At 37.7% G+C, this 71,541-nt stretch overlaps 5 protein-coding genes and 1 non-coding gene across 6 annotated transcripts in view; 2 read left to right on the forward strand and 4 right to left on the reverse strand.

Moving 5' to 3' along the window:
• Positions 1-7,037: 7,037 nt before the first annotated feature.
• Positions 7,038-9,269, reverse strand: LOC109033433 (uncharacterized). Its single transcript, XM_019046034.2, has 2 exons — positions 9,110-9,269; positions 7,038-7,423 (listed from the first exon to the last, which is right to left on the reverse strand). The coding sequence occupies exons 1-2, from the start codon at positions 9,194-9,196 to the stop codon at positions 7,172-7,174; spliced, it is 339 nt and encodes a 112-aa protein (XP_018901579.1). The 5' UTR covers positions 9,197-9,269; the 3' UTR covers positions 7,038-7,171.
• Positions 9,270-13,367: 4,098 nt separating this feature from the next.
• On the reverse strand, positions 13,368-20,949 carry LOC109033517 (aurora kinase A activator-like protein bora). The gene is made up of 4 exons (XM_072299340.1): positions 20,809-20,949; positions 19,969-20,204; positions 18,748-18,982; positions 13,368-18,300 (listed from the first exon to the last, which is right to left on the reverse strand). Exons 2-4 carry the CDS (start codon positions 20,083-20,085, stop codon positions 17,714-17,716), a joined length of 939 nt encoding a protein of 312 aa, XP_072155441.1. The 5' UTR covers positions 20,086-20,204; positions 20,809-20,949; the 3' UTR covers positions 13,368-17,713.
• Positions 20,950-24,353: 3,404 nt separating this feature from the next.
• LOC109033509 (enoyl-CoA delta isomerase 1, mitochondrial) lies at positions 24,354-31,523 on the forward strand. Its single transcript, XM_019046167.2, has 5 exons — positions 24,354-24,867; positions 26,096-26,220; positions 27,677-27,823; positions 28,428-28,728; positions 29,617-31,523. The coding sequence occupies exons 1-5, from the start codon at positions 24,759-24,761 to the stop codon at positions 29,775-29,777; spliced, it is 843 nt and encodes a 280-aa protein (XP_018901712.2). The 5' UTR covers positions 24,354-24,758; the 3' UTR covers positions 29,778-31,523.
• Positions 31,524-32,067: 544 nt separating this feature from the next.
• On the reverse strand, positions 32,068-39,273 carry LOC109033510 (peroxiredoxin-2). The gene is made up of 7 exons (XM_019046168.2): positions 39,099-39,273; positions 38,408-38,510; positions 35,766-35,892; positions 35,043-35,178; positions 34,139-34,267; positions 33,406-33,511; positions 32,068-32,649 (listed from the first exon to the last, which is right to left on the reverse strand). Exons 1-7 carry the CDS (start codon positions 39,135-39,137, stop codon positions 32,561-32,563), a joined length of 729 nt encoding a protein of 242 aa, XP_018901713.2. The 5' UTR covers positions 39,138-39,273; the 3' UTR covers positions 32,068-32,560.
• Positions 39,274-44,712: 5,439 nt separating this feature from the next.
• TRNAP-AGG (transfer RNA proline (anticodon AGG)) lies at positions 44,713-44,784 on the reverse strand. Its single transcript has one exon. It is a non-coding gene; the product is annotated as a tRNA-Pro (tRNA).
• Positions 44,785-62,846: 18,062 nt separating this feature from the next.
• The window catches only part of LOC109033430 (uncharacterized), a 13,949-nt gene continuing 5,254 nt past the window's right edge, over positions 62,847-71,541 (forward strand). Inside the window, exons 1-5 of the mRNA XM_019046032.2 lie at positions 62,847-63,215; positions 64,776-64,860; positions 66,253-66,394; positions 68,684-68,861; positions 70,779-70,886. Of these exons, the coding sequence (XP_018901577.2) occupies positions 63,090-63,215; positions 64,776-64,860; positions 66,253-66,394; positions 68,684-68,861; positions 70,779-70,886 (639 nt within the window). The 5' untranslated portion in view covers positions 62,847-63,089. The remainder of the gene's footprint in view (positions 63,216-64,775; positions 64,861-66,252; positions 66,395-68,683; positions 68,862-70,778; positions 70,887-71,541) is intronic.

Here is a 71,541-nt window from a genome sequence, read left to right on the forward strand (position 1 = left end):
ATTTTTGCGTATGCAACACGCGCATCCATCGAGCGCGAATAGTTGCATCAAGATTGCGGGGACTGGATCTGAAGGCGCGGCGCGGCGCAGTGCAGCTGTCCCGCGGTTTTCGTAATACCGGTGCGATGTTTAAAAAACGTCTTTCCTGAAATTGAATATCCGCAAGTAACAAGTCGTGACAATTTTAAGCCAACATTATTTTAACAATATGAAAAGACACCTTATTTGATTTTTCCATGGTAAACCATTTTGACAGAAACAAATTTAAAAGATCTATAATTTATAAATCACGATGTTTTTTTGCTTGGGACGGCGGTCTATGCAAAACTGGCCCATTCTCACGCTTTTATTCCCAGAAATTTCATCAAGCGGATTTCAGCTTCCGACGGTTCCTCAAAATCGTGACTGTCGCCAAACTGGCGTTTCCGGCCAGATAGGGCTATCGGCGGGGATATCCGCGGACCAATTTAAACTTACGTAAGGGACCTATCATCCAGACAAGATCGAGGTTTGGACGTCTGGCACGCCAATGAACAGCTTTCTCACGAATCCTCCGCCGTCTTTTCGAGTGTGGAGTCAGGGTTAATGATACATGTGGAAGTATTTATGCTAAAAGGAACTATGTTACATGTAAGTCCTATGCACACAGTTCCTTTTAGCATGAATACGTCCATATGATAGTTGCGGGACCAGGACTATTAAAAACGGCGACTTCGCGTCCACATACGCCACGCCCCGCGCTACGCACAGAGAGCCGGGCAGACAGCTCAATCTGGTATTAAATGCTCTACAAATCAGCGGATGTTACATGTGATATCATTATTTTGGCGAGCGAGAGCTCGGCTGGCCGCGGAACCGAATTTTTTTCGCCCCGACAGAAAGTGAGGTTTTGTTCACTAATTAAGTAACACGTTAATCGGCAAAAGGGCGGTCATGCTATGTAATTTTGCTTTTAAACTTCGCACGTTTATATCGAGCCGAATGATGGAGCACTTTTTTGTTACCAGTGTCCTTTGCTTTCGTCGTTTGGAGAAATATACCAGGACAGTTGGACTAAATTTTGCAATTAGGAACTATGAATTCTGGCCCGGTTTAAAAACAACGTATGCACCATTAGTTTCCCTGTGCACATAGGTGATTTTTCAGATGAGCCAGAATTTATAGTTCCAAATTGCAAAATGCAGTCCAGTTATTACTCACGGTAAAAAAAGAAGGAAATCAAATGGCCGGTTTTATCATACTGTTCTGACTTGGTAATACGAGTTAGTCAATAGAAATAGACTCTGTGGTAATTTTAATGTTGGATTACCCAAATAGTAAATGTCAGGAGTGTAGTTAGCTTTACCCAACTGTATCATCATTGTGTCAAAAATATGTGCAGGATTACATGCAAATATTGATTTTGTAACCACGGAACCAAGTGTCTCATTTTGTGAAGTTGGATATTTCCTGTCGTTTATGACTTTTTTTTATGGGATGGATGATGATCGTCACTGGAGGAAGTTGCGTGTGCTTTACTCTGCTTTTTTGAGAATATTCTTTGATTTCGTCTAGAAATATTTGATAACATTTTTCTAAAGAAATGAAAAAGCAAAATTTTGAAACTACTTCTTTTTCTTCGTCTGTAGGCACACCAGAAATAAACATTAAGATATCAAACAAAATATATTAAAATACTATCTTGACTTTTAGCATTTTTTGCATTGCAAGAAACAGAATAGTTGCACCTGGACCGGAAACATATTTCAGCTGGCTGTTTTAGAGTTATGTTTTTCAAAACCTTTAAAAGAAATCGAAAGCATCCGAATTCAAAAATTCACTGTGCGTTGTTCGGCTAGTTTGATGCGCAATTTTGTTACATTTTGTACTTGCACAGGTAGGTACTGTCTGCTAAATGTAGGGTTAGAAAATTTTCGGAAATTACAGTAGTTAAAATGCTGCTCTTTAGCGGCTTTTACAATCGCACCGTTCGTTGCTAAGAACTAAAAAATACCAGCATTTTAAGGGAACAAGTTTGATATCCCAGTGCATGTTCGCTTACAGTGTAGATCAATGTACACGATTGCATCAGATCGGAAGGATTGCATGTCATGAATTCCGTTTGCGCAGGTAATACTTCAGCGTGATACAAACCGTCGTCAATTCGAATTCCTCACCAAATCACCAGCCACCTCCTTTTCCTCACACATCCATCTTAATGATTTGTACTTCCCGGAAAATTATATCATGTTCCACTAACCTTTTTGGAGCCTCAGTTCGGAGTGGGCCGGACTTGACTTAACACATCACCTTCCAACCGGACCATCATCTGCAAGGCACTTGCGCATCCTTTGCGTTTCGCCACGCCAGACGACCGAACTCTATTTTCAACTCGCCAGGCTTTTAAATTGGACGTATTTCTATCAGACGGAACTGTGTGCATTAAGACATGAGCCCTGAGACCCATAAGAATATGGGCGTAACAGGGCTCACGTCATAATGCACATAGTTCCGTTTGACAGAAATACGTCCAATTATTATCCGTGGTCCAGATGGGCACTTTTTTTAGCGAAAGAGGCTCAACGCTTTTTTGGAAGAGATGAGGCCTGCTCCATTAAAATGGTTGGCCCAAATTCACGATTGTGATGGAGTGAGGCAAAATGTGCCTTACAGTGAGGGAAAATGAGATGTCTATACCACGGCTTAAAGGAAATTTCTTATAAAGAGATTAATGGATAATGCAGAACAACGAACAGTTTGACCGGGAATTTTGTTTTTTCAACTTGACGCACGGCTGACTTATCAAGAGAAGGAAGGAGTACTTTTGTTCAGCAAGAAATTCTCTTCATCCCCAGATTTTTTAAAGTAATCTATACTTTTGGTCGATTTAACCAAAAATTTTGTCAAGCAATCAAGTATTCTTGCTTGATTTGATTGAAAAAAGTAACTCAAGGTAACCAGAAATACGAAAATGTTTTACTACGTACATAATTTGACGCAAAAAACTAACATTTCGAAAATTGACCCGGTGGCAATGATGCGAAGTTCGAGGACGAAAGATGAAATTCGAGAAAAACTGTATTAAAAGAGGCGATGTTTCCACCTTTTGGAATTCCACCAAAGGTGCCTTTATTACAGTATTTTAACTCTTGTTTGGCTCGTTCTGAATTTGAACGGTGTACTTAATTTCTCGGTCTCAGATTCCGGAACGTACTGCGTGTCGGTGTAAGTATAGGAAACTGTAGCCGCATAGGGAATAATGGACTCTGTGCCGGCTGGTATAACCACCACGTGCAGTTATGCAGTGATTTAATCACGATTGGAATCGGTTCAGTAGGTTCACTCGATCTGTATGCAGCGCATTGCTGTTTTAATTGTTGAAAATGTATAAGGTTTAGTGTCATGTGCAGTAATCATGTTAATAAATGAATGATATGGACGTATTTCTATCAACGGAACTAAGCGCCAACTTGAGTTCCTTTTAAGGAATTTAGAATGCCGGATAGCGCGTTCTGTCAAACGGTCCTAAGCGCCATGGAAAAGCATTGCGAGTATAGGACGGAATAAGCCGGACGCCCGATTCCGCCGCCAATCCAAGCCCCCTTTCTACCTCCTCGCCCTATGGCGCTTAGGTCCGTTTGATAGAAATACGTCCATATTAGTAATCGTAGCAGTGCACTGAAAAAAATCTCGGTGTATTTACTAAGAAAAGGGTAAAATTACCAAGAATTCAGGGTTCTATTGGATCCCAATTTTTTCTTGGTAAAATTACTACTTATGGAATTGGTAATTTTACCGAGAAATCTCGGTAAAATTATCGAACTTTCTCGATAATTTTACTGGACCTTGGTAAAAACGCCAATATTTTTTTTGGACTGTGGTAGAATTTACCGAGATAAAATGGCAAAGTTACCGGGAATTGATTACCAATAAAAGTGGTATTCTTACCTGAAAAAAACAGTAAAAATACCGGTTTTTAGGTAAGCTTACCAGTCTGTCTTGGTAAAATTACCAATAATTGGTAAAAAAGTGAGATGGTAAAGGTACCAACGAACCTTGGTAAAAACGCCGAGAATTTTTTTTCAGTGAGGCCCAAAGTAAAACGGGACTTCACTCCGCCATGGCCAATTCGAGGTACGGAGGGTAAACTACGTGTCCACGTTGGTCCCATTGATTTAACTTAAAACGCAATTTTTGAGACATTATATCTAAAACCGACTATAGATACCTAGAGCCACCAAAACGATTATTTTTCGTGATTTTCAAAACAACAGTGCGACTTGTATATCTCCAAAGAAGTGAGTTAGGTAGAGGCACGCCACAAGGGGGGGGGGGGGTACTGGGTCCCTGGTACTGGGGCCCGTGTTACCCATGGAAAACCACTACGAATTCACAAGCAACCCTTGTTTCGTTTTTAATCCTCGTAGAAAAACCACCCATTTGCTAAATACAATTCTAGCTGGAGCGCACTTCAGCTATGCATTCATCACTGCAAAAATGTCAAAGGAAATCGACACGCCCAGCGTGCATGGAGGCTATTTCCATTTAAATCTTCCGTCACTTTCATAAGGCGCAATGATACAACTATTTGAACTCTCCGGAATGCGTGAGGTATCACGCCGCATTTGAAGGCGTTTTCAAAACAGCCAAGTTCCGAAACCGGATTATCGTTTTGCATAGTTCATATTATTTTGTTTGTATTTTCTAACCAATTGTTTATTCATAATGCTCCTATAAAAATTACCCATTTGCTATATACAATTCTAGCTGTAGCGCACTTCAACTATGCATCCACTACTGCAAAAATGTTAACGGAAATCGAAAAGGCCAGCGTGCATGAAGGAGGTATATCCCTTGCTGTGGGGTGTTGATACATTGAAACTCGGAAAGGGTAATTTTTTTATTGCAGAGGAAATTTTTGTTTTCAACAAGTATACTTGTTGTCAAGTATATGACCAAAAACGCCTCGAACCTGCAACCTAAAATTTCTGCTGAAAAGGGCTTTTCTCTGGGAATTTTTTTTGCAAATCACCCTTTACTCTAATGGAGCAGCCGGGTTTTTTCTCTCATTTTATGTAGGCACTGGTCTTCAAATTGTCAATAAAGAGAAAATCAAATCGCTTAATGATGCCACCAAAACAGCAGAGTATGGCGACTACAAAACTTGAAGTTGAACGACACCGAAAAAAAAGGATGCTTATTTAACATTCTGGATGTAAAAAAGTGTGCGACAACTCACAAAACGCTGAACCAACCGCCACAGCAGTTAGTTTTACACCATGACATTGCCAAAAGAACTGCTGTGGCGATTAATCCAGCGTTTTATAAGTTGTTGCACACTTTTTTACATCCAGAATGTTAAATCAGCATCCTTTTTTTCGGTGTATGTTGGAAATTTGAGAGGATAGTAAAAATTACATGAGTTAGCATGGAGAAATGTCACCTTCCCGGCAAAGTATCACAAGCGCCACTTTGCCAACTTTTCAAGAGACACAAAAAACTGAATTGCGACCGTAAAAGACGGATGTTTGGCTTGAAACTTGAAATATAGATCCAGCACACCTCCCTGCTTCGAATTTTAATAAAATTTCTTTAAAAAAACGGGTTTTTCTTTGAAAATTGGCGCTTGTGATATCGGCTTCTCGGGGCACTCTGAGAATCTATTGGCGCTTGTGATACGAAAGCCCATCAAATTTAACGGAGTTTTTTCCATATTTCTTCATTTTTAATCTAAAAAAAAATATTATTTTCGTATGTAAATGCATCTTATTAATTCAAAACTACCCATAACTCAACTTTAATAAAAATAGCGCTTGTGATACTTCGGCCGAAAAGTGACGAATCGCTCCAAGTCATTCCAAAAGTTGTTGATACTAATATCGAAAATCAATCTCAAAGATGAGCGATTATTCCCAACTTGGCGCTTGTGATACTTTTCTCTTACATGGCGCTTGTGATACGAAAGTTCGTCAACTTCAATGGAGTATTTTAAATATTTATTTATATTTAGTCTAAAAAAAATATTATATTCGAAATAACGAGATGTAATTACATGCGAAAATAATTTAGTTTCAAGTCATTCCGAAGACTGCCGTGACAAAAATTGTAAAACAATCAGAAAGGTAGGCGGTTGCCGAACTTGGCGCTTGTGATACTTTTCTCCCAAATGGCGCTTGTGATACGAAAGTACATGAGCCTGAGACCATAAGCATATGTGCATAACAGGGCTACGTCATAATGCACACAGTTCCGTTTGATAGAAATACGTCCAATTGACTATGAACCAAATCTTGAAGAGGAACAAACCATGGCCAGTACATTGACGTGGCATGGAGGCGCATCGGACACATCGCAACGAGATCGCGCCTACGATAAGATCAGACCGCAACCCGCACTGCTTCTGATCGTTTATTGCCTTAGAGCGTTGGTAGTCGGCTTTTTACGAAGAAACATAACATGTAGCGTTTTTCTTGGAGGCTTCTGCTATTGCACCAAAAACAAGAAAGTTAAAAATCTAGAGTTTTTAAATTGAAAGAACTAAATTCTTGCCGTCAGATTTGCTTTGAATTGAAACGGCTACATAACACACACACTGCCTAGCATTTTTCAAGTAACTAGACAATTTTAAGGGGTAGCAACATTTTTAATTTTTCTCCTTCATCATTTTAACAATACTTTAAGTTTGCGGCTAATAAAAAAGTGATTTACGTGCGAACTTTGGGAAGCAAGTTTGATTTCATCATTCTCCTACTATACGTACTTCAGAAACTCAACGTGGGTGCACTTAACATTTTCATCGAAAGCAGTTGCGAGTGTTCCTGAAAATTTATTTTCCGCAATAAACGAATTATCGCTGCCTTCCTTTTTCTTCATTCTTTTTCATACATGGTCATGATTCAAGTTTGCTTCATGAAGTCTTCGATTTTCATAGATACCTCATTTTATACTCAGCAGATTGTACGGGCGTGAAAAAATCTAAAATCCCTTTCAGACCTCATTGATATCATGTCATAATGCGATCAACCACATCAACTTCAATGACTACGACGCTACAAAAGTTCTAGTTTCAGGATTAGGTAATTTATTCACCGATTTAAAATACAAATACATCGTAAATAAACACAATCTGTAGGTATAAGTATTATAACTTCCATTCTCTAGATGTTAACATGTACACCTCCATGCAATTTTATTAGTTGGCCTTAAAGGAAGAGAAAGACCTAATGGCCTCGGAGGCGGCATTCTTGATTGACTTGGCTTGCTTTTTCTCGGTTCTCAAAATGTTCCTGGTCGTGTCCATTACGGTTACGCTGTTTTGCAGGAATCCTCGGATCGTTTGACGCAGGTTCTCAACATGTGCCCTCAGTAGATCAGCATAGTTAATAACGCGCTTGAAAGCTTCAGCAGGCTCGTGAATTACTATCTCTTTATCAGCGTCAGGATTCTGAAAGCCAAACAATTGACGACCAATTAAACACTTAAGTACTGTAAAGTACTCAAAAATCCAATTTCCGTGCTAAAAATTGTACGTACCGTGTTCCATAACTTTTTTGCACGGTGGACTCATAGGACTCCAACAACGGCGCGGTGCGCAGTGGATCGACTCAATTAAAGAGGTCGGACATAAAATTTTTGACTAAAATTGCAAATTTTGATGTTTATTTCGTCACGTTTTAAATCGCTGGGTGCTTTGAGGAGAAAATGTTTCGAGGAAACCAGGGAAATCACTGTTAGAACGTCTAATTTTTGTACAAACGGAGTTATGAGCGTTTAAAGTTTCCAAATTTTGTCCGACCTCTCCTCCAGACTCGATCCACTGTGCGGCGGGCTGGCCCGGGACAATGGGGTAGATAATCGCCACATGTTAAAATTGAGGGGCTTGGAGGGTAAAGCGCATGAGTGCAGTTTTTGAAGAAATTGAGATATTTAACGATTTCAAGTAAAATTAGCCTTAATGCATATTCCGTAAAAAATTCTCTCTTAAATTCCAATTTTTAAGCATCAAAAAGTCAGTTCGAACCATCTTTCCGCCATGAGGATCCGTTTAATTTTGAAACTTCAAACCTGAATTTCTCGAAATAGTAAAAACTGAACTTATGCGCCTTGTCCTCCAACCCCCTCAGTTGCCCCTTTTTAAGAAATTTTGCAGAGCCCCACAGGACCTCTTTTGTACTTTTTCAGACGTTCTACGAGGAAGATCCAGTTTTAACTTTTGACAAATACGTCCTGAAGCTCTTCTGCGTCTGCTTGACAGAGCTCCCGATGAGTGTCAAAATACCGTTTTTGACAGGCCCTGTATAGCTACACAACTAGACTGAAAATCGATGTCGAGAGTATTTTTCTTCTGCGAAAAAATCCATAAAGAGTTAGTCAGTTAGAACCGGTTTCACCCATAAAGCAGAAATGTACTTTCTACCGTCGTCATAACGCCAAGATGAAATCAAAAAACTGTCTGTGACTACGAGAGGAATGCCGATCGTAAACAACTTAATTGGTCTTAATTTCGAAAACTCAATGAAGTATGGCACTTCAAAAGGAAGTGGTTTTAAATTGTAAAATAATCAACAAATTAGGATTAGAGATATTATCAGAAAAAAATATCGTAGATTTTAAAACTTAACAATAGGTAGTTGGAAATACGAACTTTTCGACCTCAGCCATCGATGTCTTCTTCCCAAGTATCACAGATTGCAATAAGTAGCAATTACATAGTAAAAATACTGCAAATCCACTGAGTGTTGTGTATGTTGCCTAGCTCCCATTTGAAGGGGCTCCATCTATTGAAACTTATTGCAATAAAATTTAAATAAGTTGCAATTTCTCATTGCATTGCATTTTGCCTGTATTTCTGACACATAAAGCTGATTTGATTAATTGTTTAAAATCGGCATGAATCAATTAAATTATGTAAAATTATTGCAATTAAATGGTATACAAATTACAATTTTATTGAAATCAAATTGCAATTTAATTTCAATATTTTCGTTGCGCTGTGCTACTTGGGCTGGTTCTACTTCATACAAGAAAAACAAATTAAAAATATATCATAGTCACCGAAAGAACATTCAACAAGGTAAACATATTGTAAAAGAAGATAAGAAGGTAGTTGGAATGATTTTTATCCTCATACCTCTGTAGCACCTCCGACAACGCTTGTTACAAGCACCACGACGCCAAAAGCGATCAACCCGCTAGAATGCATTTTTCGAGGGAACATCGGACCGTAACTGCAAAGTGAGGCGTATCAATTCAATGTTCTGCTAAAATTCAATTTTGCTCCTTGCGTGCTGACATCATCCAAGGACGTGCATTTCTTCCCCCCCCCCCCTTCCTGATTGGGGCAAACATGGGTACACGTCTGCAAGGCATATTGTATGACGCTCGTTCAAAAGTCTGGCGTGGCCAATATCGTCAGAAATATAGTATTTTCCATGCGAACTAAAAAATCTGCGGGGAGTGATTAAGTTCGGACTGTCGATTGCATGACATCAGTGCGCACTAAATCGAATCACGCAAAGATACAGGTGATGCGACGGCAGAAAGAAAAGTGTTCAGGTGCGCTCGAAAAAAACATGGAAATTGGTGTGTTTTTAAAGTCTAATACATAATAATTGTTTTGTGCATTTTTTTTTGGGTAAAATATAACGGCTAGTACCCAAGCAGAATTTTCCAACAGTAAAATTGCTATTTTTTGAAATTGAGTTCCGATAATTCTACGATTATTTGGCGATCTAATCGCTAGGTTCATCAACATTTGAGAGATTACACTTAATCTTGTCACAATTATATTTCTACTAGAGGCCTGAGGCCGCTACGCAGCCGCCAACCATTCAGAAAAGCTACGCGTAAAAAATAGTAGAACAACCACGTTCAATCCCTGGTAAAAATTGACAGTAGAATCTGTGTTCCAAAATACCATAGACCTAGAGCCGGCTGTAAGATTTCCAATAGCTTCTATAGCCGGCAACACAATTTTTTATAGCCTTTTATAGCCGATGGCGATTAAGCAACAGCCTGGCGATAAATAGTGTATGCTAAACGTTACTAATTACGGATGCTAGGACTTAGTGAGTTTTTGGACTACCGCTCTCTTTTTGGGCCGCAGTATCTTGATTTAATTTGCGAGGAAAGCTCCGTACTTTTGAAGGATGCCTGCTATTCCTAATATGTTGGAGCACCTTCAATTTCGTATGATACTGTGCAATACCTCTGGTGTGAAATAGTTGCTTCAAGCGCCGCGGTGCGCGGGCAGCCAGTGCTGAACGCGCATAGGCGCCTACAAACCTAACAGGGATACTTCACGCATTGCGCAATGCGTGAAGTATTCCGGTTAGGTTTGTAGGCGCCAGTGCGTCGCCGCTCCGCTTTGTGTTAGGCTCTAATATTTAATCTGGCGGAGTCAGCGTTTTTCAACTCATGACTTTGAAATGTTTGCACACTCTGTATGGATTATTCTCATTTTAATCGATGAAAAAAAAAATATGTAGTAAAGGAAAATAAAATGTGCGTTTTGTAAATATTAAGGTGATTCCGTACAAACTTAAGGATTTACAAAGCACAAGAATTTCTACACAATTTCTTATAGCCTTTTATAGCCGATGGCGAAAAAGCAACAGCCAGGCGATAAAGTGTAAAGCCCCCGGCGATAGGAACTATAGCCCGGCTGTATAATTTTTTATCGCTTCGTATAGCCCGGCCGTATGATTTTTTCCACTTTCTACAATATGATATTCTATCGCCCTCTTCAGTCGGCTGTAAAAACTCCTATGGTATTTTGAAACGCAGCTCCTATCGCCAATTTTTACCAGGGAGTTATTTAAGAGATAATGGATAAAACAAAAGCATATTCGCCTCAGATTGCAACGTTGTGTACCAATTTTTTTGTTTTATTTTTGTACGCCGTTTTTAAAAAGCTACACACAGTTTTTCCACGAATTTTGCTAAATGACCTCAAATGTAAGCATCGAAAATTTCAACGCGATAATTTCGCTCTTCCATTTTCTTTTTATGTAACAAAAAAATAAATATCTTCCGAGTTTCTGAATCGTTACAATGAAGACATATATTTTCCCTTCCCTTTACTTATGATAAAAACTGTAGCAGAGAGGCAAGACTGATGACACGTAATCCTAGTTTAACGGAGACTTTAGCGTCGCGCGAGCCAGGGAAGGGAACGCGGTGGAGTCATCTTTGCAGTGTGACGCACCTCCCATTCGGTTAGCGGCAATATGCCTACACCCATGGCCGAATTGTTATCTCGTTACGCCTACCGAAAATGAAATAAAAAATCGACGCCTGCACGCGGAAAAAAAGTTTTCTTAGCTACCTCTGATTGCAACGTTTCAAATCCCTACGAATTTTTTTTCAATCATTTTTTTTTTTAAAAAAAGCTACGCACAGTTTTTGTAGAAGTTTCCGAGAAGTTCCTGGAAAGATTAGAAATAAAATCACAAAAAAATGTCGACACGATATTTCAGTTCGTTCTGTTTTCTTTGTATTAAACCAACATTCATTTTACGCGAATCAAGTTTCAGAATCGCTGCATCATTGAACATCGTCCGAGTTGCTGAATCGTTGCAATTAGGATACTTATTTACCCTTCAATCGTGGCAAAAACTGGGCATAGGGACCGTCAAAAGGAATGACGGGTGGTCCTAGTTTTGCGGAGATTTTGGCGTTTCGCAAGGCAGAGGAGGGAGCTCAGTCGAGTGTCGAGTCATCTTCACAATGTGATGCGCCTTCAGTCCAGTTAGTGGCTACATGTGCCTTTACTTTACCCGTTGTCGAGGAGTTATCGCAAATAACTCTCGCATTACGTTTGGTGCAATGCGAGAAGTATTCATGCAGTCTTGTAGGCGCTAATGCGCGCCTAATGCCGACCGCACTGTCTGGCGCAATGCATGAAGTATTCCCACAGTCTTGCAGGCGCTCATATGAGTTTGACACCGACCGCACCGTGTTTGGCGCGATTATTCGAACTCGCGTTAGGATAATCGCGGTATCGAAAAATGGGGCTTAAAAGGCCCGCGTTGTGTTTCGACGCCGTATGAGCAGTCCAACGTTGCCTCGTTTCTCCCTGTAAAACATTTTTTCTGAGAAAATTAGAGAAATTCCTATGTTCGCTTTTTTAGATTGAAGTGGACCATTGAACAAGTTAAGAATTTAAGCACTCTGATACATGATTCTTCAACAGAATTTCATGCAGAACACGATTTGCGCAACAAAAACTACTGAAATCAACTTCCAGCGAGGCTATTAACGTTTTTATTGTCCATTGGTTACGGGAATTGAATTCAAAGTGTGCACAACTTGAGCTTAGCGTCAAGATTGATGTTGCCATATTTTCATATTACTAAGACTGTCATAGTAATCCTCTTTATTGTTAGTAGAAGGGTAATGATTCTTGAGGATAGCGAGAATAAGATGTTTTTTCAGACTCCATCAGCATTTTGAATAATTTCTCGAACTGTTAGAAAATACGGCAGAAAAGCCGAGATTCGCGTTTCCGGCACCAAGAATTGACACTTCATCGCGAGATACGCATTTTTATAATTACTGTTTTTAACCTGTTGTTAGCGGATTTGGATCATTTAAAGACTGAAAAAAGAGTTTCACACTTACGATTCTTCATCAGATAAGATTTAGTTAGACGTCATAAGGCCAGATCATTAAGCATTGCATAATTGGAAAATGACATTTGATCACGAGTTAGGTACGCATTTCTGCAATTATTTGCGTTTTTAACCTGCTCTTGATCATTAAAATTAAAAATAGAGTTTATTCATTCATACTTAACTCATTATTCATACTTAAAACTTGTTTAGAGGCTTTAGTTGATCCAATACCGTGATTCATCAATAAAAGAATCAGAGAATTGACTTCCTTAAGTAACGATTACACTACAGGTAGGTAAGAAGATAGTGCAGTCTCTAGAAAATATCTTCTCTGCTTGGACTCTTAAAAAATTATGTAGGTAATACTTTTCTTTCTATTTTTCCTCCAACATTTTGGCATATGTACTGTTAGAAACCCACAGCCACATTAATAGCCTGAGATGCTGAATGTCTATAAATAAATTAAATAACTAACTAACTATATGTATGCGATATATGAAGTACCCGTAGAAACCAGGAGAACATCCACGCACCACCCATCCTTGCTTTGCGCCTTAGTTTCAAATGGTCCAGTGGACAAAGTACTTTTTCTTCAATTTTGATTATTCACAGTTCATTGACGAAAGCTCATTTTATCCAAGAAAAACTTATTGAATTCACATACACAGATATTATGCGGCTCAGCTCTTCAAAAAAAGTATTCTTTTATTCTAGTCTTTTTTATCGAGAAGGGAGGGGAGGTTGGTAAATAATTTAACATAAAAAGAGGTCAAATTAAAAATTGAAAGAAATATTAATTAAAATTTTCATCGGAGCTTAACATACCATCAATTTACAAAATATTGAACACAAAGATTTAGAGGCATGAAATTAGGGGCTACTTACAAAAATGGCACAACATTAAAAAATGCCTTCTTTCTGAGGATAAGAAGGGGAAATCTTACAAACAAAAATACTTAACAACAGAATAGAAAGATCAGCAAGAGCTAGTATTGCACCAGAGGCAACCTAATTATGCCTACTGCCTGAAAGAAGAAAAATATACAGCCCCACCTTGTTACAACGTTTTCAAGAGAGAATTGAAAGGCAGAAAATTGGAGAAAAGTTATTTTGAGAAACGACTGGCCAGGACAGAGAGCAATAAACTTCATCTCGAAAAACGTTATGATAAGATACAATTAGCAAAATCTCCTCTTAACCAGAGTCATCACCACAAAAACGAGATATTCTAGATACAAAAATCTCAGAAACAGCCACGCTAGGCAATGGAACTCATCAAGTCTTTTGAATTATTCCATTTCCTATCATCCAATTCCTTTGATCTTCGCTAAAGCACTTACGATTTTTGGTGGTTTTGTACATTTACAGAAAACATAATTTTGATGGTGTTAGCGTGAGATATAAACACAAACAGAGAGTTCCTATCCCACTTTACATAATACATTCAAGAACCCCCTTCACAAATTCATTTCATAGGTTAGATTTTCCCCTTGCATCTCAATACCTCTGATCCTTTTTCTATTTTTATCGTTTCTTAACTCTTCCGGACAAAATTATTTGCGTATTAAAATACATACAGCTACTACATGATGAAGATGCCTACTATTTACACATCAAGATATTTTTCAATGCAATTGACAATATAGCAGTGACTGACTTTGCAAATGATCTCCCTCAATGGGGAGTGTTTCTGAGGGCCTAACACACAGAGCCACCATTGACATTTCGTTTAGAGTTAAATCAATGGTGTAAATAGAGAGATAAAAAAGTATTCCGATTGCAGAGTTTTGAAGTTGCCTCTTATTTTTTATTTTTTTGTGAGAGCATATTACTTGCTTTCGAAAGAGCGAAGAATATTTCTTTTAATTTTGTACGATAATAATGATACGTATTCAAACTTGAAAAATATAAAATAAGGCTAGAAGTCTGCAATCTAATAGATACCAGCTTTTCAGGTTTCACCACTGATATAGGTATACACGAATTCAGATAAACAAATGATTGCTACCTCAATGTGTTGAAATTCACAGTTAAAGAGATTAATACTTAAATATACAGAAACACAAATCATGAGCAATAAAAACAGATCATCATTTTGGCACTAGAAATTTGGTAATTCGGCCATTCGACTAAATTTAGCAGAAAATATTTTAATACATGCATCAATGATGAGAAACTAAAGTAGAACACACTTAAGTAGAAACTATTTATGAGCTGACCTCTTGGCAGTATATGTAGGTTGTCTTTCTTCCGTTTTCTGTTATGCAAACCTCTCTTCTGTACTAAAATAGCATGAACAAATGTAGTATGAATCGTTTCATAGTTTACAGCAATGTCTCATTTCATCTATAATATGTACTTTTTTTTTTTTTTGAAGCATAGTTCAGAGATTTGTATTAAGAAAAACAGAAATTACGACTAATGCGAGATCATATGTCAATAGAGCTACAATTCCCCCTCCTCCCCCTAATCAATCATTTAAATATCAGTTAAATATTATGACTCGCAGAATCTACATGCAATAAATGGAGAGAAACATACAATCGCATGCATGATTAGCAGCATTAGGAGCATTTTCAATATGAGGAACTTCTTATACTTCATGTGAGATATGTAGATATTCCTTTTTTCAGCACAAAAATAAGATGAAAATGCCCATAACTCAAGACTTCTAGAAATGATGAATATGATGATAAAATACAAATTATACAATGATTCACTAAAAAAACACAATGAACAAAAATTGAAAAAGTTGAGTAAAAGGGGGCACACGTTTGCTTGAAATGGCAAGACAATAGTCCAATAGTCGACATTAAGATATGGAGTGAAACGAAAAAGTTTTGACAAGATATGTGAAAAGAGACCTTATCCTCTAGGAAAAAATGTTCCTTCGCTTTTTTCAGAAGCACAAAAGAGCATAATCTGAAAATTTTGACGCAAATTGGTTCTAAAGGCTCAAAAGTTGAGAGAAATATGAGTCCTGAAGTTACACGACAAACATTCTTACATTATACGAAAATGTGGTTTAACTTATAGTAAAAAGCTAGAGAAAATGTATTCTTTGAAGATAAGGTCCCACCTCACAGATCTGTTCGAGATTATTTCTTATGAAATCAAAATTACATTTCTACTATATAAAGGGGCTTGGAGGGTTGCAACGCGCATTGGTATACATTCTTTTTCCATTGTTGCAGCAACATAGCTCGAAAATTCATTTTTATGAAAGTTAACGACACTACCTTTGAATGGCAAATTATACGTATATACAAGAAAGTTTCACCAGATTAGAATACCCTTCAAATTCTCTAGTTTAACAATTTGGGTTTTCTTTCAATTCACGATCATTTGTTTTCCCAATGAAATAAACTAAATATTTGTGGGAATAATTGTTTCCCCACTGCCATAGAATTTGAATCTAATTCTGCACAAAAAGACCGTACACGGATGATAAAAACAAACAAAATGTACACTATAATCAACTAACTTATGACAAAACACAATTCTGAGTACATAGCACCAAACAATAAATTAGTGTTGTCTCAAGGTACATGATTGATGAATGGGCAGCTCACAGCACTGAAGAAAAGATTCTTTGATGATGCTCGCTTATCTTAATCTAGAAACATGTGAGTATTAAAATGACAATTTATCTTTAAAAAAGAAAAAAAATAGTGGAAAGGGACCATGTGCTAAAGACACGTCAACTAGATTCCATGTCTTGCATGGATCGGTTCAACCATACACATTAGACGCATTTCATTCAGATCACAACATCTGGAGTACCTGAATTGTGCCAATCAGGATTATAGAACATTTCTGATATTTAAAGAAATTTACACTGATCACCTACAATACTTGATTCCACAAGATGGAAGAATATATTTTACAGCAAGCATAGTGATAAAATTATTCAAAACTAAAAATGTAATTATTATGAAGCCTTCAAGATGCTATATTTAAGAAAGATTTTAAAATCATTGTTAAAATTGGCTGAGAATTTTGATTTTCTGACGATACAATACTTCAAATTGTTCTGGATTTAGATGAAAGACGTTTTTAAATAAATGCTCCATCAAAGCTGGGGCGCAAAGTTGCTTTTTTCCCCTTTAGAAAAATGTCTTACTTGTTGCAAGCATTGATAACTTATCAAGGTACAATCAGTACATCTTTTGATACTTCAAGTTATTACTATCAATTTTACCCTGAATTTTCAGCATTTTAAATTTCATAATTAATGAGTAGATATTTAATAAGTCGAATAAAAAAAGATTGTACAATTTAAGAATGATAAGTACAAAACACTTCAGAACTGTGAAATTAATAATGCCCCAGATTGACATTTTTAAAACTGAACTTAGACCAAAAATTTCCAAGTTTTACTCTCAGAAATTGAGGGGGAAAAGGTCACCTATTTTTCCAGCGCATACTTGGATGTTCTGGTTTCTTATTATAAATAAATTATTTTTCTTCCCTAACTTTTTTGTGTGACAGAATGTGCATTTCATGTTCCTTAACTTCTAAAATATGATACATGAGTGACGTCTTTTCTTCTTCGAATGTTTGGGTAGCAAAATGCCCTAACACAGGAAGAGGGCATATTGAGATGACCTCTGCTCACCGGGCAAACTGAATGCACGGGGGAAAATAAAATTATCTAATATACGGAAAATGGCAAGTAAAATGATTGAGGAAAAACAATAACAAAACATGAGCTAAACAATGTAACACAGAAAGAAAAGAAAAGAAAGAAATAAGAACACAATTTTCAACTACTGAGGAAACTCAGAGTTAAGTCATGGATAGTAGCAAATTAATGATAAACAATCCGCAAGTAGGGGACTGATGTTAAAATCGGTAAAAAATCATAAAATTCTCTGGAAGATCTATCCAAAGTGCATAAATTCTTGTGGTTAGTATGATCTCAAAAAGAGGGTATGGATCTCGATCAAATGATAAAATTGACATAGACTTCTTTGAACAGAGAGAAGATAAAATCATGTACATATTTGGTAAAATAGTAGCTGGCGAGAAATTTGTTTTTCAATTCTCCTCCTGTTACCAACAAATGAGATCTAATGAGAATCGTATTATCTAAAGATTGTTCGATCTAGTACTAAATACTAGGAATCAGTTATTGAATCACACGACATTGAAACAGACACTGTTTCTTTGCCTTTTTCAGACTGAACTTTAAAATGATACTGATCTGAGAAATATCTCTTCGCTGGCAGTTCCATCGAGATCGAGTCATTGCAGTTCTGACTATCGCCTGACAGTAAGGGGCTATCCAATGATTCGCTATTACTGTTGAAGCATGACCTACTCTGATAACCGGTATCTTCCGAAGAGCTTGTTTTGGATACTGCTGATATCTGCCACATGTAATTTCCATTTGTTTTCTGCGAAAGGATTTCTGTATTGTCAGCAGAATCAACAGGCATCAGCACAGACGTTGAATTCATATATTCCTTGTTTGTTACTTTGGCAAAAGGTTTCATGCTCAGTTTAGGTTCATCTCCTTCATTGTTGATCAGCACAGACGTTGAATTCATGTATTCCATGTTGTTAACTTTAGCAAAAGGTTTCATGCTCGGTTTAGGTTCTTCTGCTTCGTTGTTGATTTTGATGAGGCTGAAGTTGGCATTACCACTATCCTCAATGTAACTCATTCTGTAGCTACTAGATTCTGGAATAACCGAGTGAGATGCTAAAGGGAAAAAAAGAGGAAATAAAAAATTACAGACTAGTATTCAAAATATATATATCTACATTCTCTGATTATCTTTGCAACACAGTGGAGAGGCTCCACAAAAAATCACTATACTTTTTTTCTCGGATTGATCATTTAAACAATGAAATAAAAAAGAGTAACTACGTTCATAAATTTACTAAAGAAAAAAAAAGTTACGTAGCCAGTGACTAAATATTTTTGAACTACCATTAGAATCCCCCAACAGCAAAGAATGTATATTTTAGCCATTCCGTAGTATTATTTTGATTCAGTCTGCGTTAAATAAACTGCTGTTCATTGAAAGAAATTCAAAAGGACAAAGTAGAGTAGTGTTGGGAAATATATACTACAACATCGTCAAATTTTTCTATCATTAGGGTCAATCGAACTCAAAATGATCAGAAATTAATACAATTTGCTTACCTTTAATTTTAATTAGACTATCTTGGGCATTATCTGATGATACATCCATCGGCACATTTTCTTTATTTGCAATACTGAAGTCTAGTCGTACTGATGCTTTTGATCCAGCTGTAGTGTTCGGAGATGTCAATCCACTGCAATTGTATGAGATGGGTGAGCACCCAGGAGAAGAAAGGTGAGAGTTGGGTGTGCCAGCGGTTCTTGAAGTGATGATTGGTGTGGAGGGAAAATATTGCTGAGGGGAAAAAAACACAATGAGAATAAGTATCCACAACTGCCCTACTAAATTTTTTGTATTTTTCTGCTAAGAATTTGTGCAGCAGCTTGAGATTACCTAAAAATGCTGTTACAGTTGATAAAACCTCCAGGAGCCTTTTTTGTATATTTATGGAGCATTTGCATAATATGTGATAAATTCAATCCAACGGTTTTTAAAATTTCTTTATTTATCAATTTCCTGACTTGCTATGCATTTTTCTGACTCCGAAATGTGCAAATTCCCTGACCTTTGAACAAAAGTTCCATTTAGACTTTTTCTTTCAAATTATGCTGACTTCTGCTAAACGCTGCTCACTCAAATTTCCTGTCTTTTCCAAAATTGCCAAAAGTTTCCTGATTTTTGGGGTTTTCCAGACTCCTGAAAACCCTAAACCTGCATTAAACAGCGTTACAACAGGGTGAGGGGAACTAAGATTTGAAAAATGATCGTCAATTTTAAACAATAGTATAATTGTTGGAGGAAGGTATATTTGAAGCAGGGAAGCAGAGAGTTCTTCGCCTTCACAATTTTGGAGGCAGCCTTTGCATTTTTTGAGGTTGCCTGCCCATTATTGTCTACATGAGATTAGCCAGTTAACTATTTCCTTCACATAAAAGAGCGCACCTAACTATTTTCTTTGCATAAGTTTCTTTGGCAAAACGTTATAGGCTTAGCAGGTTTAAGCCTCCTGCCTTCAAATTTTTCTTCCTTTCCAGATACCTTCAAATTTTTTTACTCCCTTTTTCAGGTGCCTTCACATTTGCTCCACAATCGGCTGATCAAGCTATCCTGCAGTCGCAATTTGAAGACACAATTCACTAAAACTAGATCAAAATAGGCGTGAGTAGGAGTTTTCCTCAAAGCCACACAGAACACAGGTGGAAAAAAAGGGGCAAAAAAAAAGGGGAAAATGCATGAAGTAATACTTGAGTGTAACTCAATTTATATAAGTTGAGGCTGACCTGGAATGACGGACTGGACGCTAATCCACTTGTGACAGGACTGAGGTCTACGGTTGGAGCAGGTTTTACTGGTGACGGAGGCTCATCCTCACATTGAAAGAAGAGTTTTCGTCTCATGGATGACGTGCTAAGACTATCATCATTACTAGATTCTGGTTGGATGAAATAGCGAGATAGTACAGCTTCAACTTCCTCTGGAAGCTCAGGAGGTAAACTTAGACCTGTCTGCACGGAGGCTGAAAATAGTGAAAACAATGATTACTGAATGATCGATTTTTTTTCTTTTATTTTTGTAAGAAAAAAAGCCTCCAAATTTGAAACATGAAAAGATATGGAACTCACATTCATTACAATATTACAATTTTTTGCTTGCATTTTTCTTTATTTTAAAAATTATACCTATACTGACTATTACACTATATTTTCAGAATTAACTTTTTCCTTCTCAAATTCCAGAATATTTTAAGCAAAATTTGCACGCATTTTCTATATAAGTATTTTGGAGAACTGCAGGAGGCATCCTATATATCTCACAAAAGTTTAAAATGGATTCCTCCTTGAAGCCTTATCAAAAAGTTCAAAAGAGGCTCTGAAAAGCTCTGCAAAATGTCTTAACAATGGGGCTTCTAGGTTTTGCCAAACATTTTTGACAGAATTAGGGAATGATCACCCCCTTGTTCCCTGGGCCAGTCTCCCTCTGCATATCTCTTGGGATGCATTATAGCTCTCTCTATTAGTAAGGTTCAAGTTTTTCCAGGGAAAAATTAAAAAATAAAATTGAGCAAAACACTTCTTACTATGAATGAGTTTAAAACTAAAATTAAAATTGCAATACAATACCATCAACGGTTTTTTTTTGTGCTCCTTGTAGAGTCTCGGCGAGGCGTTGAGGAGACAGCAGATGGGGCTGATGAACATGGCGTTTTCAAAGATGTGGTTGAATTTTGCGTTAGAGGTAAATCATTGACAATTGGGCTTGGACTAGGAGCAAACTGGGTATCGGAAAAGAATCTAGAACAAACCAAAAAAGTAAAGTTATTACTTCAATCTTTTCTCAAACAAACATCGTTTAACTTATTAATTAGGTAAATATTAAGTTCAGTTTGGCAACCCTCCTATATTAGTGGATAATTAAGCCTTAGAAAATTCTTTGGAGGAGAAAAAAACAATTCAAGTATTTTTGAGGAGCTGTTAAAGCATCGCAAAACCCTAATGTAGGCTGAGACCTGCATTTTTTTGTTTCTGGGTAATGGATCATCTACCTGTGTTTTCTTTTTACAATCTTAGAACCAATTCCACAGTAAGTGGCTTAAATGTATCATCGATTATTGTCAGGATAGCAATGGTTGAATGTTAAAATACATACCTCCATTCAAACGTTCAAAAATCTCTGATTACCTATAATTATTTACTTTGAGGAAAATTAGGTAATAAAAATTATTCCTTGTAACTTTGTGTGATTTTTTTTTTTTTTTTTTTAGAGAAGAAAATTAACCAAACATGTCAATAGACTGTTGTTTAAGTACTATTCCTCCAAAAAAAAAAAAAAAAAAAAAAAAAAAAAAAAAAAAAAACCTAAGAGCAAAGACTGGCACTGCCATGAGCTGAGATATGCATTTTTTTACTTTAGCCATCGATAGTTACCTTTCGATTGCTTCTTGGGCTTGAGACTCAGCTTCTGGATCCATTTGATCTTCATAATCAAAATTCTCTTCGATATTAGCAGGTTTAATCCGGGCAACATCCTCTATGCTCCATCGAAATTCAGTCTCCTTCTGAAATAGATAAAAAAAGATAATAAGAAAAAAGGGCGATGGAAAGAAAAATAAAGCTGTTATTACAGGGGAAAAAATACTTTACACTGAAGTTCCAGAGAAAAAAATTGCAGAAAAAATGTGTTCAGAATTTTTGTCTGTTATACAAAGTTTTGTCAGCAAATCAGAAAGTTGCACTAAAAGCTACGATTAGACTGAGGCCTGATTTGTAATGCTTGGTAACACCTGTGTAACTATGTATTTTGAATTCCATCTGTGATATGTGTGTTTGATCATTTGATCTTTGTTCCTTGGAGAATATATAAATTCATTCTCACTAAATACCTCATTCTTTTGTCTTTTTGTCCTGTAATTATGAGGTCACATAATAATTCAAATTGCTGAAACCACGCCCAAACCCACGCTCTGCTACCATCGAAGTTTCTCGAAGTTTCCAAGTTTAAACATATATTTTTCTCCTTGCCAGTTCTCAAAGGTTGGGAAGGATCAAATTCCTATCAATTTCTCACTCTGTCACCATGAATACTTATATCACGGAAAAGTGCACAATGCACTAAACGTAAAAATATGAGAGAATGCAGGCATGTAAAAATTTTTATACTTACAGTTTTTGGAGGATTCCGAATGGTTGAGAATACAGATGGACTTAGAATAGACCTTGTTAATCTCTCATGAAGGCCTTGGTTGAAAGGGTTAAAGGGAATCAGTTCCTTTTCATCAGAAGAAGGCGTTTTGTAGAGGGGCAAGGGACTGAAGACATTATTTTGTTGCTGTGGTGAAAATGTGACGTCAACATTGAAATCACTCTGCTTCAGATTAGGGGACTGGATCTGAACATGGAAGTGGACTGTCTTGTTTGGTGTCCCGGTATCATCAGGGGATGATTGATACTTGTCTTTCTCAGATTTCCGAAGGGACAGATACCTAGATTTGGATGCTGGGTTGCGGGCTCGAGGTGTGCTTTGCAAATCCATGTTGAATTTTTGTTGGTAAACTAGGCTTACTAAAATTTGAACTAAGAATGGTTGCTTGTTTCAGTAGGTATTACTTGTGCTTGTGAGTGGATGGTCTGCTGAGACAAACAGGGTCAGCTTCCAATTTTGCAAGAAACTTTACCTGTAAAAAAAGAGAACACTAAGTAGGTATCATAAAATAGTAATATCAAGGTTGCCTAATTATTACCATGCTCCTGCACTCTCTGCAAAAGCCTGTATTCATTTATTTACATACTATCAAAAAGTTTTTTTATCAAGGAGATATTCACCAGGTACAAACATACACTAAGCATTCTCCCAGAAAGAGATATGCACGTAGAATTGTAATTGTAGTTCATCATGATGTTAGTGAAAGATAGGTACCTAAGTGTAGGTTCTCGCTTCTTGTGACATAGGGAAAATCGCACAGGGTATACATATTGATATTGTAACTGAGTGAGGATGAGTAGCTGAAATGAGACTGAAGAAATCCGTCAAAATTCCAGCGTATTGGGATCATACGCAAGGATAGGTTCATCACATATTATTTGTTATACAATCTCATGAACCTGAGAGAATTCTTGGTGATAAGTACCTACTTAGAAACGAACATTATGGAGATGGTAGGTGTTCAGTTACTTCCTTGACTTTCTCCTCATACGTTGAGAGTTTAAAACAGATGCAATGGAGAAAGATATGCCGATTGGATAATTCCATTATGCCATTATTGGCCATAATATGCCTTGTTCAGCATGGCGCTGGTTATCCTGAGAAAAAATTTAGGGAAAATTTGAGAAAAATGTTTTAAAGACTTTTGTGGAGCAATCAGGAGAGAGATTATCAAATTATCGCCTTACCATCAATAGAAGAAATCCTGTCGCTCAGGAACATTTTTTTCTTTTTCCTGTCTAGTTGAGCATGAAGTTACAGAGCCACCAGGAATCTCTTGTAGAAGCACATATAACTTGAGCTAAAAAAACATGAATTGAGGGAAAAGAGAAAGACTGGACGGACTAGGATGAAAAAAAAAGCAGATAAGACAAGGCCTGAAGTGCCTGAACCGCATGACCGCAGGAATTCGAAACCATTCGAAACCGAAATTGAAATTGCACATGTAAACAAAACGTAACTGACAATCAGTAATCGGTGACTTGGTGAGTAACCGATGCTGAAGCGGTGAGTGAAAGATGCCAAATGAGCAGAAAGCAGAATTAATAAATGAGGTGAACTTTGCGCAGAAAATATTTATCAATTAAATAGCACTGATCGCAACTATCGCAACTGTCGCAATTTAAATGATGAAGAAAACCAGTAGCTAAATTGAATGCAATTGCATGTAATGTAATCAACTGCTTTCATGAGCTCGTGAGTTTCCGAAATCACGTTGTTGTCGTACTTACTCATTAATCAAAATGCCATTTAATTCAAGGGGAAAAAAAAACAGAATTAACTCTTCTTGAAAATGCAATTAAATTTCAAGAAACGGGCTGTATTAGGTCCATTCGGAGGTTGAGAGTGGAAAATAATGCGGAAAATTTCACTATAAGGTCAAACGATTTCATGACCATGAAAAAAAGAAATTAGCAGAGGACTCGGCAACATTCCTTTTGCGTTATCACAAAACCCATCACGTAAATCGTAAACACAACGTAGGGTGGCAGAGTGGCGAAGTGCTGTTGAAATCTTTCCAGTGGCAGAATTAAGATTTCTTTAATATTCCTTGCTTTTTCACCGCTGTAAGACAGTGCACGTTTATTGAGATAGACAACTGTAGTTTTAAAAAATCGTCTAATTACATTTTCCATCATATTTTGTAAAGACTTCCATGAATTGTGTAAGCTGAGAGTGACATCTGACCTCTGAACTCCACTTTGTTCCACTGAAGGTTGAAATTTTGAATCTCCTTCACTTCTCCAAATTTATCTCTTTCAAACTTATTAAATACCTATGATTTTGTTCCTCTTAAACACTATCTAAAAATTTTACAAGGCTCCTGAAATTGTGTTTCTTCGCACATCTGTTTATCTTGCGCTGAAGAATCATGACGACTGTCCTGCAACATGTTGTCAGAAGGAGTATCCTCAGGCCTTTTGCCAAATCTTTCTCCAGTGGAAGTCCCCTTGTTGATGTCCAAGTCAATGACAAGACAGGTGTGTATTCTTAATCGTATTCTTAATCGTATTCTTAATCGTCCTCAATCCTCTCTCTTGAGAATCTCTGATTAAGTACGTAAATTACAAAAGTATCGCAGTTTTTCCGATTGCTTTACTTTGGAATGAAATTTCCGCCGGCAGACGAATGCTTACTCCTCCATTGAGCTTAAAGTTAAGAGTAGAGTGTAAAGCTGGAGCCAGATGGTTGAATTTTGGCATAACTTGTTTGACAAACCGCACTTAAATAATGGCTTACGAAAAGAAGTTCCATGAACTACTGACACTGATAGCATTTGCATAAGTCAGGCAGAACTGTTTCCCGCATGAAAAGAGACCATAAGTCTCTTTAAACGACAGTCATTTGACCAGATGAAATTTGGCTATGATTTTATATTGAGTTTTAATGGGTGAATACATGAAGCATGTTCTTTTCATGCCGATATTTTTTGGGAGTTTCTCTGATGTATAAATTCATCAGAACCTTTTCGATGAAAGGTGGAATTTCACTCTGGGAAAACAACTAGTCTATAAATAACATGATTGTCAATCATCTGATAATTGAGGCGTTGGGTGCAGAAAAGGCATTTCTTGGTTGTTGTGTTTTAGAATCTCCACTGCTAATTTATAACTTGGTGAGGAAATTATTATGTGAATTTTCTGAAGTTGTTAGTTTTCGGTGTTTCCATATCATGAAAAAAATTCAGTAAAAGTTTTTGAGATTTCTATGCAATACTTAGGGGGTGAAACGATAGCGGAGATCCTTAAACACCGCAACCAAGAAACGCCCTTTCTGCACCCAGCACTTCAATTGGAAAAGTACAGGCTACGAAGTTTTTCTCCCCTACGATTCAAAGAAACCATTCATGCAGCTTTGGCCGATCGAAAGCAGCTGTGTTTGGTTGATGCAGCATCTGCCTCTGCTTTCATCGATGCTCCAGTAACTAAAAGATAATAGTTAGTGGAAAAATCCACAAGTATGACCTCACGAAACAAAGTAGTAAGGGCCTCTCCCTTCTTACAGGCAACAGCTGAACCAATCGATAACAAATGGAATGGATTTTTTAGAGGACAGAGCCAGATGAAATATTTCAAGGAATAAAATGAAGACGCAATGACTTTAATGTGTCTAAAGCCGTGACTTTCAAAATTCCAGGACTGTACAATTATTCATGAGCTTCTCGTAATAGGAATTAATGTTGGGAATCAAATAAATTATTCTTTTCAGGAGTTGCTATCGTCAAAATGGGTAGAGCCCCCGTCAATGGATTGAACACTGAGCTCCTTGGTGCCCTCAATGACACTTTTGATAGTTTGGAAAAAAACAAAGCCACAGGAATGATATTAAGTTCTGTAAGTACTATAAATCATGATTTACTTCCTGAGGTGGAAGTATCCATTTTTGTTGGCTCGATTTGCTAATCTATTCATTGCCTCTCAATCAATACAAAAAGTAGGTAGAATTAGAATTTATTTTTGCCTTTTCCTGAAAATTGGATTGTCATTGTGGAGTGGACTTTGCTGCAAATTGGTGTCAAGAATCAAGACCTACAAACCTTGATTTGGCAGACATATCCATGGTGAAACTATCAGACCACGTATCTCCGTTTACGACGTTGTAGACTTCCTGTCTTACTTTATTTTTTAAGTGGAAAACCAATCAACATCAATTCTTGACAACTTTCGTGATTTTTCTTCTCAATGTGAAGAAGACTCTGTAAAAATTTCAAGAAATGTAATTGATTTGTACTACTTCCAAAAAATAAAATGGGAGCAGAGATTTTCAAACACCACAAACGATATTGGAGGTCAGGTAGTTTCACCGTCAATATTTAAGGAGACTGATGGATAGTCGATATGATTGGTGAGTGATTGAGATTGATACATCTTTTGTGCATACTGTTGACTCCATTTTAAGGTTCAATGGCTTTTTATCTCATGGAAAGTCATAGCTAAGTGTCTAATGTAATCTAATGTTCTAATTTTCAAGAAGTGGCAATTGTTAATTCTATCTATAGCCGTGCCTCAGTTGATAAACGGCTGATTGATATTGCCTTGGTTCTGAAAAAGTGACAGCTCTGTTTGTTTCTTTTACTTAGAACAAAAACATGATTTGTAGACTTGGTTTTTTTTAATAGGATATTTTTTTTTATATTATTGAGCTAAGTATAGTAAAAAGAGCTTAGCCAATTTTTTGAAAACAAAACTTGAAGGGTTGATGTTGTCAGCTACTTTTTCACCAATTAAGGAACGGAAGAGATTGTATTGCCCATAAAAGTCACCTAATTTAATAAACGAGACAGTCATCAGATACCTCTCATGAAAAGTCTTACCAAAACACCCTACAGGGATGAAATCTAGCACAGAAATTATGTGTAGCTTCTAGTCACACCACCTGATGACAGAGCTTGGAGCTTTAAGCCACCACTTAGTTACAACAAAGATCTGGTCAATTTTAGGGTCCTCCATTGTGAAATGTGCAACCATTGCTTGGTAGATTTTGCCGTGGAGAATAATAGTCAAAAAATGATCAGCATATCCATGTCACAGCACCTCATTTAAAACCGCAAGAAAGATTTTTAAATACTTGTCTCTCTATCTATTAATACAATGTAAGCATAAAATATTTGTAGCATTATCATTATTTGAGTGATATTATCGAAAAATTCATGCAACTCAGGGAATTTTTCGAAGTTACCTGGTTCAACTCTTACTACAGTTCAACAGTAGGTTTCATTTACAGTTCTCATAAGGTTCTTTTATCCATGGAGAAGATACACTGTGGTAACTAATATGCTTTAACTTTCAGAGTATCCCAAACATTTATAGCGCTGGGTTGGACATATCAGAAATGTACAATGGCACACCTGAAAATTTAACTAAGTTTTGGAACACCCTCCAATCAATGTGGATCAATCTTTACAGCACGCCTTTACCAACTGTTGCATTAATCAATGTAAGTTTTTTTTTTTGTCGTCAATTTTTAGGGGGAATTTTTTAGGATTGGGCCGGGGTGGCTACCGCCACCTAGAATCCGTTCTGTCTTTAGCAGATTTAAGAAACAGAGTAAAAACAAAGTGAGTTCACAGTTTAATGTTCTGTTAGCTTTTCATGCAAAGAGTGTTGCCTGCAATCTACATTGTTTATGATATTTCATTATGTAGCATGTTAAATTTCATGTGTATGATTGCGTTACTTGATACAGATATTAGGCAGTGGCAAAAAAGATTTTACCAACATTTTCTCAGCTTGTCTCAGACGAGAATTAATTACTCTATGAAATTCTTACCATCACGTTTGAATCTTTCTTTGAACCGCATCTGTTTGACCCCTTTCAAGATGCTTCTCAATGATATTGTTAGCATTGCTGGAAGAAAAAGATTCAAAGAAAAGAGGAAGTGAATGTTGAAGAGGAGATCTTCCGCTGAAGAATCTGCAAGTTCAGCAATGGTTTCCATCAAATATGAGGGCAAGACTTTAACAGCTGGCGGCAACGTCAAAAATAAAGGAAAGGGTGACTATAATAAGTTGCTCATAATATGCACACGTTTGTTTTCCAGGGAAATGCGCCAGCTGGTGGTTGCTTGCTTGCAATGAGTTGTGAATATCGTGTCATGGTCGGCAGCAAGTTTGTCATTGGACTGAATGAAACTCAGCTAGGTCTTTTCGCTCCTAAATGGTTTCAAGACACAATGGTAAGCATCATTGGACCCCGTCAGACTGAACTCGCCTTGACCTCTGGCAAGCTATTTTCTGCACAAGAAGCTCTCAAAATTGGGTTGATTGATGAGCTAGTCGCCTCAGAGGAGGAAGCTCTTGCAAGCTCAGACAAATTTTTTGGACTGTTTAAGAGAATACCTGGTAAGATACTTTCATTTATTTGATGGATTTTTTAGATAAAACTCTCAATCTAGCCTGATACATACTTTTGACTCAACCTCCCCTTTAATTCAAAGAATCTGTCCGTATGTGTATAAGTATAAGTAACTTAATCAGCTGCAGGAAAACATCAGGGAAAAAAAATCCTCCAATTGTGACTCAGCAGTTGGACCTTCACCCACCAACTCATTGGCAAAGCTCACATGCCTAAACTATGAATCCGACCATTGTTTACCACCTGGGATGGATTTACTATATAGGTGCGACTAGAGACCTGCACCATAAAGTTTTTTTTCCCTACCCCTCAACATTCTGTACATAAACTTTTCAATTTTTTTTTTTGCCCAGTGTATTTTTCTTGTTTCTCATTGACTTACAATTAAGTCTAAAGGGGTCTCTCTATCCTTCTTTTCCCGTAAAGTGTGTGCGAGGAAACGTCTTAAGTGAATTGCATTGAAGAGGGGCTAAAGTATTGAAATTTATCAAAGGTGGCCCCTCTCCATCGGGTGAATTCATTACTAAACCCCTTTTTCAGAAATGTTTACTTTAGAGAAGCCCTTACCCCAGATTGCATCCTAAATCCGGCTCTCTTAACGATAGAACTCCTGTACACAAAATTTCTGTACAGGCCTGTAAGACACAAGTCATACGAGTAAACCAAAAGCAAGTTTGTCCTTTGTTCATATGTGTTTTTCCTCCATCATAGGCGTATCGATGTTAGTTTAATTTAACACAGAATGTCTGCCCTTTCCATCAATTGTTGCATACTGTGCCATCATTTAAACTGCTAAAGAATTTTCATCGAACGAAATACAAATTTCTAGTGCTTATAACTTCAAGCTATACATAAGATTGGTTGAAATGTTTCAGGTTATGCCAGAGGCCAAACGAAAAACTTTGTTCGTGCTGAAGTCCTTGATTGGTTATTGAAAAACCGTGAACATGATACCAAAGTCTTTCTCAACAGCATACAATTGCCGCATGTACAGAAAGGCCTTGGTCTTTACCTCCAGTCTCTCAAGAAAAAATAATTTTTAAAAAAAAAGAGAAAGAAGATTTTCACAATTGTTTATAGTCTCTTTCCTTTGACCACCATTATGTGCCTTGGATGCTCTTTTGCAAGTGAACACATTTTTTTTTTCTTTTTCCGACTTGTGGGTATTTTTGTTGGAAGAAAATTAAGGCATAATGTATGTGGCAGGGTCCTGAAACTTTGAAAATTTCTCAAATATATAAAGTTAAAATTTCTTTCTCATTTTCCAATCCCCGAATATATTTTAATTTTTTTAAAAAAGCCTTTAAAAATTTGATTAGTTTCAAATGCCTTTAAAGAGTCTTAATTTCGTTTAATCTGGTTTTCTAATTATAACTTTTGTAATTGTTCTTTTTTCTCCTTGGTCACGGAGTCTTTCGAAATGTCCAATACTACAGGATAGTCCTTTCATTCTACATTTGCTTATTTTTGTGTAAATGATAGAGAATCAAAGTAAAAGAGGAGAGAACTTCCAATAAATTCCATTGCCATTCTTTGATCCCTCCAACTTTTTTTTGTGCATCCTTGAATTGCTTGGATAGTTCTTGATTTTGCTTATTGCACCTCTTTTAAAAGCCCTTGATTTTAGGTTTTAAATGCTGTTGTGAACTGTGTGTGTGTGTTTTAAGCAAGATAGAAAAATACTCCAACTGAAAATCAGAATTTCACCTTTTTTCCATCTACATGTAAATCCATTGTTTTTTCTCTCTTTTTTCTTCTTCTTCTTCTTAATGCAGTTCCTTGAAGTTTTTGCAGAATTATCTTTGCACAGAGAATAAAACTCACGGCAACTTTAAAGATTTGTCGTTGAATAGTTTTCCGTTTAAAAAATAAAGTATGTCAAGAAGTCTGCGACGTCGCAAACTGAGTTATGTGATTGCCGACTTACACCGTCGATATGTGGTTTTGTGCTTAAAGAATGTTTATATTACTTAAACTCAGTTATTAGCATTCAGAATGTAAAAAAGAAAAACATTTACCAGGTATGACTGAAATCAAAGGCTGATAGAATACTCAGAAAAAGCATTGAATTTGTCACAAAAAAAGAAACAGTCTGAAGTAATATGTATCTACAAAGAATTTTATTCTTTGAAATTTAATGAAAGCCCTTTATTTCTTATTGGTGTGCGTAGAATGTAATCTAACCCTTTATTTCTTGAGGAGAGCTCCCCTCCATTTACTGGATTTTTTATTCTTGTTGACGAAACCACAAGAAAGTTCTAAGACTGATTTTGTAAAATGCATTTTGTTAGTAAAAGTTATTTTGTTATTTTTAGATGGTTTGAGTTGTCTCTTTCTATTGGGTGTTTTTTTTTTTTTAATTTTTAGAATAAGTTGAACTTCATATCATTGAATTGGTTTTACACTGTCTGCAAAGTTCTTATACAGCCAATAACTATACGTAACTAACATTTAATCTCCACAAAGATCTGCATAGCAGCATTTTCAATTTGTTATCAGTAAATGTTGAAGTTATTGGATATGGATTTAGGCTGAATGTATTAAGTCAGGTCTGTTTTAATTTTAACCCTTGTTTTCCATGAGATAAGGACTGTGCCTAATTTAATCTGCCTACTATCAGATCTAACTAATATTCTTGCATAGCTTTCCTAGCATTGAGCTAGGTCTTTATTAAACTGCCAAAGATTGTGAAACTCAATTTAAAGTGAATGTATTAACTGCTGTTGGAGAGGTGGAAGTGCCAATCGAAAAATAGATAAATAAAATTATGTTATTTTTGTAATTGTTCGTCTTGATTATTTGTCACTTGCATCATGCCCGCGCACATGTGGCCACATGCCTGTTAGGATACTGCTGTAAAGGCAATGGTCCCTCAACCTTCATCAATAGTTAATGGATGTACAAAGAAGGCTCAAAGTGTGTTAAAAACAATTGGGCATTCTGGGTACGATTTATATATCCCAAATTTTAACCATTAGGTGAATTATTTAGGAAAGATCTAAAATTCAGTATGTAGATCACTCATTGGAGGATGTTTGAACCAAAAACCACCCTCCAAAATTTCAAAACAAAGTCAAAAGTACTGTTTCCAATTAACCATCGATATCGATACATTGAAATGAGTTGCAAGATGGAAACAGTATTTTTGACTTCATTTCAAGATTTTGGAAGATGATTTTCGGCAGGAACATTCTTCAATGATCTATCTACAGACTGAAATTTAGATTTTCCCAAAATAATTCACCTAAAGGTTAAAATTAGAGATACATCAATCGTACCAAAAACGCATTGCGCAAAAGCTGATAATTCTATAAAAAAAATATAAATTCAAAGTAAAACATTTATTTCAGATATAAAAAACATTACAGTAAAAATTTCAAATTTAGACTTTGTAAGGTGTGGCAACAACAATATCGTGAGAGGACAGGATTGAATTCAAATATATTGATAGAGCCACTTTATTGCAGGTGTACTCAATTTAATATGAAAGCCAAAATTGAAAAATATAAAGAGAACTTAAGTGCACGTAATGCAAAATGCAGGCTATGAGATAAAGCAGGATACTACATCTAAATAACTGTATCACCTAAGGCTCTTATTTCAAAACATTAAAATACTTTTGATCACCTTTTTTCAGTCACAATTTCATAAAACCAATGCAAAAAACCAAACTTAAACAAGATATTACAGGACCATTGACTTGCAAGTAAATAAGTTAAAGTGCTTTCTTTTTTGCGGAAAACTTGGACAACCATCTTGAACTGTGAAAGTCATACTTTGATGATCCAGAGGGAGGATTGATGTCCTCTAATTTTATGATTATTTGTTTACTTTGTTGAAGTACTCCTTAGATGCTTCTGGATTTGGTTTAATAGTTGGAGAGTCCGGTGTCCAGTTGGCAGGACAAACTGTTGGGGGAAAAGGAAGAAAGAGAAGTCAATTTAAGTGTTGCAATAAACTGATGAATAATCTTAAAGTTGCCTTATTGGGTAAAAGGTATAACCAGATTAAAGGTTAGCAAGAAAATCAATTCCAGTGTTTAAAGCGCTCTTAAAAGCTTTTTTCATTTGAAAACGGCATTGAAAGTTGCAGGACATGATAAAATTCTCCTCTATCCTCATTGGTAGAGTCTTCCTTGCGTCTTCAGTAGTATTGACCTGCAGTTTCAATTACCATCAATCACATGAAACAGGCCAAAATTATGGTCACCGTACAGACAAGAATCGTGTAATGATCAAAATACTCAGGGTAGTCTCCCTTTTGTTTGAAATAGGAATGAGGTTTCAGCAACTTTGAAAGTGATTTCCTCAGCTAAAATTGTGGATGAAAATAAGGAAAATACTTTGATTTATATTTTTTGGTGACTCCTTAATTCTTTGGAATGACCTGATGAGATATTATCTGGCCGCGCAATAAATTCTTATTCCTTCTTTGAGACTTCATTGAATTTTGCAGAAGTAGTGCATACCCTTGGTTAAAAGATAGGCATTACATTCTAATCAGGTTTCATGATGGGCTCGTACAACTAAGGTTTGTGCTTATCTTCTGGAAGATTGTAACTTTCATGGCAGAAAAATGTAATAGGAAGAAAATCATGATGCAGTAGAGGGAAAGTTGATGGCAAAGATCATATTCTTTTGTAAACAATAATGGTTGCATCTTACCTTCACCATGTTTCTCCACAAATTGGAACGCTTTCACAAGGCGTAGTGTTTCATCCACACTACGTCCAACGGGTAGATCATTCACTGTCTTCTGCCGTAAAACTCCCTGAAAAGAAAGAAAAGTTTGGAAAAATATAAAATAGATTTAGAATTTATTTTGTGGTAAAAAACCTAACTTCCTCCAATGACAAGGGTGCAGTGAAACTTATGATTTTGAGCAGTCACTTATATATTCTTTATCAGTGAATCTACTAATAGGGACTGCTCATTTGCTAATATAAAGGTAAATACAAACAATTTAAAAATTCAAACATTAGCGGTGAATCTGATGAAAATCATCTGTAAAGCATCATAAAAATAATATTTAGGTAACAGAGTATTGAGAAAAAAAAAAGAAAAAAATTGGATTCTCCAGCTTTTTGAGTTAGAAACATACAGAACAACTGATGAAAAAAGTTGGAATTGAAAATTCGTCTTCAGGCGTGCATTTCAAGCTGAAACAACTCCAAAGAGCAAGTAAAATTCTCAGAGAGATTGATTCTTTTCTTTTATTTCAAAGAATCCAAAAACTCAAACTAGGTAAAGTTATGAGTTCTGATGTCCAAGGTTTTTGAAAATAACTCACAATGGATACATGGAAATTTTACACTGATTTTGACTGAGCCGAAAAAAAAACACCAATTACTTAGGTAATAAATAATAAAGATAAGGTAGATGACAACTGAAAACTTACATTGGGGTCTATTAGAAAGAGTCCACGAAGAGGAATTCCGTCTGGTTTTATTAGCACCTCATAACTTTCAGCAATTGTTTTAGAAAAATCTGCTAATAATGGATAATGTATGGGTCCTAGGCCACCTTCCTGTAAGTCACAAAATTGCCAATATAAAATGAGTCCTAAGAATCATGCTACTTAAAAAAGAAAATAAATAAAAACTGTTCCATCAAACTTTAACAAAACTTGTCTGAAGATCAATATAAAAAATACTGTAGTTTAATAGGCCTGTGCTACACTATCAAATTGTTCCATCAAAACGTCAAGGTTAGTGCTCTGCGTAAGTCTGTTTCTGTGATGAAGAAACGGAGGAGCCAACTAGAGCTTGCTAACTCTTCAAAAGCGTACAGGCTGCATCCTTTAGACAAAGAAGATGTGTGGATCTCGATATTTGATAGTCTGGCACAGGCAATACTGTTTTAGGTAAAATTCGAATTGGGATTGCAATGCGATAAACAAATTTGGAAAAAGGCACTAAAATACATAATGAAAGTGCAGGGTCCTTTCAAGAAACTGATAGCCCTAATTTCATCAGTCCTTTGGCTACTGATTACAATAATTCTGCACAAATTTTTCAGAGTATTTTAAAATTTTGTCAAAGAATCAATTTGAGAATGAAAAATAGGGAACACGAGAGAACCGCTGTTTAAGTTTGGCAGCGCTGTTGTCAGCCTTGAGAGAGATTCACTTTGAACACTCCCGCCGTTATTAGTAATGAGAGTTATTGCTAGAAGCTTTGACCTAATATTCTCCAGAATATTAGGTCAAAGCTTCTGTATTAGTATTCTTTTATGTTTTTTTGGTACAAAACTCGGAGCACTATCTCAAAAACAAAATTTACGAGGAACCTAATGATACTTACATTTCTTGGTGTTCTGGTCCAAGCAAGGTGGGTGAAATGAGAGTCACAAGAGCAAGCAACTACTTCTGTGTTGATGTCTTTAAATTCCTTGTAGCGATCACTGAAGGCAATAATTTCAGTTGGACAAACAAAGGTGCTGCAAAAATAAATAATTGAAGTAAAAAAAAAGAAAAGAAAAAAGACCGAGATAATGTTAATGACATAAATCCTTGTCTCTTCATGTTCAATGCTCTTGTGGAGGGAGACTAGCACAGATGGAACAATCAACCTACTATTCAAGTTTTTTGCTAAAAAGTTAGTAAAAAAAAAATACACAACTTATTGATATGCTTATGTGAACATGATTATCTTGACGGATATTTCTCGTGAAAGAAGTAGCACAACATAGATACTATCAAGACTAAAACTTATTGTTTGTCCATTTGAAAAGAGTCATCAGCTTGTATATTTTTGTATTGACCGGTTGCCGCCTTTTGTTGATTGAGCAATGGGGATGGTAAAAGAGCATCTTAAATTGAGAGCTTGATTAAGTTTAAAGGTTGGACAGAACTTACACAAAAAGTAATCAGTTCCATGCTGCGTAATTTTACAGAAATTGACTTTTCAAGAGCTATTTTAGACCAAGTACGATCACTTGCAGTAAGTACGGTCCACTTGGAATTTTTTTGGTTAACAAGATTAAGTTTCACAAATGATAGAGTACAAAAAAAAATAGATACTTACAAATCTAAAGGATAGAAGAACAAAACTAAATATTTTCCTGCAAAATCTGACAATTTGATCTCTTTAAAATCTCCATTGATAACAGCAGTGCCTTTGAAGTCTGGAGCTGGATGCTGAACTTTGGGTCCTAATGAAAAAAAAAAAGAAAAAAAAAATGGTTGAGCAGAGTGAGTAAGAGGTAAGTATTAGACTGCAGGTGAGTACCTACCTAATGAGTTAAAGTAAAACTTTTTACTTGATACTATTTTTTAAATCCACCCTCCTTCGTATAATGCTTCAGCTTTCCTAAATTCTCGGAAAGTAAATTGATTTTTCACTGGCCACTACGAATGAAAACGTCAAACTTATAGAGAGTTTTATAACTGTGATAGACTTAAGTTTTGTGAGCTTGATTTTACGTAGTCTCAGAAAAACTCAGCTCAATTTCAAATGAGCCTGAATTGTATGAATGTCTGACTTTGGCCATCACTGATGACCAATTCAGACTAATAATAATAATTGACTGCTTACAAGTACATATCAACAGTGTACTAAGTCCGCAATCATGTATCTCGTTTGCGGTGTCTGAAAATCTCCGCCTCTATGTTATTTTTTCAAAGGAGAACAAATTGACATCATTCCTCGAAGTTTTTGCAGAATTTTCTTTATAAAGAGAAGAAAGAATTTTAAAGAATTGCCCTTGAGTAGTTTTCTGTTTAAAAAATAAAGAATGACAGGAAGTCTGCGACGTCATAAACCGAGTTATGTAATTACTGACTTACCACACCGTCTATATACAATCCGTAGCTAACAATAAACTTGAGGCAAACCTTAGGTCGTGAGACCATTTTCAAAAATAATATCTTTTTTTTTAGCTCATCACTATAAATTTCAGGCTAATCGTACTATTGGCTACATAATGGCATTCATGAGGCAAAATCATTAGATTGCAAGAAGCAGGTGGCGTTATGGATCTATGTGAACCCTTGCACTACTTGAGTTTTGGAATATCAGAGATAATAATAATAATAATAATGAGTCCGTCGTTATAAGCACGTCAAGTATTGTCAGGTCGTTTCTTAATATCGAATAATTTTTTGATTTCGCTTAAAATTTAATTTTTTTCAAAATTTTTTTTTAAATTTTACTTTAAAATAACGTTTACCCTTTTTTTTTTTCAAGCAAGATAGTATGTGTTACTGACTTTGGCTTGTGGCCCGTCAGTAATACTTGTGCCGGAAGTGTTCCCTCTTCTGAGTTACAAAAAAAAAAAAAAAAAAAAAAAAAAAACCGGCGCTCCGCTTCGCTCCGCGCCGGTTTTTGGGGGGGCTTCGCCCCCCCAAGCCCCCCCAGGACGCGCGCTTCGCGCGCGTTTTTTAGTTTGAGTGTCCGGCCTCAGTTGTTCTGTCTTTAAGTGACCCGCGCGTCCACCGCGGGAAGAGTGTATTTTCCGAAGGGAGGGGAGGGGGTGGGGAGCTATCAATCTTTGGAGGTTGGATCTACGTTTACACTGTTGGAGGCATTGATTATTCGAATAAGGACTTCATGTCGCCAGATTGTAACAACAATCCTCATGTAATGTCTGATATGAAAAAATGTCAACAAACGCTGTGGCAAGCTTGAATGACGATGGATGAATCTCCATAACCCACTGTGCGACAACATTGCTGTTTTGTCCACCAATTATCAGTCTTTAACCCACTGTGCGGCAATATAGCCATCAGTTCATCAGTTCGTGACCCATTGTACGACAACATTGCCGTCTTATCCACCACTTCTCAGTTCGTGACCCACTGTGTGACAACGTTGCCGTCTTGTCCACCAATTTTCAGTTCGTGACCCACTGTGCGACAACGTTGCCGTCTTGTCCACCAATTTTCAGTTCGTGACCCACTGTGCGACAACATTGCCGTCTTGTCCACCAATTTTCAGTTCGTGACCCACTGTGTGACAACATTGCCGTCTTGTCCACCAATTTTCAGTTCGTGACCCACTGTGCGGCTTCCCTCCTTTTGCCGCACACCCCCCGCCTAAAACTTTCAAAGCTCGCCATTTTTAAACGGCTCGACCGATTTCGCTCAGATTCAATACCAGCCTAGAACTAAGTAAGATCTTCCTTCTGTAAAAATTTCGGGGGGAAAGCTTTTAATTTGCGCGAGTTATCGCGCCCACAAAATTGAACCTCCCCCCACTTCTCGCCCCCACCATTCGAAATGTAATACTTCGATCTCCGTTTTTTTTTCGCAGAAGGGTAGTCCTGTTTCTCTTCTTTACATCGCAAAAAGTTTCATTCGGAAATGTTTTAAAATGAGGGAAATATAACCAAGCAAAAATCGGAAAAACCACGATGAGTCGGAAATACATACATAAATAAACAGATATATAAATAAATATATATATATATATATATAAACATGAATTCAAACGGCATGCATATTCGTAATCTACGACCCATGATCGATGCTCATTACATGGTCTTTGGTCCAGATCTGACATCAGGGGAGAACGCAATAGTGTATTTCCTTCGGAAAATACACTAAAAAATAATAATAATAATTTATTGTTTCTTTTGATTTAAAACAAAAGATTACAAAGTCAAAGTAAAAATGTGTGTCTTATAGATGAGTGTCTTATAGAGTTGGTGCTTAATGTTCAATACCAACCAGTTGATTCGCAATGATGAAAACGGATCGGCTGTTTGAAGGTTGGAAAATTGATGGAGGCTGCTGCTGCTGGTATTCCTTCCTGCAAACTTTTATTGCGTACCTGGAAAGAAAGAAAGAAATATTTAAAAAAGATCTTATAACATCTGAAAGTTCACTCACTTACTCTTAATGAGCTTTGGTGAGATGAGCTACAATACTGATAGTTGATTTCAGGATACTATCAAGTGATATTTGCATTTTTATGACGATTTCATAGGGAAGCCTCGAGCAAGATGGGCTTTGACACTAATATCAGCAATCTGAAAATTCACATTAGGACTAAGTGAGAGCATTAAACCGTCATAGTCTTAGAGCAGTCAACTATATTAGTCTTGACTAATAAACATTTCGGTTTATCATTGATTTTACAGACATTCAAAAACCATGCGTCAATATAAAATTGAACGAGTAAGTAGGTGAGCGAAGTAATATTACATGCTACTGTTTGCTTATCAATGCGTTTCATTTAACTCTAATTGAGAGAGGTACTTCATACAATGACCCGGGATTTACATAACTGTTGAAAACAGAAAAATGGCACCAGATCATGAGTCGAAAACTTCTATCAGACCAAAAATGACTAAGTTAGAAACTGCGTAAGAAAGATCTGATTGTGTCCAAGCTCTGAGTGGAATGAGTATGTACTTACAGCGCTTAAAAACGCAGAGGTGATTACACGAGAAACCATGCTGAAATTGTAAAAGTTCAGAGTGGCAGCACAAAAGGTAGATGAAACAAAAATCACTTATGTAACTCGAAGTATCGAAGGGACGAGAACTCAGCCGCCTCTTTCTTATCGCTTCGAGCCCGGTATGAGGTTAGGTTTCATGTCAACATTGGTTGGTGATGCAATTTCGTCCCTGCTCACCGCAAAGTCCAGGCTTGCCGTATGTACACAATAATTATGAATTTTTTCTGTTGCCGGCAACGATTATGAAATATGCCAGCAATTTTTTCTTTGATATTTTTTCAGCAAGCAAAATTTTATTTTGTTTGGATTGATTTCGCTTTGGATTATCGCACATAAGAGAGTATCAAAATTTCTAAAACGCAATATTCAGATCCAAGAAAGTACCTACTCAGGGCCGGATTTAGGGGGTGGCAAATTTTGCAATTTTTTTAAATGTAGGTATAAAGAAAAATTGGATTCAGTAAAAAAATTACAAACGAGAAAAGATGACAAAATCTCTCATTTCCTGAGAGTACATCGCTAATTTCGTCGTCTTCCTGTGATACAAATAGACAGCACCTTTAATTAGTCGAGTTAAGACTAAGAGAGGAACCGAACACGGAATTTGGCCTAGAACGGCGCGGCGCGGCGCAGAGAGCAATGATGACGAGGCCTAGAGATGAAAAGGAGAAACCCTCGGCGCGGCGCGGCGGCATGTAACACATATTAGCGCCTACAAGACTGCATGAATACTTCACGCATTGCGTCAAAGACGATGCGATCAGCAGCGGACGGCGTGAAACGCATGGCGCCTACAAGACTGCATGAATACTTCACGCATTGCGTCGAACACAGTTCGTGCAGCAGCGCGGTCGGTCGGCGCGGCGTGAAACGCATAGCGCATACAAGACTGTAGGAACACTTGACGCATTGCGCCAAACACAGTGCGGTCAGCGTCGCAGCGGCGGAAGTTAAAATTATTAAACCACATTTATGTTTGTTCTTTCATAATTTTTTCGTTCATTTCATATAAATGGAAGGCCTTGTCCACACAGAGATTCGTTTACGGAACTTAACTTTCGCGCCAAGTTCCGTGAACTTTTGCTAGATAGTGTTGACAGCAGGTTGACAGGGCTTTTGCAAAAAAATGTGTCCAACACGAGTAAACGCGTTTTATGCACCCCTCTCCCCCCGGCACGTTCACTTGATGGTTTTTATTGATGTTTCAAAACTAATGAGAAGGGGGCAGCAAAATACAGGCGGCCCATGGGCGGCAAGTAAGTAAATCGGCTCTGCACCTACTTACATCTACTACAAACTAAAATAGACAACTTAAGTAAAACCATTCGAGATGGATTATAAAGGAAATTAGTGGATGGCACAGATGACCTTTTTGAATTCTTCTAAAACTAGGCAGGTCAAGTTAACTGATGCGGAACATTTTTATTTGCCGTTTCGATGCGCGGCAACTGGCATACTAAGGTCGTAGACTTGGCAACGTCTGGATGCAACTATTCCTGCTTTAAGGCTGTCTGTATTGCGTCTTAAAAAATGAAGGCGCACTCACAGGTGCGTTTAGAAATACTTTGAATTCAATTTCCCGATCTACCCGTATAAATCGGAATTTAAGTTTTTATCTCAAAGGGACTGCGAAAAAGGAGGGAGGAGAAGAAATCGGTTGGAAATTACTGATGTATCCTTGGCTTATTTACTTTGATCAAACATCCTCATCGGGCTACAATTAAATAATTTCATAGTGATTTACTCGTTTTTATACCAAACTAGTCTTTCCTTGTTCCCTTTTATAATATTGATTTTTATTTCTTTACAAAACTCATACACGTCTGACCTGTTCATTTGACGATCACGAGACCTCTAATATTGCAAGGCGCGACATTTTCTCGACAATCAGACGTTAGAGGCTAGAACATGGTCACTTTGCCAATCCCTGCGTCAAAACTAGATCAATGAAGAATAATTCTTCAAAAATCAATGTCGAGGAAGAGAGGGATGTGGAAATGTAAATTTTTATGCGTGCTTCCGAACACATGATTTTTAATAGATTTATACCTACGGTGTATCGTCCTTCATTTATGAACGTCTTTTTTATTGATTTATAATATCGGTAAAATTCAGTTAGGTAATGATAATGTATGCCTACCTCAATTTTCTGGAGTCTTTTAAATTTTGAAGCCCTGAATGTGATAGACGATCACGACTTTACCCTGAAGTAAAGTACAATTACCAAAGTTGAAACGTCTCGGGCAATAAGATGGGGGCTTTTTCGGAATGGAACTTAAAGCCAAAATGGCGAGAATAGGTAAGTCGTTGGGTCTCAGCCAATGCCTAAAGAGAAAATTGTATCCCTTAGAACAGTGCGCACAAACTCCCTCCTGCTTCAAATATCCCTCGAATACACCCTGTCATCACCTGATAATAGCCTCTGAGCCCCATGTATCTCCCAATTTTCCTCCGCTTCATCCCTGCTTGTTTATCAAGAGAGATTTAGCAGCGCGCCATTTCCGCAGTGGCTGTATTATCGCAACAGCGAAAGAAACACCATCTGCCTCCGGCGTTGAATAAAGGGAGCTAATAAAAAAGAGTAATGTTTATTGTCGCCAATAAAAGACGTTAAAAGTCGCACGGCCACACTGCACCCGCTAACGTTAAGCCCTCCTCGCTCGGGCTCCAAATGTAAAAAAAAGAAAATCCGAGGCAAAGGTTGTCTGATTGTCATGGTACTCGAATCACAGTGCAACCGTTCTTCCTTTTGAGATAGAGAAGTGAATATCGATTGAAAAGTACCCACAGTCTGAAAGGAAACGGAGGATAGCAATTGTATCTACTTTTCTCTTACTATCTCTTGCTGAAAAATCCTCAGTAAGTGTAGGTAATTCTGCGAAAGCGAGAAAAGTCGGTGCGCCTTCATTAATTGGAGACGCAACACAGACATCCATCAAGCAGGAATAGTTGTATCCAGGCGTTGCGTAGGCGTTGCGTAGTGTCCGCTAGGCAAAATATCAACGAAAAACGACTGAAGGCTTTGATTTGTAACGAAATTGACAGATTTAACGAGGGTAAGCCTGACAAAGTCACACGGTGCTTTTGATTTCCCTCATGTAGGTATTACTTTTTTAACAAGAAATCGAGACAATATTTTGCGTTGAAAATTTGTGAATATCGACGACATAAGTCCGCAACCAAGTATCTCGATTTGCGATGTCGCAGCTAGATTATTTTAGCCATTTTCAGTCATACTTTAGTTTTTAATGGAAAACACCTTGACGGCAATTCCTAAAAACTGCCGTGAATTTTCTTCTCCGTGCGAAGAAAATTCTGCAAAGAATAGGTATATTTCAAAGAGTTTAGTAACGGCGACTGAAAAATCTATATTTTTAACTCCAAGTCGGTCTGTGCACCATAATTATGAATCCTAGTTTCCGCCTTACGGACCTTTGAACCTTTTTGCCTGACTCCATCACATTCAGTGAAACAGTAAATTCACGGACTGAATGGTTCTTTCAGAGACTGTTTCAGTAACATAAGAACACTTGAATTTCAGCCCACGTGGCATCTGTGTTTATGTAATGCAGCTACACAACGACTTTCTCACCAACAGCCCCCGCCCCCTCTCGGATGCCTTTACGACTCCCCCGGTCAGCAGGATTATCTTTTACCATCCATTCATGGTCCTTTTTATCACCTGAAAATTCCCCATCAGCGCTCGCTTCAATTATTTTCCCGCGCTTTTTGACCGTGCAACTCCATCTTGGCCCCGCGTTCATTTGCGTTTTATTACCTTTTTACTTCGGCGCGATAGTGATTCACGTCCCTCCACTTCTCCGATTTCGTCGCTCCTCTGCGACTGATTATTGAAATTGATAGACAAAGCGATAGACAAAGAGGATACAGGGAATATGGAGCGATCTTATTGGTTGCAACTGGTGGTTCTTACAGTCTGAGAGGGAAAATGATGGACTAACTGTCTGGTCTCTTGTCGGTTGCTGTTAGTCAGTCTATTACTTACCTCCTTTGTCCATTGCAACCATCCGCTTCCACCAATAGGATATCACCATATCCCTTTTTTCTTCTTTGTCTATAGCTTTGTCTATCATCAATTTCAATAATCGGCCCGCTGACGTGGGCGAGGACTATCTCTATTTTCACATGAACCGCGGAAAGCATAGAGTCCTACGGGGACCAGGGCTCACGTGGAAATTGAGATCGTCAGAAAAGTGACGCACAATGGAGCGAGCCAATGAGAGAGGTCGGACATAAATTTTTGTACTAAAACTGCAAATATTGACGTTTAATTCGTCACATTTTAAATTTCAAGGGGTGTTCCTAGAAGAAAATTTCATGAGTAAACCAATGGAACCACTTTTAGGTAAAACTTTAAAGTTTTGTATGGACGGAGTTTTAAGATTTTAAAGTTTCCAAATTTTGTCCAACTTCTCCCATTGACACGTTCCACTGTGCGACGATTTGTCTCTGAAGAATCGTTAACGATGTTAGACAATACGAACAGTATCAACATTTAAAAGGGGACCAGATGTTTTATTTGGGGGGGGGGGGGGTGAGAACTTTCATAATTGCGTCGCACTGATATCCTCAAAATGGGATAGGCTATGTTTAATATGTGCGCAATGTCATAGTGCACGGTAAGTCACTCTTATATTTATTCCGCATCGTTGTCAAAAACTACGAAAAAACGTTTTCATAAAAGAAAACATTCCTAATAAAGTATTTTGAAAAATTTCTCGATTCGATTTCAAACAACGTGCCCAACGTTCTATTTGAAACATTTTTTAAATGTTTTAAAAAAAAAAAATTATATTGGATATCTCTTCAATTTCGCTAAAAGTTTGCAAATCATTTTGTCCGTCTATCTTTTCATGCCACAGTTTTTGGTTTAAGACTTTCTTAAAGGTCTATGAAGTCATAAAACGCTCTCTTTATTTTGATATTATACCACACACAAGTGGTTCGTGGAGCCCCAGATCTTTAGAAGAAAGTGATATTTCTATGAAAAGAAAGACTGAGGATGGTCTGCCTCCACAAACAATTCACCGTAAGAAGCTGTAAGTATAATACCAACTTTTAACTATATTTAGTTATAATGCATAAAGTGCGCATTTCTTTAGGTAATCGTGATTTCTTGAGGTGAGATATTTTTTTTTCTCAGTCGGTAAAATATGTAGTCTATATCATGCTTCTGTTTATTTTAGGCATAATTAGACTGCGGAACTTGGCACAGATTTGGAGAATCAATAATTTAATTACAAATTAAATAATAAAGAGAAAAAAATGTATCAGCCAATTCATATAAATTCTTTCTAGTTACATCATTAATTAATGAAAATGTTTATAATTCTTAATTTCTAGTACACAATACTAAAACTTTTTTATTAATGGAAACAAAAAAGTTATTTTCTCTTTTTTTTAATGAGCACTGAAAATTGAAACAACACGTACGGGAGTGTCGACAGCGGCGGCGTCACGGTCAACGCCAGAAACAGCGCTATACATTCCAAGAATGGTTAGTTTTACATTAGGGAAGTTCTGCGGAAAGTCAACCGCAATTAAAAACTATGGGCCTGTCCGGGATTTGAACCCGGGACCTCTCGCACCCTAAGCGAGAATCATACGCCTAGACCAACAGGCCGCTGAGTGGCGCGATCGAAATCGAGCAATATGACAGCAGAGGAAGTGAATCGATAGCCACGATACGACATTGCGCTTATTCACGCTACGCAGCGCTGTGATCGGAGTCTCTGGCTAAGCGCGCGAGTTTTCAAATCGTCAACGCTGTTTAGGAGCTCCAGGACGAGTCAACCAATTTCTACTTGGCGAAAATACATTATTTTCTCCTTATCCACCAAATCGATATTATGCTTACTTTTAATATAATTAATTTTAACTTATTAAAACACTCAATGACAGTTTACAAAGTCATTCACCGAAAAGGAAAAAAAAAGAAGATGCAGAAATAATTACGAATGTTTTTCTACTTATTTTTAAGTATTACTTTATTTTATTTCTTGCAATTTTTTATTTTTTTTACTTTGATTCAGTCACTTCATTTTAATTTTTATACTTCATTAAATATCTCTTCGTTGTTATTTATAACTGCATTTTATTTATCTATTTTTTCTTTTTTTCTTTTCATGTCGAGAATCAATTCAAAATTTTCAAACTAGGATTATTTTTATGATTGGTTAAAGTGCTTCTAGCATTATTGGACAAATAAGCCCAGGCTACTTACTTGAACAAGTGAGATTATGTAGAATAGAAAATAAAAAAATTACCCCTCTAAAGTACCGAAGCCTTGACATGGTGTTAAATATAGTGCATGCCTAGCCTACTGGTAAACCTGGGATGTTTAGCTTAACGACAGCATACAATTGACAAGAAACATTGTTAAAACATTAGTAACAATTGATAAATTTCTGCCATTTCCTTGGAATTTTGAATGTGGAAAAAAATTGATTTTGAAAATTATTATTATTACCAGGGGCCTTTGGCCACTACGCTGCCGACAACCAATGCGAAAGAAAACAACATACGTAAAAAGTCCTAGAACAACCGTGTTCAAGTTATCTCGGAGATTAATGGATTCAAATACCGTCAATGTTTTATTTCTGATCAATGTTTTTAAAAGAATACACACTGTTATTCTAATGAGTTTCCGCAAATTTTCCTGAGTGATTTAAAATAGATAAAAGAAAATTTGACTTAAAACGCATAATATCCGAAATCTAAGCTCAGATTCGGCTTCCTCGTGAAAAATCGATGCAATTTCATGTATCATATGTCACCATATCATGAAGGAAAGAGGTTAACGTAGGCGTGTAGATTCTAACATATCGGTCCGACGTGGCAACATGGGTGATTCGGAGTGGGTCAGCTGATGAGTAAGAAGAAGTTTGTTTTCTCGGAAACGGACGAACCAAATGCTTGGCGCCTGGCGCCTGGCGGCGTGGCTCAAACGTTTGAATTCTGTGCCTACTTCCGCATACCGGCCGGCTTTGATAGAATCTTTACGCCTACGATTACCCTCTTTTCTTTATGCTATGGTAACATATGATACATGAAATAGCATCGATTTTTCACGAGGAAGCCGAATCTGAGCTTAGATTTTGGGTATGATGTGTTTCAAGTTGAATTTTCTGAATTTGAAAATTTAAGACGGCGGACGTAGCCTAAATTGATACATCGGCTCCCATTCCATCGATTAAATTCGAATTTTTAGTCTAATTTCAAAAAACCAAGGTGGCGGGCGTGGCCTAAAACGCTATCTCGGTTCCTGCTCGTCGCGGATTTTCGTAAAACTTGGTGCCAAGGGGAGGGAGGGGGAGGAAAGAAATTTTCAAACACTGCAATCGATATGTCGCAGGCAAATAGTAAAATTAGGCATTTTGTCAAATGCCTAAGGCAAATAGTCAAATACTAGGGGGCTATGCCCCCTGATCGCTACGCGGTCCAACCCCTTGAAGGCGCTCCGCGCCATCAATGGCCGCTTCGCGGCCCTATTTTTACCTCCTATCAGTGTTAGTTTTATTTTTCCCCTCAAAAATTACGATATGAGGTATACTTTACTTTTAGAATGAAATAATTTTTGGTTTTGATGAATATTTTAGTTCGTTTTAATCCGTTTTTTTTTTTAAATCAGTGAAAAATTTAACATCGTCCGAGTTTCTGAATTGTTGTAATAAATGCCCTTTAATTATCATTAAAACCGAGCAGAGTCAAGAATAATTAATTGCTCGAAGTCATATAGTTTTGCGGCGACTTTACCGTCGCCCGAGCCAGGGACGGGAAAAGGAGTACGCTCCACGAACATATTATTACACGCTTATCAGTCACACAAGGTGGGTTGAATATGAATTCTTGAAAATTTATCAACATACTTTCCCTAATCAGCCCATATCTGATTGCTTTCTTTGGTGACTCAATGTTGGTAAAGCGTAAAAAATTGACGGGGCAGACTACTAACAAAATACTTTAATTGAGTTATCTGAGATGGTGGCCTTCATAATCAACAAGTTTATAATTTGCACTAACGCATTCTGTAGTTCAATGAGCCCACTTAACCGAGTAGCATTAACCAAAAACAAGATAGGTGAAGCGCAAGCGCACTCTTTGGTGCAATGAGTCAACTTGATGGAGCAGTTTACCATCAATTTTGTCTCGGTGAACAGATTTGTAATAGCTAGTAGCAACTAATTGAAAATGATTGATTTCCCTAAAGACGTTGTGGACAATACAATGCCGTTGGTTATTCTATCAATTTTTTCATGTATACGGCACCAACTTTTAATTAACAAAACCAAGATGGTTATCCGCGCAGTCATTTTTTTCCGTGCATCGCGCGTTCACGCCTCACGGCATCGCGCCTTCAATTTTGCAGATGCAACACGGACATTCATTAAGCACGAATAGTTGTATCTCTGCACCGTCTGCAACGCGCGTGCAGTCCCCAGGTTCTGCTTCCATGTAGTGTCGGTTCCCTTTGTCTTCTTTGTGGTTGATGCTTCAAGGGCGACGTGAGCAATATACCACCGATGATAGGAAAGGCGTAAATCGTGTCTCCTTCTTTAACTTTTCTCCCGAATCTGAGCAACACCTCACTCCTCACTAGCAGTGTAGAGCGGAGCGTTGTGAGTTCCTGCTTCGCGTTATCACGCTTTCACTTTTGGAGATGCAACACGAATAGCCATTGAACACGAATAAAGTTGTGTCTCTGCGCTGTCATGAACGAGAGTTGAGGTGTTTTTTTTTTTTTTTTTTTTTTTTTTTTTTTTTTTTTTTTTTAAATTTGATGAAAGGTAAGATTAATTAAGAGTTTGCTCAAAATATGCTATCATGTGTTCAAATCAATAATCATTTAGAAAACAAAAAAAAATTTAACAGGTCCTTTAAGCACTCTAAAGGCCGCATGTTTAAAAATTATAATTTTGGATAGAGCTGTGTCGCGTCGTGTCAGGATTTTTTTTTTTTTTTTGGACTGCTTAGGAATTCCATGTCAGGTCAATCTGACCTGACTATTTTTTCTGGGGGAGTTAAATGCGGCGGATGAAGAGGGAAGGGGGCAAGAAAGTGCCAATAGTGACTATAAAAAGATGAAAATTTAAAGAATAGTATTTCAAAACCTGGATACAGCGTAGATAATATTTCAAAAACTATCAAAACCATCGTATTTTATACAGGTCAATTTGACTTGAAACATTTTTTTACACGTCGGCTAAGTTTTGCCCTCGTTGAAGTTCTCCAAAACGCCCCCAACGCGATTTTCTAAAGTGAAAGTTAGAAATTTGGGAACGGGGCGAGAAAGTGGCAATATAGTGACTATGAAAAGATAAAAATTTCAAGGATAGTATTTCAAAAACCTGGAAATAACGTAGATAATATTTCAAAAACTATCAGAGCCATTGTATTTAAATAAGGGTCGATTCGACCTGAAACATTTTTTTACACGTCGGCTAAGTTTTGCCCTCATTGGAGTTCTCCAAAACGCCATTAACGCGATTTTTCCAAAATGAAAGTTAGAAACTTTCCTGCTCTGGAGTACTGATATATCAAAACCGAATTGGTTCAAACGACACCATCCAGGCAGGAAGAATAAAGTAGGAGGTTGAAAGATTTTTGGGGTATATTCCCCTCTTAATTATCCATGAAGTAAGTTTTCGAGGAAAATTCACGGTGAATACCCCGAGGTTGGCGTAACACAATCTGGAGACGCTAGCGTTGTGAGCTTGGAATAAACTTTTATTACTCAAGTGTCGGGCTCGAGTGAATGGGAAGGTGGGGAGTAAGCGACAAGGGAGAGTTTCCCGGCATGGCGGCCGAGGGCAGGGGTGGCATCGGGAGGCGGAGAGGGGTAGGTAATGGGAAGTTAGGGGCGTCTGAGTGGCTATTAATGGCTATCATGTTCAAGCCGCGGCTCCACCTCTTAAAACATTGTTTTTGTTTTTCCTCTTGTTATTTTTTTAACTTAGATTTTTCAGTTGCAACGCTCGGCGCTTACTTTCAACTCTGTTTTCAAATACTTTTAAAAGCAAGTCGGGAAAACTTATTAGTTCTCAGAGCTGGTGCAGAAAAATCCCTGTTTTTGTTTGAATAATAATTCAATTTTACTAATTTTATTTATTCGAGTAAAAAAAAAAAGGAAAAAAAGTTTTCAAAATTAGAAGAAAAATCACAGATATTACGGAAGGTAATTAAAATTTGACCTAATAAAAAAATGAGTAACTCGGATTAGAAAGTTATAAGCCTTATTCATTCGTGTTTTATTTTTTAAGGGAAAACTAATGAACAGTTTTTTTTTGTGGAAATATCTATGAATTTTCTAGACTCATCCTGAAAAATCGCATGAAAATCGCAAGGTAAAATTTTTATTAATTTCCCATGAAGAAAATAAACCTAAATCGAAGATTTATGACGTTGCAATGAAGGTAGGTGTACTATTTTCGCATTTAGGAAACTCTCCCAAAAGATTGAGAATGAAGAGGATCAGTGAGGTTTTTTTAAGTAGGGAAAAAAGTAAAAATTCTAATATCATTTTGGGAAAAAAGCCCAATGTCTCAGGGTAGCATTTGTGAAACAATTGGATCACATTTTGCAATAAGGAACCACTATCTCTGGCTCCTTCATAAAAGCACCTTTTTGCATAGGTAAACCAATGGCATATATGTTGTTTCTGAAAGGAGCCAAAAATAGTGGTTCCTTATTGCAAAATGTGGTCCAATTGAACATTCGCAGTCCTTTTTTCTCCTCATCTTATGGTTCTTTTTCAGTTTAAATTTCATTTACGCCATATTTAGAGCTTCCATAAAATTCTTCATTTCTCAACGGGTTTTTTTTTGAAAACACGAAAGTACCATGGAACTTTTTCAACCAGGGTACCTTCTTTATCAGGCACTGTTCTTTCGAAGGGAGTCTACATGGGTTTGAGATTGGAGCCATGCGCAGTATTGAAGCCGTTGGAGCATGGAAAAAGGAGCAATTTATGAGGAAGTATCGGCGGCTATTAATCTAAGTTAGTTACCGTCCGTTATTGATATATATGTATGTATCAGTGTATATGGTTCTCCTAGGGCAATAAACGTGAGGCGTTCCTATTTCTCACTCAGGTTGTGCCTTTAAAACCAATGCCGGATATTCGTCCTCATTGATGCCGAACTTTTCCGGAAAATCATCGTGAAGCGGATAAGACGCCTCCTCAGCCCTTGGTCTTTTCAAATCAATTTTTGAAAATGTTTTTCAGCTGCATAATAGTTGTTGACAGCCAGGAGTGCTGAAAATTCGGCGAGCTGTCGTCAATACGATCCAACATCTGGTAATAACGCATATCGATGGTGAAACTACCAAACCACGTATCTCGTTTGCGGTGTCTAAAAATCTCCGCTCTCATTTTATTTTTCTGGAGGAGAACAATTCAATATCATTCCTTGAAGTTTTTACCGAATTTTCTTCGCACTGAGAAGAAAAATCACGGAAGTTTTCAAGAATTGACGTTGAGTACTTTCCCATTTAAAAATTAAAGTATGGCAGGAAGTCTACGACGTCGCAAACCGAGATACGTGGTTTGGTAGTTTCACCGTCGATATGCACGTTCGAAAGAACATTAGTACCAAATACCTCACCTTGAGCGCGCGCACTCCAGGTGTAATATTAGTGCGATATTTTCAGAACATTCGTTATTTTTAAATTAATTTTACAATTATTTTAAAACGCCCAAAAAATATTTTAAAAATATCCGAATCAAAATCGGACAAAATCCAGGAAATATCTAGGAGGGAACATTTGTATATATTTGACAAATAATTAAAACATATTTTGCAAATCTTTTTAAAATGCTTTCGGCAATATTTTAAGAATGTTTTTAAAATATGTGTGTTCTTATTGAGAAACTTCCGAAGACATAATTCACTAAAGTGTGAGGTCCCATGCACTTTCAGAATATCTAAAAAATAATAAATATGCAACGACAACGGTAAGCATGATTATCATCACTTTCGTGTGTATGATGACGCTTAGAAGTTATGGCCGCTGCAGCACTGCTATTTTAGTTTACTATCCTGATGAAAATAAGTCATAATTACCTCGTCAGTATGGCATCACACCACATCACGGAAAAAATCATCGTGATGTCAGTCCAATTTCACAGTGATCCCACTAAGATGTCAGAGAAGACGGAGGACAGCGGTTTGATCGTATGAATTAATAGACAAGAAGCATAGAGAGTATGGAGCGATCTTATTGGTTGAAATGGGTGGTTCCTACAGACTAAGGGAGAAAATTAGGGACAAACTGTAGGGTCTCTTGTGGGTTGCCGTTAGTTAATCAATATTACCTACCTTCTTCCTCTATTGCAATCACTCGCTTTAACCAATAGGATCCCTCCATATCTTTTTTGTCTTCTTTGTCTATCGCTTTGTCTACCAAATTCAACAATCAATGAGTGATACTTGAATGAGCCACTTTTGTGAGGTTTCGTTTCCAGGATCAAAATGAGAGGTGATCAAAATCGATCGACCGCAACTCTTGGGTGTTGTCGATCAAACTCGATCAAACTTTAGAGGCTCCTCTTATTCCAGAGTATCAAAAGATATATCCAACCCAAATCACGTATCTCGTCTAAAGTGTTTTAAAATCTCCGCGCTAATTTTATTTTTTAAAGGACAACAAATCAACACCTATTCCTTGAAGTTTGAACAGAATTTTCCTCGCACAGAGAGGAAAAATCACGGACGTTTTTAGAAAATTGACGTTGGGAAATTTTCCGTTTAAAAAATGAAATATGACGGGAAGTCTGTGCAGAGATACTTGGTTTGCGAGTTTCGCCAAAATATTCGATACTATATTCGCGATATGAATGTTGATCAAAACAGAGATACGTCTCTCTATTTTGAAGGGCAGCACTAAACACGGGGAAAAAGGCTCTAAGACCCAGAGCTCAGACTCTTAACAAATTTAATAAGAAAAAATACTCTTCAATTCTTCATTCCATCAGACTTTGGCTTCCATCGAGAACCAAGCCTCTAAATTTGAGCGGATTTCGTTTTGATTCAAGCAAAAATTCGATTGAATAAGGAGTATTTTTTCCTGTCAAATTTCTTAAGAGTCTGAACTCTGGATCCAAAGAAACTTTTTTCTTCCAGTGTTGCATCGATACCAATAGTGTTTGATCCAGTGTGTTTGATCGAGTAAAAAAAAGCTAAAGGGTCGTGCGGAGGCCTGAAAGTAAAAAGCGCTCGCTATTTTGTCACCTTCCGGCCAAAGTATCACAAGGACCATGCGCCGTTTAAAAATTTCCGCCACAATTTTATTTACTTAGACAGAATGGTTGAATTTGCTTGAAAATTTCACTGAATTTTATTGACAGCCCAAATGAAATTCAGTGAAATTTTCGGACGGCCTCGTTGAGCAATTTCCCTGTAAAAAAATAAAATAGCGGCGGAAATTTTGAAACGTCACATGGCGTTTGTGATACTTCAGCCGGAAGGTGACGATTTGCTGCACTGAAAAAAAATTCTCGGCGTTTTTACCAAGGTCTGTTGGTACCTTTACCATCTCACTTTTTTTACCAATTATTGGTAATTTTACCAAGACAGACTGGTATAAGCTTACCTAAAAACCGCTATTTTTACTGTTTTTTTCAGGTAAGAATACCACTTTTATTGGTAATCAATTCCCGATAACTTTGCCGTTTTATCTCGGTAATTATACCACAGTCGATAAAAAATATTGGGGTTTTTACCAAGGTCTAGTAAAATTACCGAGAAAGTTCAATAATTTTACTGAGATTTCTCGGTAAAATTACCAATTCCATTAATGGTAATTTTACCAAGAAAAAATTGGGATCAAATAAAACCCTGAATTCTTGGTAATTTTACCCTTTTTTTAGTAAATACACCGATTTTTTTTTCAGTGTGAGCGCCGGAAATTCGCCTCGAGAAAGAGTAGGTTTTGAGTGGGAATTAGAAAGGAGGCAATCCAAAGAAACGGTACGGTCAATAAGTGCGGGAGATTCGTTGTGACAATGCAACGTGGGCGAGGCGCCCGGCGGGTTAGGCAAACTCGGGAGCTCGGGCGTCAAGCGGGCGAGTATCCCTGCCTGAGATTAATTTATCGTCCCGTGGAGAGGATCCAAGCGAAAGGGCTTTACATCGACACTTGGGCGTGGGGCGCGGGGTCTCGAGACCCGGGTCCGTCGTCAACGGGCCCCTCCGCCCTCCGCCTAATGACCCCAACGCCGATTCCAATATCAGTCTGTCTTTATTAATCTGGAATTTATGGATTCCTCGAATTAGTATTAATGTAAGCCGCCCGTCCGCGCCCGGCTAGGCTCGTCCAATCCCCCCGTGGTGTCCCGACTTGACCGCCAGTGGACATCCACACTACAGCTTGAGCGAGGACGATATCGGACTATAACTGTCACCCACTGGAAAAAAAAACCCATTGGATCTAGAGTCCAGACTCTTGAAAACATTGACAAGAAAAAATACTCTTGATTCAATCAGATTTTTGCTTAAATCAAAGGAAATCCGCTCAAATTAAGAGGCTTGGGTTCTTGATTTAAGCAAAAATCCGATTGAATCAAGAGTATTTTTTCTTGTCGATGTTTTTAAGAGTCTGGACTCTAAATCCGATGTGTTTTTTTCCAGTGCGGGGAAAAAAACAGCGGGCTGATTGTTGAAATTGATAGACAAAGCTATAGACAAAGAAGACATAGGGAGTGTGGAGCGATCCTATTGGTTAAAACGGGTCGTTCTCATGGACTAAGCTGGGAAATGATGGACTAATTGTCGGGTCTCTTGTCGGTTGCTATTAGTTAGTGTACCGCCTCCCTCCTTTGTCCATTGCATCCACCCACTTTCACCGATGGGATCGCTTCGTTTGCCCTATGTCTTCTATGTTTATCGCTTTGTCTATCAATTTCATTGATCAGCCCGTTGTTGAAATTGATATAAAAAGCTATAGACAAAGATAACAAATATCATATGCGAGATGATATGCGTCGATATGTGACCGTCCTTGAGACAAAAGACTTCAGTTTGCGAATGCAAACTTTTTCCTAGAACGATTTTTGTCGTACTGAGTAAAAAAGTCGTAATTTGAGTTTTTATCCGACAACTTCCACCGGGCTATACACTTTATAGCCTGGCCGTTGCTTTTTCGCCATCGATTATAAAAGGCTGTAAGATATTGTGTAGAGATTCGTGTGCTTTGGAAATCATTAAGTTTGATACGGAACCACCTTAATATTTACAAAACACACATTATATTTTCCTTTAATACATATTTTTTTTTCATCAATTAAAATGAGAATAATCCATACAGGATGTGCAAACATTTCAAAATCATGAGTTGAATAACGCTGACTCCGCCAAATGAAATATTAGAGCCTAACATAAAGCGGAGCGGCGACGCATTGGCGCCTACAAACCTAACAGGGATACTTCACGCATTGCGCAACGCGTGAAGTATCCCTGTTAGGTTTGTAGGCGCCAATGCGCGTTTCGCGCTGGCTGCCCGCCTGCCGCGCCGCAGCGTGCCACGGCGCTTGAAGCAACTATTTCATACCAGAGGTATTGCACAGTATCATACGAAACTGAAGGCGCTCTTATATATTAGTAATGGCAGGTATCCATCAAAAGTACGGAGCTTTTCTCGCAGAATAAACCAAGATACTACGGCCCAAAAAGAGAGCAATTGTCCAAAAACTCACTAAGTCTTAGCATCCGTAATTAGTAACGTTTAGCATACACTTTATTGCGTGGCTGTTGCTTAGTCGCCATCGGCTATAAAAGGCTATAAGAAATTATGTAGCCGGCTATAGAAGCTATTGGAAATCTTACAGCCGGCTGTAGGTCTATGGTATTTTGGAACACAGATTCTACTGCCAATTTTTACCAGGGATGTTGAAACTTAAAATGGATTTTTCCCAAAATAAAGGTTTTAAAACAGTAAACTTCAAAATGATATGATAACACCCATCTGTTTGGACATTTTTGGGTATAATTTTATTGCTGCCCTCAAATGTTAAAACTAAAAATGGCGTACTATATTTTAATGTTAATACTAATCTTTTGCCTGACGCCCATAGTTTAATTTTGAAATTTCGTGGATTGACAAACTCTTTCCCATGACAACCGCATAATAACTCCCGAGAAGTGACCAATTAATTGTTATTGATTTGGTATTTTATCCTTTGCGCCGTTCAAAAGTCACTGTCCTGACAAAATATGTTACCGCAATTTGAAATGAAACCCTGCCGTTCATATAGCTCCGTGCTCTCTATGGCTCACTCGAGAAGTGAGTAATGTCCTTTTGCAGCACAGCAAGTTCACTGGTTTGGCAATCTCCTTCACTTCCATCAAAACGGACACAGATATCCTTTGAGTCCAATGAGAGAATCATAGATGCGAAACAGACGAAGACCTTTGAGGATACATTCAGATCAAACCAAAGGCACCGATTACATATTGATGCAAGGAAATCGGATTCGAGCCGTCCGTATTTCTGTAATTACTGAACTCGATACTTGCCTATCATACGCAGTGTTGCCACTTTCAGGGAGCTTCCAAGTCAGTGCAACCAACATGATATTGAACATTTTGTCTCGCCATCATTGGTCACAAATTATTAAAATTTAGGTCATTGAATCCAACCGTTCTCTTTTGAGTATCGTCCTCGCCCGGGGTAATAATAGCCTCATCCGAATCAATTGAAGGGCTTGGAGGACAAGGCGTATAAGTGCAGTTTTTGCCAGTTTGAGTAATACGTGTTTGAACTTTCGAAATTATATGCATCCTCATGGTGGAAAAAAAGTTCAAACTGACTTCTTGATGCTTAAAAATTGAAAGTCGGAAGCGAATTTTTCACAGAATACGCATTAAGATTAATTTTACTTGAAATCATTAATAGGTAACTCAAGTTTTTCTCTGAAACAGCGCTTTTGCGCCTTGTCCTCCAAGCCCCTCAATTGACCAACGAGATATTCTAGCTCCATTTAATGAGGCACCAGGAATTTACGCAAAATATCGCGGTTTCGGTATAATTATCCACGATGACACAAGAACTCGTATAGTGCAATTTTACTGCTGTTGTGTCTACGTCATTCGATATTTCATACATTCATTGGTTTCACCCAAAAACTTGGACTGCTTTGATACCGATCGCCTCGCCGCGCTGTTATATTATGGACGACGAAAATCAGAATTTAATGGCAATTTATCGTATGACGTAGCCACTCAATCATGTTATGGGGAATAGCACCTGCTTTTAGAGCAGATGTGACAGGAACACCATGCTTTGGTTCATATACCAAACTTGGTTTTTCGTTACACTGAAAAATACTTTCGGTCGCATGATGGAGTTCCATATTATCCCACCAATTCCTCCTGTAAAATCAAACGTTTAATCCGAGCAAGGGACCTCTACATTTTTTAATAATTTCATAAATAATTACCAAACAAAGTAAAAGATAGAAAATAAGAAACAATGAAAATATATTGAAAGGAAATAATATAAATTTACAAATGAAGTAAAATTCAAGTGAAGTTCAATTTATGTAACCGAGCTAATTTTCATTAGTTCACTTTCCTGCCGCATAATTCGATCGTGTATACGAACTCAACGAACTGAAAATTTGGTTCGACACACCGAATCTTTGGGATTATATGGAACATCGACCGTTCCGTAAATTTATAAGACCACAATTTTTTCAACGTCTCGTGAGCTGGTTCGCACTTGAATGAGACTTTTAAGATCGGTACTTTCAGTAGCCTACACTAGAAAAAAAACACATTGGATCTAGAGTCCAGACTCTTAAAAACATCGACAAGAAAAAATACTCTTGATTCGATCGGATTTTTGCCTAAATCAAGAACCAAGCCTCTTAATTCGAGCGGATTTCCTTTTGATTTAAGCTAAAATCTGATTGAATCAAGAGTATTTTTTCTTGTCAATGTTTTCAAGAGTCTGAACTCTAAATCCAATGTGTTTTTTTTTTTTTTTTTTTTTTTCCAGTGAACCATAAATCACAAGGCTCATAAGTACGAGCGTATATATTTTGTAAATTTGACCGGTTTAAATATAATATTCCGAGGATGTTTAGGCACATGGCATCGCGGCAACGTCCCTTTACCCTCGGAGCAATGAGTTCAAACGGGATAACAAAACCGACATGATACGTGGATATGCATGAGCCTCTGTGATACCGTACGGCAGGAAAAAGTTGAAGAGAGTTTTTCACTTTAAAGGCAGACCAGTAAAAATTAATCACCAGAAGCAGTACAAACGCTCGCTGACAAAGGGAGGACGGAGGGATTCCGCCGAGCCCCCACCCCCTCCCCCTCCCTTCCTCGGTTCCCCCGTTTTTATTTTACGCGATAAAAAAGGATTAAAAAGGGAGGATTTTTCATCCCGTCAAAGTTAGAATTATCGGTCGGTTTACGGATCAAAAGAATTTAACATATTATTTTTTTATCTCGCGTTTTATTCCCGACAATGGGAGAAACGAAACTTTTTCGCTCGAACCCCCTATCATCTCTGTCTGCGCAGTTTTTCCCCGCTTCGTCCTCCATTTTTTCACGAGTTTACCGCCTTTTGTGTCCTGCCAGCATCCGCCTCCATGTGCTCTCCCTTTGGAGGGGTTTTCTGCTCTTCTCTCATTTTTCCTCCCCCTTGTCACCCTCGTCCCAGTTCTCGTTTTATTTCATTTTATGTTAAACGTTATGAAAATATTACTATCGCTGGGAAAAAAAACACACTGGATCTAGAGTCCAGACTCTTAAAAACATCGACAAGGAAAATTACTCTTGATTCAATCAGAATCTAGCTTAAATCAAGAACCAAGTCTCTTAATTTAAGCGGATTTCGTTTTGATTCAAGCAAAAATCCGATTGAATCAAGAGTATTTTCTCTTGTCAATGTATTCAAGAGTCTTGACTCTAGATCCAATGTGTTTTTTTCCAGTGATTAGTAATATATTACTTAGCCTATAATCCCTTGTCTATAGAACACAAGGAAGTGAAATTCTCTAACGTGCCTTATAGAAGCAATTGCGAGTGGCTTAGTAAAATTGTTTGCCCAGAGGACGTAAAGTTACATTTTATCTGGCGATTTCGTGGTTTGGGCATCGCAGCTTAGGATTTTAAAAAGGTGTTTTTTGAAAACAACTTTCTGAGCGGAAAACTTCGAAGTGCCATAATTTCAATTTGACCCCGGAATTTCGGACGGCTTTTGTCTAAATATGTTCACAGATCGGTCTGTTTGTGCCTCTGTCTGATTGGCTCAAAAGATTTAAGGTTTTAAATGGACTCTTAAAGATTGGATTTTTTAAAAAAAAAAAAAAAAAAAAAAAAAAAAAAAGATCAGTAAAGCGTGATTCTCGGAAATAATTTTAATCGTCGTTTTTTTAGAATTTATTTCAGAAGTTGGGGCTGTGAAAATTCTGTATAATCCCGTCGCTATCTTGTTTGATTTATCTGGCAAAAGTTACAAGCGAATCGAATGGGAGGATAAACCATAAAAGCACGGAACGCGCTAACCAATTAGAGAGTAGCCATTGAAGAGTAGTTTCTGCAATAAAATCATGTATTGAGATATGTTTAAGGCTCTCTTCATACAGACACTCTAAGGAGGAAGCGCAGAATCTCAAATGTGAGTATATTTTCCTTATTCCTTTTTATTCATTTCAAGACATGACAAATACGCTCAGTCCTCCTCAAAAATTTAAAACCACAAAAGTTCAGAGGCAATCTCATCAGACGCACGAACGAATTTTATCATTTCCTCATACGGATGAAAAAGGCAAGCATTTCCGGTAATTCGATCAGCGTATAATCTGGCTTCATATGGACCTATTTCTATCAAACGGAACTATGTGCATTATGACGTGAGCCCTGTTATGCACATATGCTTATGGGTCTCAGGGCTCATGTCTTAATGCACATAATTCCTTTTGGCAGAAATACGTTCATATATAAGTACACTAAACGTCTAAAAGCAGGAGTAATAATGGAGTAAGCGCAACCCTGAATCTATCTTCATTAGGCCGAATTCATTACACCTCAACTTTTGAGGAGCGAGGATATGAGCCCCGAGCTATCCTACAACTTATCCTCACACTTGAGGGGAAGAGCAATTCCTCCGCTGAAATTGATTGATGGATGGATCAAAGTCAACATCGCGATTGGAACCACTCACGCGGGCCAGCTTTCACAACATGCGTTTGTTCGATATTTGTGCGTGACAAAAACGCATGGGAGCACGCTCGTTTCGATCAGTGGCGTGGCGTGAATGATCGATTATCGATATTTCCCCATTTTAGGCTATGGTAAAGAATCGATTAGCAAGGTGTTCGCTGCGAACACCTTATTTATCGATTCATTTCCATAGGTTTAAACGATAGATCAATCGATATATCGCAAAGCACGCTACGCCATTGGTTTCGATAGTATGTATGATGACGCGTTGGATTTAAATACGCAGCGGCTTGCAACTGATGGGGAGAGGAAATTATTACTTCTTCTAAAGTGAAACCATCAGGGTGGTGGGGCCCAACCCGAAGAAGAGACTTTATGCCCTCAAAGGGCCACTTCCTAGGTCTTGTTTTAAAATTTTGAGGGGAGGGAGCTAGGCTCATCCAGAAGTTATGACTTGCTGATAGCTGATAGCAGTAACACTCACAGAAATTATTTTTTTAGAACATCCTCCGGAAACAATAAAAAATTACGCTGTTTATAAGTATAGGTAAACGGGCAAAGTCAGAATTTTACCACGTCAGATATCGACGGTGAAACTACCAAACCACGTATCTCGGTTTGCGACGTCGCAGACTTCCTGTCATACTTTATTTTTTAAATGAAAAACTACTTAACATCTAGTCTTGAAAATTTCTGTGATTTTTCCTCTTTGTGCGGAGAAAATTCCGTGAAAATTTCAAGGAATGATATTGATTTGGTCTACTTCAAAAAAATAAAATGCGAGCGTAGATTTTTAAACACCGCAAACGAGATACGTGGTTTGGTAGTTTCACCGTCGATATACCGACACTTGGGGAATATTTCAAAAATTGAAAGAAAGCCGGCTCATCTAGAGCCAGATCTCCTGCCAATATCGTGAAAGGTCAAAGTAGATTTCCAGTGCGAATTGCGACAAAAAAATGAAACTTTGGAACGTCAGAGAGCTAATTGGCGGTGAAACTACCACGCAGATCACGTATCTCGTTTGCAGTGTTTTGGAAACTCCGCTCCCATTTTTTTTCGTCTTCTCCTTTTTAAGAGCTCGAATCAAAATCATTTCTTGAAATTTTTACAGAGTTTTCTTTGCGCAGGGAGGAAAAATCACGGAAGTTACTGAGAATTGACGTTGAGCAGTTTTCCACTCAAAAAATAAAGCATGACAAGAAGTCTGCAATGTCGCAAACCGAGATACGTACACTGGTACCTCCACCGTCGTAATAAACATGATTTAACAGGAGCATTTATTGATGTAGATTTGTATAATTCGACCACTTGGCCTTAGTCAAACTCAACTTTTTAATTAGAGCTGTGGAGAGACACAAGAGCGTCATGCGTTGACACGAATTTTTCCTAGTAAGCTTAGAGATGCTGATAGTGAATTTAATTAAGCTTAGAGGGCTGAAGAGTCCGAGGCAGTTTCAATTTCAATCGCAAATCCGGCATAATTAAGATCTGACCTAAGATTGGCGCCCAGCTAGGGTTGGGTGAGGACACGGGGTAGATAAATGGACACCGACCCAGGTAATTACGCTAATTAACATTCCGAATTTCGGTGAGGGGTCTCGATCTTGAGAAGTTCCCTGCGTCTCGTGCCTCCCCCCCCCTTCCCCGCTTCATCTTAGCCCGCTCACCAATTAATAAGGGTCGAGGGTTTTCTCAGTTTGTTTTGGGGTATAAATATTTAAGCAAATGACACCCTCGAAATGTTCACATTCTCTCAATCCTCCTTAAGTGTGCCCGGGGCTTCTTGATCTAGCCTCCCTGCTTCCTGAGCTAGGGAACATTGCGATCCTTGCTGATCTCAACTGGACTATACACTGCTATTACTGAATTGATCATAAGTCAGACTCGTCAGATATCACTCATTTTCTTTTAATTTTTTATAACAATCATTTTGTATTAAAATTTCAAAGAGATTGGTACTCATCTCTTGTTGCTTCCATAAAAACACTCGAGTGCAAATATCGGCGGCAATACTTCAGGAACGTGTATCTTATTTGCGGTGTCCCGAAATCTCCGCTTCAATTTTATTTTATGAAAAGACAAGAAACCACCGTACTAGCTGAACTTTTCAAAGATTACTTTTCACCCAGAGGAGGACAACCAGGAGAAGTTTTGAAGAAATTACATTGAGTATTTTTTCATTGGGAAAATGAATTGTGATAAGAAGTTTGCAACGTCTACATACAAGATACGCAATCCTGCAGTTTCACTGTTGTGTGCCCCTGAACTAAAATGCTACGTCCTGGATACAACTATTCGTGCGCGGTGGCTGTGCGCGTTGCGTATACAAAAATGAAGGCGTTTTCAGTTCCATTTCATGCGCAACGGCAACGCTTACTGTTCGCGGTGGCGAAAGAGACTGTCTCAAGCTATTGTTCTGGAGAAGACAGAAAATCTTTGCCGCTCGTCTTTCCACCGCGATGAAAGAATCGGGACTAAAAATGCATTGATTCCTCCTCATTTTTTTACGTTGTCTCGTATCACGTCAAGAACGACATCACACATCTAGAAAACACTTATTGACGCACAATTCATGAAGTCCGTACTACGCATTTTCAAATCTTCCGTGCGTGGATACTTTTTTATGCAATCACGGAAACTAGATTTGTCGTGGGAGAAAGGTAAAGTAAAAAGGCTTGTAATCGAGCTAAGTGGAAAAAAATTAAATCCATTAACGTCATCATACCTACGACCGTTCGCACAGACTTTATCCTTGTTCGCTATGATCGGTAGGTTTCAACCAGCAAAACTCACTTGGATGTCGCTGAGCAAAAACGGATATCTAATAACACTTTTACTCGGCTCTGCGGGAATTTTTCTTTCTTTCTCTTTGATGTAGAGGTCCGTTCAACTTACTGATGAGGTCCAATTAAAATGACTCAATTTTAAACCAAGTTAAGACGGAGTCTTTAGCCAGTATCGTCACAACATTGTAAATCTGTTCAGCTTTATTAATATTTAAATAATAAAACAAAAAGGAGCCGTTTTGTAAATCTTGTATGAGCATTAAAATAAAATTATTAAAAACTTACTAGCAATTTGTAGATTACAAAATCAATGATCACGAATGAATTTTATGATAATACTGACTGAACGTTCTAAAAAAACACTCAATGAATGTTGATCCGATGCTACCATATCAATTAATTTCATTCTTTTAGTGCTGCCTTAATATTGACGAAATATTGAGTCATGCAATTTAATAAATTCAGTATTTTTAAAAAATGTTGACAAAATATTCCTATAAATTTTTTTCACAACTACGATTTCACTGTATAGTTATTATTTGTCTTCAAAGTAACTAAGTGACATTTCTGTCTAATATGCGATTTCATTTCATTCAATTCTGAGTAAACCAGCTGAAAATTTTCCTCGAGATGTTTCAAATTTCGAAATTTGTCCGGGAAAGGCGCTGTCAGTTCTCTCCTCAAGTTCTGGAACGAGATAGCTCGCGTAGTACTTCCGCTCTCAATTCCTAGTTTCGCTTATTGACGAACGTTACGTGACGTCAAGCATCAATCCAAACACCTCCCTCTTCCTCTCTACGGTGTAGTTTGTGTTGCTCCTTGGAGCGTAACTTAACACGCTCAAGTTTGTTCAAATTTTTAACTCATTTTGTTATTTAACGATTGTTTGTGTATAGCTCGATCTTCGTTTGATTGTCGATTGAATCTACTGACTTTAAATTGATCGTTAATTAATCGTCAATTAAATGTTAATTTTCGTGTTAATACTTCTGGCTCTTGCAGGAGACATCAGAGGACGTGTTGACATTTTGCCCGACGGTAAAAAAATCGTGGTCAAAGACGAATATGTGAATGTGCGAGTGGATCCAACGGTAATGATAATCATTGATAAGATAGTCACAAAAATAGTCTAAGCGATTTTATTTAGTTTGTCGAGTTGAATCAATAAGACGGCTATGGCTAGACGGCCTAACAACCTCATATTATATTATCAGGCTTGCGTTATGCGTTACTAGAATTTAGTATCCCGGACGGACTTATCTTGTTGTCAATGTATGAATAAAAAATACCTGTAAAAGCCACTCACAAATGCGAAACATTGAAATAATGCAATTCATATTTCCTATCATTACGGTCACAAGGGCTGCATACCAAAAAGTCTCTTTAAAGATTTAAAAGAACGTAAACTTCCAAGTCACCGCCTATCCAGAACATGCAGAAGTTTGTGATTCTTTTCATATAAGCAGAATAGTTAAGGGGTTTTTTTTAACTCAGAATAAACGTTTTTGCTACATTTTCTTAAATTTTTGGTCCTTTATTACTTATTTTTACGTCTCTGAATTCACAACAGTTAGGGCCCCTGGTAAAAATTGGCAGTAGAATCTGTGTTCCAAAATACCATAGACTTAAAGCCGGCTGTAAGATTTCCAATAGCTTCTGTAGCCGGCGGTACAATTTCTTATAGCCTTTTATAGCCGATGGCGATTAAGCATTAGCCAGACGATAAAGTTTATGCTAAACGTTACTAAATACGGATACTAGGACTTAGTGAGTTTTTGGACTACCGCTCTCTTCTTGTGCCGTGGTATCTTGATATATTTTGCGAGGAAAGCTCCGTACTTTTGCAGGATGCCTGTCATTATTAATAATGTCGGAGCGCCTTCAATTTCTTATAATACTGTGCAATACCTCTGGTGTGAAATAGTTGCTTCATACGCCTTGGCACGCTGCGGCGCGGCGGGCGGGCAGAGAGCGCGAAACGTGCATTGGCGCCTACAAACCTAACAGGGATACTTCACGCATTGCGCAATGCGCAATGCGTGAAGTATCCCTGTTAGGTTTGTAGGCGCCAGTGCGTCGCCGCTCCGCTTTGTGTTAGGCTCCAATATTTAATCTCGCGGAGTCAGCGTTTTTCAACTCATGATTCCGAAATGTTTGCACACTCTGTATGGATTATTCTCATTTTAACTGATGAAAAAAATGTGTTTTAAAGGAAAATATAATGTGTGTTTTGTAAACATAAAGGTAGTTCCGTATCAAACTTAATGATGTCCAAAGCACACGAATTTCTACACAATTTCTTATAGCCTTTTATAGCCAATGGCGATAAAGTGTAAAGCCCGGCGATAGAAACTATAGCCCGACTGTATACTTTTTTATAGCTTCGTATAGCCCGGATATATGATTTGCTCCGCTTTCAACAGCCAGCTATATGATTTTCTATAGCCTTCTTTAGTCGGCTATAAGAACTCCTATGGTATTTTGAAACGCAGCTCCTATCGCCAATTTTTACCAGGGGCAAAATAAAGTATACCCAAGACATTGGTCTTCGACCAGTCTTGAATGTGTATTGTGTATGTTTATAAAAGAGGACTCTCTCATATTCAACGTAGGTACAGTTTAATTATATTCCTTTCTTATTTTTCCCAAAGTTGCGGAGAAGAAAAAGAATGCTGGAAAATACCTACGGCTTATGGAAGAAGGCAGCTGTCATCTATAAAATGGAAGCCCTAATCTGTGAGTATACATAAAGAGCGAATTTTTTTTCTCGAAAATAGTTGAAGTAAAGGTCAAAGAGAAGATTGACAGAGCTAGACGTAGACAAATAGTTGCGAAAGAACTAGGGATCCAGAAAAAAATTTCCCCCGCGTGCACAATTTTTTACTTCATCGGTCTCATCAACCTACGTAAAAATGTTGACAATACGTGAATACTAAGGATTAAAAAATATTTTCATACGTTTCAAGCATAGTGTGCTAGGTGATTACCCGCAAAAGAGGCTCTTACATGTAGACCCGAAAAGTTTTCGAAATATCAGACACCGATTTGTTTCAGACATCTCTGTAAAATAATTTGTGTGTACTTTCAAATGCAAAACGGACAGATTGGTTTTACATTTGAGGATATGAAATGGGTGCATAATGATAGCTAACCGGGAAATCTACCTTATCAGGTGGTGGGGGGAATATTTTTTGTGCATACATAATTTCAAATTTATTTTTGGCCGTTAAATCCAAAAATAATTTTAGCTTTCCTCTACCGTGCACTAATTTCCAAGTGAAATTGTGCCCCGGAAAATTCGAAATGTATAGTTCTCTGGAAAAGCAGCGAGTGTAGGAAAAAAACAAAGAGTATTTTCAGACTGGTAAAAAATTAAATTCAAATCAACCGTCGAGTCTCCGAGTTTATTTTCGACACATACATTTAGACCTGGACACCAGGACAACCCATAGGGAAAAGATTACTTGGACTACATTTTGCAATTTAGAACTATAAATTCTAGCTCATCTGAAAAAACACTTATGTGCACAGGGAAACTAATGGCGCATACGTTGTTTTTAAACTGGGCCATAATTCATAGTTCCTAATTGCAAAATGTAGTCCACTTAGACGACCGCCTAAAAGAGGTAGGCACAAAGCTGGCTCTCTTCTCCTATGAGGATGATTGAAAGTTTTATTGCTGTTTTTATTGATTTGACGAGTCCTTTAATTTTAGTAATTTTTATATTTTTAATATTTATACAACATAATAACAACACAATAATAATTTCATGTGTTCGATACTGGATGACCTGACAAATAGGGCTGTGCCCTAGTCGTTCGTATAAGAAGAAGAAGAAGAAGAAGAAGAAGAGGAAGAAGAGGAAAAAGAAGACATTTATACCTTGTATATACGTCTATTTTGTTCCGTTTTAGCTTGTTTTTTTATCTCTCTTCCTAACCATTTTTTTCTTCTCATCTGATCAAATTGATTTTTTTGTAGCATTTTCCGTTTCCTGATAAGTAAACATTTTTAAACACCCGTTAGATCTGAAAATATGATGTAATATAAGTATACTTCAATCACGATGAAAAAATATACATTTATACCACCTGTGTGTAATTATGATAAATTATGATTATTTTAAGGGAGCATCCCTTCAAATCGCCCTAATGATTATCTGGTAGTGTTAGACGCCATGCGCGACATTATGCGGGAAACCTGCGTTCGATTCAAAGAGTGGAGCGGAGAACAGGACTACGTGTATATCCGGCGCGACTACACTGAAGGGTGAGTTCTGTCACTAAATCGTTCGGCCCAGTTTTTCCGAACCCAACTATTAATAAAGTCTGTCTAAAACATTATCAAAATATCGTTTGCAAAATGAGTGGCGAGAGGCACACTGAAAAAAATAATATCGACGGTGTAAGTTGGCAATCACATAACTCGGTTTGCGACGTCGCAGACTTCCTGTCATACTTCACTTTTTAAACGGAAAACTACTTAGCGGCAATTCTCTAAAACTGCCGTGATTTTTCTTCTCTGTGCGAAGAAAATTCTGCAAAAACTTCAAAGAGTGACGTCAATTTGTTCTCCTTTAAAAAAATAACATGGAGGCGGAGATTTTCAGACACCGCAAACGAGTTATGTGATTGCCGACTTACACCGTCGATATGCTATCTTAGCACTTAGGTTGTCAAAAATGTGTCTGGTGATCGCAAGACGCTGCCTTTACTGCCCTCGCTGTTAACTTTACATCCTATGAATGCAAAGTCAACTGCGTGGGCAGTCAAGGCAGCATCCTAGGATCACCAGACACATTTCTGACATCCTAGGTGCTAAAACAGCATACCATTTTTTCCAGTGCACTTTTGTTGGGACCTTTATAGAAGAGCCCGATTAAGGAGCTTGGAGGACAAGGTGCAGAAGTACAGTTTTTGAAAATATTGAGATATTTATGATTTCGAGTGAAACCAGTTTTAAGGCATGTTCTGTGAAAAATTTGCTTCCGAAACCCAATTTTGGAAATCGAAGAGTCAGTTTGAAGTTGCTCTCCACCGTAAGGATCCATGTACATAGGCTGTCCCAAAACAACTGAGAGTAAGTCTGTATTTCAGAAACAATAATAGATATTGAAACGCAGTTTGTGGGAGGTTGTAGCTCATATCCTTAGCTATTCAACGAGCCCAAGATTTGCTATTTTGGTCAACATTTTGCTGAGTTACAGCAATTTTTTGGAGCCGTGTAAAATAGAACCCTACAGGATTTTTGAGTATTTTTTTCCTTGTCTGAACTGTTGTTCCGAGATCGTAACTTTGCGGATCACGTTGGCACTGGTCTAGATGCAAGTTCTAACATGTTTGCATGTGCTTTCATTGAATATCAGAGTTTTCTTCAACTTCCCAGCTCAGTGAAGCCAACATTGTCTAGCGTTAATGACACGTGTTCTCGTTTGGTGCAATGAGTTCGCCCGCGGAGCTGAAACAAGAGCAACGCTATGCCATCCGTTACTGTGTTTACCAAGGTTTAACTGTCTCTGATACCGTGAAAGAGATGTTAGTTGCTTATGGAGAAAATCGACTTGGGGAGAGCACCATTTATCGGTGGCATGCAGCTTTTTCCAAAGGTCGCGAGTCGGCGGCTTTGATTCCGCATGGCGGCCGGCCGTCAACTTCTGCGGCGGGGGAAGAAAGTGTCATTAACGCTGGACAATGTTGGCTTCCCTGAGCTGGGAAGTTGAAGAAAACTCTGATATTCAATGAAAGCACATGCAAACATGTTAGAACTTGCATCTAGACCAGTGCCAACGTGATCCGCAAAGTTACGATCTCGGAACAACAGTTCAGACAAGGAAAAAAAATACTCAAAAATCCTGTAGGGTTCTATTTTACACGGCTCCAAAAAATTGCTGTAACTCAGCGAAATTTTGACCAAAATAGCAAATCTTGGGCTCGTTAGATAGCTAAGGATATGAGCTACAACCTCTCACAAACCGTGTTTCAATATCTATTATTGTTTCTGAAATACAGACTTACTCTCAGTTGTTTTGGGACAGCCTATGTAGATTCGAAACTTCAAACACGCATTTCTCGGAGTAGCGAAAGTTGCACTTTTGCGCCTTGTCCTCCATGCCCCTCATCGTGTAGAATGAATTTGGTTAATTTGATTCAGATGGAAGTCAGATGTCTGTATAGAAAAACAATCTTAAAAAATTAGGCAACGTCTGACGTATTTCAGCTATTTCCGGTTGACACCATCCAACCATCCATGTGTGGGAACCTCCTGGTTTCTCGTGCTTATCTGAAGGATGGGAAGCTGCGAATTAGATCCAAATTACAAAAATTACATTTTTTTTTCGGCGAGTGTCGCACTAGATGGTTTTAAAATCTCCAAGGAAACACCCAGATTCGTGGAAACATTATGCCTTACAACGAAACTGCACGAGAAAAATTTGGAAGAAATTTGGAAGAGCTTAGTGAAACTAGAAAAATTATTATTGAATGGCACATGTCCTGCGTTGTTTTGCTGATCTACGCCAAAAAATTACAAGCATGATATTGTGAAATATTTGACGTGCAGGGGTTTCTACATGAATCAAGGAAGAAATGGCGGCCGACAAGTATTATATGTGCATCAACAGGTTTGGAAGAAAAAAACGTTTTTGCATGAGCTCGGACATGTCTTGAACTTGCATGACGAACACAAGCGCCCGGACAGAGACTACTACATTGAAGTTTTAGAGGACAACGTTAAAGGGGTAAGCCACTTGCCAAACTATCATCTAATCCTGAGCTGACCGTACCTGATTGGTATTATTCAGCTTAAACTTTGTAAACTGTTACTTTTTTTAAGTTTGACACTTACACGGAGAGAAAAACTTCGTGCGTGGGACCCGAAGTTGAGGTCATATGGATCTCTGAAGTTTCTGGGTCACACATCTGAAAACTTGAGGTCCAGCTGCCGAAGTTCGGGTCAGACATATGAAGTACTTAGGTATGTCTCGGAGCACTTCAGATGTCTTACCCGAACCCTTCGTTATACACCGAAGTACTTCAGATGCTTGACCCAAACTTCGGCAGCTGGACCTCAAATTTTCGAATCACGCATCCTAAAACTTCAGAGATCCATATGACCTCAACTTCAGGTCCCACGCACGAAGTTTTTTTTCTCCGTGTAGAATAGGAATGGGCGTACGGTCGCGTGATGAAGGAGATATCCGTTAAGCATTTCTACGAGAGTTTTAGCTGTAGATTTCCCCACAAATATGTGCTCAGCAATGGGTATGGGGTTTTTCAATTTTTCGGCCAAACATGAGTTGGACCGCGTTAAGCAGAAACGAACCAAGCCACATCAGCTATTGCCAAATTTACTTGGACAATTGCATTTTTTACATGAAATCGCATGAGCGACACCTCATTGGCAGCATAGAGCGGAGTATTGCGAGTTACGCCTCGCGCCATCACGCCTTCAATTTTTCAGATGCAACACGGACATCCATCGTGCACGAATAGTTGTATCTCTGCGCCGTCATCAATAGTGCGTTGAATTAAGTCTCTTCTTTTTGAAATTTGATAAAGGTTAAAATCAAGTTTGCTCAAAATATACTAAAATGTGTCCAAATCAAAAATCATTTTGATGGGGGAAAAATGGTTTGAGGTATCTCAAAAATCTAAATGGCGCGGCGTGGCGCAGCACGTCTAAAAATTGGTATTTTAGCGAGAGTTGTGTCGTGTAAGGTTTTTTTTTTTTCTCTCTCTTTTTTTTACGACTACCCGTAGAAATTCCAAGCTGGATCAAAATGACTTGATTATCTCTTCTGAAGGATTTGCATATTATGGATGAAGAGGGGGAGCATGCGATTGTTCCGGCATGTTACCAAAAAGCTGAAATTTCAAAGGAGAGTCTTATTCACCCTCAAAAACACAGAAATAACACGGATAATTCTCGAGAACGGTCAAAATCGATTTTTTTAAAGTTGACTAGACTTTGGGATTTCGCGTATAAAATAAGTCTTGGTCAACCCGCCCAATTTAAATTTTTGAATGATTAAATCTCAATTAATTTTTTATTTTAGTTAATGGAGATTGTGCATGTGTGAGGAATTTGCGATTTGACTGGTGATTCTTATGCAAATGTTCGCGAGAAAGACGATGGTGCCACTGGTTTTCTCTAAAATCAACTCCCAAGCTCAAAAAAAGCTCTCAAGTTGAGGCAAAAACGAAGGGGATATCCCACGCTATCCTGAGAGTCCACCTCTACATCAAGACAAACTCTCCATGCAAATATAGGGAGCAAATACATTGACAGGGCTGCCACTTTATTTTTGAAAACACGGCAACCCTGCTAATGTATTTGCGCCCTATCTTTGCATGGAGAGTTTGTCTTGATGTAGAGGTATGGACTCTCCGGATATCATGAGATATTCCCTCTATTTTGGCCGCAACTTGAGAGCTTTTTTTGAGCTTGGGAGTTGATTTCAGAGAAAACCAGTGGCACCATCGTGTTTCTCGCAAACTTTTACATAAGAATCAACAGTCAAATCGCAAATTCCTCACACGTGCAACATCTCCATTAGTACATTTTTTATGTAAGGATGAATCCTTACCCCATCTGGTGGCTCATCCAAAAGGGTGAGAGTGAAGATGATAAACTCGTTTCATGATCTGTTCAACAGGAATTGTCGCAATTAATGCATAAAAAGGAGGAGGAGGAGGTGAATCTCTTGGGAGAGCCGTTTGATTTTGACTCTATAATGATGAAGGGCGATCGTGTTCACTCCAAGGTAAAGCTGCTCATATTTTTCTGATTTATGGTAGAACTCACCGCACTTAATTACCCTTTGAATTTCATATCATTCATTTGCTTATTTTAATTGTGTCCGTCAAGTTTTTTTTTTTTTTTTTTTTTTTTTTTTATTTCAGAAATTTAACTCTGAAACTGGCTTTTGTTCATATGTATGTTTTAAAATTTAGTCACACTCCTAAATTAAAATACCCCAAACTTTAGCTCTCTTTTGATTTATCAGCCGCAGGATCTAACTACCAAAACCAACAAAACTTACAAAAAAAAGAAAAAGAAGGAGAAGAAGAAGAAGAAGAAGAAGAAGAGGAAAAATTCGATGAGCCCATACTTTGGCGGGTTGATCCAAGTCTGCCGGACTACAATATTTCAGACCCCAAAGGCTTGCTATTTTTGTGCAAGATTTGTATTTATCGTCCTCTCAACATTTTACTTTACCAACATTGGTCAACGCACAAACATAGGTTCATTCCAATATGGATGAATGAAGAAAACGTTATGCCGCAATCACGCGCTGAATATAGCAGCTGAATGTGGAGGTCAACAGTCATCGCCCAACGGCTGAAATTTCACAAATTCGAGTTATTTTCATCCAGAAGTGTGTCAAATCTATTCGAATAGCTCAGACAAATCCAACA

This window comes from Bemisia tabaci, chromosome 4, assembly GCF_918797505.1.
Source record: "Bemisia tabaci chromosome 4, PGI_BMITA_v3".
Classification (NCBI taxonomy): Eukaryota; Metazoa; Arthropoda; class Insecta; order Hemiptera; family Aleyrodidae; genus Bemisia; species Bemisia tabaci.

Excerpts from the sequence above, each read along its gene's own strand:
- LOC109033509 (XM_019046167.2), top strand. The coding sequence starts at position 24,759 with ATGACGACTGTCCTGCAACATGTTGTCAGAAGGAGTATCCTCAGGCCT. Across the intron at positions 26,221-27,676 it reads CAGGAATGATATTAAGTTCT|AGTATCCCAAACATTTATAG; the intron begins GTAAGTACTATA and ends TTTAACTTTCAG. Across the intron at positions 27,824-28,427 it reads CAACTGTTGCATTAATCAAT|GGAAATGCGCCAGCTGGTGG; the intron begins GTAAGTTTTTTT and ends TTTGTTTTCCAG.
- LOC109033510 (XM_019046168.2), bottom strand. The coding sequence starts at position 39,137 with ATGGTTTCTCGTGTAATCACCTCTGCGTTTTTAAGCGCT. Across the intron at positions 34,268-35,042 it reads GGACCAGAACACCAAGAAAT|GAAGGTGGCCTAGGACCCAT; the intron begins GTAAGTATCATT and ends TGTGACTTACAG. Across the intron at positions 33,512-34,138 it reads TCTTTCTAATAGACCCCAAT|GGAGTTTTACGGCAGAAGAC; the intron begins GTAAGTTTTCAG and ends CTTTCTTTTCAG.
- LOC109033433 (XM_019046034.2), bottom strand. The coding sequence starts at position 9,196 with ATGTTCCCTCGAAAAATGCATTCTAGCGGGTTGATCGCTTTTGGCGTC. Across the intron at positions 7,424-9,109 it reads TTGTCGGAGGTGCTACAGAG|AATCCTGACGCTGATAAAGA; the intron begins GTATGAGGATAA and ends TTTGGCTTTCAG.
- LOC109033517 (XM_072299340.1), bottom strand. The coding sequence starts at position 20,085 with ATGAGACGAAAACTCTTCTTTCAATGTGAGGATGAGCCTCCGTCACCA. Across the intron at positions 18,983-19,968 it reads CGTCCAGTCCGTCATTCCAG|CAATATTTTCCCTCCACACC; the intron begins GTCAGCCTCAAC and ends TTTTCCCCTCAG. Across the intron at positions 18,301-18,747 it reads TAGTCTAATTAAAATTAAAG|CATCTCACTCGGTTATTCCA; the intron begins GTAAGCAAATTG and ends TTTTCCCTTTAG.